General features: G+C 42.2%; 3 protein-coding genes and 1 long non-coding RNA gene across 9 annotated transcripts; 2 read left to right on the top strand and 2 right to left on the bottom strand.

Moving 5' to 3' along the window:
• Nucleotides 1-18,494: 18,494 nt before the first annotated feature.
• LOC124071634 lies at nt 18,495-20,099 on the top strand. Its single transcript, XR_006845352.1, has 2 exons — nt 18,495-18,716; nt 18,828-20,099. It is a non-coding gene; the product is annotated as an uncharacterized LOC124071634 (long non-coding RNA).
• Nucleotides 19,945-49,041, bottom strand: rnf144aa (ring finger protein 144aa). Of its 5 annotated transcripts, XM_046412347.1 has the most exons (9): nt 48,406-48,905; nt 35,866-35,993; nt 33,617-33,767; nt 32,569-32,673; nt 31,593-31,653; nt 28,627-28,843; nt 26,973-27,120; nt 26,453-26,542; nt 19,945-23,786 (listed from the first exon to the last, which is right to left on the bottom strand). In XM_046412347.1, exons 3-9 carry the CDS (start codon nt 33,749-33,751, stop codon nt 23,655-23,657), a joined length of 888 nt encoding a protein of 295 aa, XP_046268303.1. In that variant the 5' UTR covers nt 33,752-33,767; nt 35,866-35,993; nt 48,406-48,905; the 3' UTR covers nt 19,945-23,654. The 5 variants fall into 5 exon arrangements, with proteins under 5 accessions (XP_046268303.1, XP_046268304.1, XP_046268302.1 ...); XM_046412348.1 differs by lacking the exons at nt 35,866-35,993; nt 48,406-48,905 and adding an exon at nt 48,912-49,041; XM_046412346.1 differs by lacking the exon at nt 35,866-35,993.
• A 1,552-nt stretch (nt 49,042-50,593) lies between these two features.
• On the bottom strand, nt 50,594-56,101 carry rsad2 (radical S-adenosyl methionine domain containing 2). Of its 2 annotated transcripts, XM_046413352.1 has the most exons (7): nt 55,971-56,101; nt 53,630-53,787; nt 52,967-53,128; nt 52,614-52,843; nt 52,382-52,531; nt 51,514-51,546; nt 50,594-50,979 (listed from the first exon to the last, which is right to left on the bottom strand). In XM_046413352.1, exons 2-7 carry the CDS (start codon nt 53,766-53,768, stop codon nt 50,815-50,817), a joined length of 879 nt encoding a protein of 292 aa, XP_046269308.1. In that variant the 5' UTR covers nt 53,769-53,787; nt 55,971-56,101; the 3' UTR covers nt 50,594-50,814. The 2 variants fall into 2 exon arrangements, with proteins under 2 accessions (XP_046269308.1, XP_046269307.1); XM_046413351.1 differs by lacking the exon at nt 55,971-56,101 and having other exon boundaries at nt 53,630-54,076.
• cmpk2 (cytidine monophosphate (UMP-CMP) kinase 2, mitochondrial) lies at nt 54,465-58,523 on the top strand. The gene is made up of 5 exons (XM_046413350.1): nt 54,465-55,237; nt 55,525-55,639; nt 56,037-56,238; nt 56,460-56,693; nt 57,815-58,523. Exons 1-5 carry the CDS (start codon nt 54,584-54,586, stop codon nt 57,933-57,935), a joined length of 1,326 nt encoding a protein of 441 aa, XP_046269306.1. The 5' UTR covers nt 54,465-54,583; the 3' UTR covers nt 57,936-58,523.
• Nucleotides 58,524-71,538: the final 13,015 nt, after the last annotated feature.

Here is a 71,538-nt window from a genome sequence, read left to right as displayed (position 1 = left end):
TGGATTTTATTAATCTTATTTTATCACTTTTCTGTTTGTTTGCCCCCCCCCCCATTTATTTTAGATATATTTGTGCTTTAGCTCCACATAGTCTCTCAACATCACTGGTTCATAGTGTATCTCAGAGTGGGGCTGTTTATTCTCACTGGTCCAGCACATTAAGCATAGCAGAAAGCTACATTTCCTCAGTGGAGGACCTATTGCATATTAATTATGGTTTTGAAATGTTTTTAGAAGTTTATCTTCTTTCACAAAATATTTGTGTGTAATATCTTTCAAAAACCAGACAGAGTAAAAAAAAAAAAAGGCAAAGAAAACAAATTCAGGATTTCAGAGCAATGTGTGTTCATTGTTCCACAACTTAGATTATAAGAAAGAAAAGGCTGGAGGATTTCTGGTGGTTTACACTCCTCTGTGTGCGTAAAAAAGGTAGGAATCTCCTTTTCTTCCCATCTCTATCAGGCTGGAACACCTTGGGCTGATATGAGCTCAGAGGTAGCTACAAGCTTAAATGAAATTTTCCCTGTTAAAGTGTGTGTATGCATGTGCGTGCACAGCCTTGTGCACATCTGTGTGAGTGTATGTATATGCGTATGCTCATGCACGTCTATGTGGGTGTATGGTAGTGGTGGGAGATGTTTTCCAATCACTGCTCTGCCGGTTTCTCATTGTTCTGGGAAGCTGTTTGCCACTCTGCACGATTAACAGTATTATCTGTACCTAGCCCAGTCAGCCAGCCAGTCCTTGGGCCATTGTGTTCCCGTCAGGGGTGAGTGCTCTCAACACTGCGTGTCACGCCTGCCCCCCCCGACAGTATGGACAGGCTTGGCTAGGCCCAGGTGGAACGTGCTGGCATTTGGGCACTGACCGCTGCAGGAGGGAACGGTTAGATGGAAGGGGGGCTTGGGTGAAAGTAGCCACCCCAGCAGGCAAGAGGCAGAGAACTGGTCCCTTTGCCCAGCCAGAGCTACAGTTCAGGGGTGAGGAGGGGTGAGGGGGTGAGGATGGGAGACCCCCAGGGGCCACCTTTGTGTGCCCTGTGCATCAAGCTCCATCTGGTCACTTTGCAGAGAGGACAGCATTTCTGACAACTCTGCTTTTGGAAAGCAGAGTTGCTCCATAGTTTTTGGTTCTCTCTGCCCACCTCTCCCTCATATTCTCACTCTAATATACACTGTATAGACAAAAGTATTGGGCATCCTGACCATTACACCAACAGCTTTACGGACTTTGCTTTGTGCACTGGGGCAGTCATGCTGGAATAAAAAAGAACCTTCCCCAAACTGTTGCCACAAAGTTGTAAGCATAGCATTGTCCAAAATGTCTTGGTATGCTGAAGCATTAAGATTTCCCTTCACTGGAAGTAAGAGATACTTTTGTTAGGATACTTTTGAATATATAGTGTAACTTTTATACATTTGGAATTTAGTAAGTACAATTTTGAGATACCTGAGCTTGTAGACGGAGTTGGAAAAACTGGAGAAATAAACAAAAGTAAACACAAACACACACACAGTAAACACACACTAACTTACCTGCCTTACTGCACTACACTGAAAGTCTGTAGCTCCAGCTGGGTGATGTGGGTGAGCGGCAAGTCAACCACACAGGGTCGGCGTGGAGATGAAGGAAAATTTAGGTTGGATATTCATTCAAATCAAATTTATTTATGTAGTTCAATGTTCAGACAGACAATGTGCTGTGTAGACAGGCGTGGCCTTCGTAGAATTACAGAAATACATACTATTCAACCACTGCTGTTTGTTTGCATCTTTCTTACTCGTTTGTGCAGTATACCAATAAAAGTAAAGGCAAAATAAAATGAAATGCAAAACAAAATGAAATGTTATTGACCTTACCTTGTAGCCAACTGAGCTAATTTTCAGGACGGTGACCGATAATGAATCAAGATGCAAACACTTAAATAGAGCCTTTTAAACAAATTTGTGTCTTATTTGATTTGTTGATGTAGTCTCCTCTGATGTAAATGTCATATTAGCATACCATTGACAACCTACTGGACCGCTCTCCATCTCAGTCCCTCTTTCTCTCGCTTTCTTTCTGCCTCCCGGCCTCTCTCACCACTGACCTCCCTGCCCTCTCCTTTGATGAACTCATGAATTCATTGCCCTGGTTCTCGGGCCCTTCTCTTCCTCTCCTGCTCTTTACCCCTCTTCCCTATGCTGTATAATTGACTCAGCTGCAGCCTTTGTGATATAATAGCTAGTTTACCTGGCAGAATGACATTTCACAGGCTCTGAGCCACCATAAAGCTAATTGTTCTAGAGCGAAAGGGAGAGAGCAGTGTGTATGTGTGTGCAGGAGATGATAAGAGGAGAGCGGTCGCTCCATTTGTGCTGTATAGGCCAGCGGAGGGTTAGAAGTGACATTTATCTCCACATTGAGCCTCAGACCCAGCCATGGCCTGATGTACTCTCTCTGTCTCCCTCTCCTGCTCTTTTCTCACTCAAATTTAGTCTCTATTACCTTTCATAGACTTTTTGTAGTTTTACTCCTTCTTAATGTGTGTTTGTGTGTGTGTGTGTGTGTGTGTGTGTGTGTGTGTGTGTGTGTGTGTGTGTGTGCGCGCGTGTGTGTGTGCGTGCCTAAAAGTAGTCAGTACATACCTCTGTCAAAACTCAACCAGCCATCCTGCACAAGACAGATATGGTCTTTAATTAGGCCCACTGGCTCTATCTCTCCTCTCGGTATTCAGCATAATATAGAAGGAAAAGGAAAAGAAATGGAAAGGAAAGGCAGGTGGTTTCTCTGCTGTGTAATTCTAACGTGTTGCTTGTCGTTGCTTGGTGCAGTTTGCCCTGTCCATCTGTCTTCTTTAAAATGAATGTATGGTACGAGTCCATTTGTCCTAAACAAATGTCAAATAAGGCTCAGCTGTTTTACAGATATGTAGTACGCAGTACAGTTCACAGCACAGATGAAGTGAAGTCCTTCGTCACATTTGATATTTTATTTAAATGTCTATCAGGGATGGTGTTGAGGATACCGAGCTCTCATACAGAAAACACTATCAAGTATGTACGATTGTTTATGTTAGAGGATATTTTGCGAGACAAGAAGCAAGTATTTACGTAAATTTGAAGCATTATAAGGCAGGACAATTTATGTGGCACATTTCATACCCTGAGTGCTTTATAGAATACATAGGCATGAGCAGATAGAATAAAAAAAACAAATTATAAAAAATATATATATATTTTGCCATTTAATCTTGATTTCAGCTCAATTAAAGCTGGAGTTTAGTTTTTTGTGACCTCCAGTGATTTAACTTCTCATCTTGTTGCAGTGACGTACATGTGTATTCCAAAGTGTGCCAGTACACTGTAACATCACTGTTGGCTGTGAAAATTTAAGGTCAATAAGAGTCACTCTTCAGGGATCTGCCAACAGCACACCACCTCGCCACACCAACCAGGAAGGATCCCATAAAAGTTGCTTGCAACAGGACCACCAGAACTCCAATAACAAACTCAACTTAATCTAAATAAGAGTCTAGAAAGGTGTGAATGGGATGAATGCTTCAGTTATAAATGTTGTTAATGTCCTTTACTTGTGTTTTTATTGCTGTATTGAGAATATAAACAATTTTCTGTTACTATAATGTCAGTATTCTTATGTGGCACTAACTCAGGTCAAGTTACTTTTATTTATACAGCAAAAGGTAAAAGTTATCAGGACATGGAGGGGCTGTAGATCATTTCCAGTAAAGGTCCTGACACACGATAATGTCATTCTCTTTGCGTTCATTGTAAAATAGTGTACTTTGAAGACATTTACAATACAGCAGGGTGACTCTGCCCATCATCTCGCCGAATCAGATTCTTTATATAAAGTCTGACAACACACTCAGAGAGCAGAGATCTGCCACTGACATGTTTTGTATCGATTCTGTCTGTCTGCCATTTCAGATAGCCCTGTATAGAGTTTCAGCCAGATAGAGAGAGAGAGAGAGAGAACAAATACAAGGACAAATATATAGAGGAAAAAAAAGCTCCCAGAGGGAGAGCAGCTGCTCAGCAGTGCGAGAAGATACATTTCATAATGAGAACATATTGCTATTGATTCTGAGTTTGAATGGGAGCATTGATTTGATTGAACAGTCATTACATCGTGGCCCTTAACAACCCTAATGTGATCAGACTAAAAGCATGTCTAATGTTATGCACCCATGAGGGATTTTTTTTTTTTTTAATGTGCACACTGAAAAATAATTTGACATTTTAGGAAATAAACTCATGCAGAGAGAAGACAGATATCTCACTTGTACTTTTGCATTAGAATGTGACATTAGTGCAAGGTTAGCTTAGCTTAGCATAAATACTGGTAAGAAACAGCAAGCCTGGCTTTGTTAATAGTTCAAAAATAAGTCTGCTAGCACCTCTAAAACTCAGTAATTAACACATTGTTTCTGGGTGAATGTTATTATGAGATTGTTAGGGTCTCTGCCCCCCATTTTGCTACCTGTACCTCCTCACAAGCCACAACTTGTCATTTCTATATTTCTGTTTTTGAACTGAACTGAGAAGCTGTAACATGGACATTGGTGAGCTTAAAAGTTGCTGGTAGGTGCATTTTTAAACTTTGGGCAGACACAGGCTAAATGTTTCCCCTTGTTTCCAGTCTTTAAGCAAAGCTAAGCTTATTGCCCCCCAGCTCTAGTTCTATACTCAACACACACGTGAGTGATACTGTTGTTATCATCTAAGGCTCACGGGGCACCACAACAAATATAGAAAGAAACTTACAGTCCAAAACAACTAAATATGTAAAATGTCTACAGTATTGCCAGAAATTGCTTTTGAAATACCTACATTTTCTGTTTCAGTTCTGTTCCAAGAAAACATCCTTCTTAACAGTGCCCTCATGTTAAATATATGGCAACACATCCATCTACCCTGGCAGGTTTTGAGGAGGCATGTCCGCCTGCCTCTGTGTTGAACAGACTGTGGGATGTCTCTGTAGCGTCACTAGGTTTCTTCTGCTCTGTTCCTGTCAAAATACCCACAGGCCCACCCATCCAAGATGGCCTCTCTGCTTCCCACTTAGAGAAATAGATGGAGTGTTTAAGTGTTTTTGTCGAGTCAAATGGCACCAGGCAGATGACTGCATTCCATTACCATAATTTACCCTGATGCAGGCTGTCAGGGTGTATCATCAGCAGGTCTGTTTCCTGCCCTGTGGAGCTTCCAGGACCTTATAGACAGGTGTAGCACTCCACAGTCACCCAGTGAAGCTCTGTGCAGGTTTAGATTGTTGCTTAGTTTGGCAGAGTTTTGTTTGTTGTCTTCCACAGCTTGTCACTAGGAAAAGTTAGCTTCACTTCCTCCTCTCTGGTGACAGCTGAGGGGTGATGAGTGGCACTCGTCCTTCAGCCTGTCTGTTTGTCCATCCCCACCTGTCTCTCTCTGCCAAAGCTTTCAGGGGCTGCCCGCACAAATCTGTCAGGCAGATGGGGGGCCGGCTTTTTACATGTCACTAGAGGGACGCCCAGGCAACACAATCTGTGGCCCACAATGCAGTGTGTTTGAACCTTGTGAAACCCAAATGGAGAATCGATGCAACGCCATGCATGGCCCAGATTCTCTGAAGAATCCCTCTGTATCCTGCCTGTCTGTGTCTACCTTCTGCCGGGCTCCTTTAGAAGAACTCTACATCTTTTATTTATTCCTTGAAATAAGGCTGGACCCTGACGAGAGTATAGGCTGCACGCGCAGACACACTGTCTCTCTCATGCACACACACGCACACAAATGGGCCTCCTTCTGTTACTGAAAAGTCGGCAATTATGGAGAGAGAGGGGAGGGACAGTTGGGATTTGCATATGTCGCTGAGAGAAGAAACTACATCTCCCATAAGGCCCGGCGGTGGAAATGAACCAGCTGTCCATGGTTTGTAGATCAGATCCCATCCTCTTGATTACGAAATCACAGAATAATAAGGACCAAAAAGTTGTGGGCCACGCTGTTTGTTCCTCCTTTGTTGTTCCCTAGAACAGAAGTTATTTTGCTTCAGCTGCCTCCGAGCTGTTTGCCATGTGCCAATGTTTGGTGCACTGTGCTCCACTTGTTCTCCTTCTCACACAGAAAATCAGAAGGCTCCAGCCCTGCCCCACCAAAGCTGTCATGTGAACTCCCGCCTTTTGTTTAATTTACATTTTGAGGCACAGCCCATCAATTCCCCCTCTTCCCGCTGCCCCCTGCCAACACCACCACCCCACCACACCAACTGGCTTCATCAAAAATGCAGAGTTCAAACTAATTAGTGACATTTGGCCATTTGTGAAACTTTTTCCTCTCCAAGCTCTGCTTCTGTCAAGCAGGGTCTCATAGCTCATAGAAGACTGGAATACTTTTCATCAGTGTGAAAAATTAGAATGTTATAAATCAGTGACAAAAAGCTATTTCTACTGCCCCGTCTGTGCTGATCTGAGCAGGCGTCTGATGCGTGTGACAATGTCTTATCCCATTCAAGATATAATATTTCTAATATTTCCTCTTAAAAATTTCTGAAAATTAGCTAGTCTGTTGTTATATATTTTCCCAAATGTTTCAAACAATGTTCAAACCCAGAGAAATACACAATTTTATTTCAGGTAACGTTTCATTTGGTCGTTTATCTTTTTAACTTTGAGAAAGTGGGTCAGAGTGAGGAAGAAAGTCAGTCAACTTGATGATGAGTAATTTGAATAAGATTTTGAAACATTAGCTTGTCACTTTAGTTAGATTTTCACCTGCAGTGGTGGTTCGTTAACAATGAAGAACAATGAACAATGAATCAATTATGAAATTATATTAACATATCTTTGACCAAATAAATGCTGTTGTAATACTAGAAGTATCAGAACTTGCTCACTGCATAGCTTCATTTTGTCACTAGGTTGCAGTAAACTGATTTCATCATTAACAGCCAACACTTTCCACCTCTCAAAATTCAACACCCACTAAATAAGGATTTAGTTACTGTCACAGAAATAAACCTCAAAATAACAAAAGACTCGTGATAATTGTTTGGGTGTTTGCATATGTACAGTGTGTGGGTGCCTTTCAGTGAATTTAAAAGTTTGCTTTTGTCACAAGAGACATCTGTCTCACTGATTAAAAATAGCTCTCAGTATGAAGGCAAACATCTGTGGGGACAAAAATAAATAAACCGCGTGATAAAATAATGACATGAAGGCTTAATTACACGGATATGTATTGAGGTTCTAAGAGCAGGTTGTGCAGAGGTGTAGAATCTGTGGAATGGAGATATAATGCGCACATACTGACACACACAGGCCTATTCAGTGTGATTTGGCCGATGCAGGGTTATTTTCAATGGGCCCATGGTTTAGTACTGTACTGTACTGCCAGCTTTTCTTCAGCTTTTTCTTTTTAGCTTGACCACCATGAAAGTTTTGTACTGAAATGGTTGACTGTCTGGGCTTGCTCATTGTGATGAAAGCACATATCACCACATTTTTTTAGCTAACTCCTCAGTGCTGAGGTACTTTTTTTATCATCTTTCAACTGTTTTTATGACCCTCAAGTTTATTGCATTGGTTCATTTAAATATCTCTCATCGTCGTCGTCCTAGCCCACAGGTAACCGTTTTCAGTGAAAAAGCTGTAAAAATACCCGCTGTAAGCACTCCACCCTCAGACAGACAGAGAGCAATGAGCCTTGTGAAGTGTTGAGCATATCAAGAGCCAAATATTTCTCTCAGGAGGTGTTGGAGACCAAAAACGGAGCTAAAAGGAGAGTGAATCAGCTTACAGTTTGTGTATGCTGTCTCCAAGTGGCATCAATATTGTTATTGGAGAAGTTTTTCTCTTGTCTGAGAAAATAGCCCCTGACAGTGTTGTTAGGGTTTAGGGCTGCAAATTAAATCACAAAGCCTCTGTTGTCATTTATCAGTCTTGGGTTTAATGAAAAGATGCAGTTGGTTGCATCATGGGATATGGATGTTTTATCTTAACTCTGATCAGGATTATCTGCTTCTTAGATTTTTTTTATGTTAGTTTTTTAAAATATGTATCCCCAGTTCTAAATTACCAGTTGCCCTTTTAATGACTTCGTTGTATATTCAGCAAAATTTCAAATGTAGCAGCTGTAATCTTTTTTTTTTTTTTTTGGCAGGATTAAAAAAGAGATGATTGAGTTGACTCACATCACCTCAAGTTGCAATCTAGTCTGTGAGTTCACCCCCATGGTGTGCTACATCTGACTCAGACCCACATGACACAAAGCATGAGTTTGTGTTGTGTCTCTGCAGTTGTCACTCGAGTGCCTAATTGTTGACAATGTCAGAGCACCCCCTTCAGCTGACTCACCAGAAATGAGCGACATCTTGTCAAAAAGTGTGTGCATCGCTGACCTGCCAGCTGTGGTGCACTGAAATGTATGCTGCTGTTAGCTTTGATTCCATGATAGCTCGCTTGTTGTTGCCATCCACAACTTCAAAAATATTTCTAAAAATGAAAGAGCATGGCTGCAAGGCTCGAAGTTTCTGCCAAACTTTCTTCTGTGTTTCCTGTCGAGTCTGGGCGTGAGGGGAGCACTTGAAAATGAGCGAACAGCAGAACATGGTGAAGAATGGAGCAGTGCAGGTGAGGAGAGGGGAGGTAAAAAAGCTGACAACGTTAATATGGAACCAAAAGGAGAGTGCAACCTGGCAGTCACTCAAATCCTGCACCTGCACCTTTATAAAACAAGCTCTCTGGTGTGCCTCTCTGGCTCCCTGTCTCTCTTTTTGTTTCCCTCATTTCTCTCTTTCACTCTGTCTCTCTCTCTCTCTCTCTCTCTTCCTTTCCATGTGCTGTGGCTTGGGGCGTTGTCATTTTCAGCATGTTTTCTATACACTGTGCACTCTGTGTATGTGTGTGTGTGTGTGTGTGTGTTAATTGTGGCCATCCTTGGGGAAGGGGAGAACGATGAGGAGGACCTGTTTGAGAGCAGCCATGCCAGGCTCTGTGGTACGACTCAGCGTGGAGCTACAGACACCTGGTCTGCCTGAAGGGCAGGAGGAACGTAGACTTGGCTTTTTCCTCTTCGTCCTCCTTCTGCCCTCCCTTCGCTTTCTGTTCGACCTCCCTCTCTCTCTCTTTCATTCTCTACCTCACTTTCACACACTCTTTATCTGTCTCTGCTCTCCTCGAGCTTGGAGAAAACAGCTGCTGTACAGCCTGCGCACAGCCATCCCACCTTACCAGCCCGGCTTATCCCATCAATCATAGCACACTTCTCACCACTTTTTGTGAGGATCCAAGTGCGCTAGACAGGGAGAAACTTTCGAACTTTGTGGGTCGGTGACTTTGAAACAATTTGTCCAGAAGGCCTGAGGCCACAGTACCAGCTGATAATGTTTCATAAATTACAACAATACATCAATGACCATCCTCAGCAACTCTTGATCAGAGATACCCACTAGGGAGCAGGCAAAAGTTTATTCACTCTCTGAACCCATAGGCTAGATCATTAATATCACTTAAAGGCCAATTCCAGTTTGTCTTGCTTTGAAAATTTTGACCATAACTTCTAACTGTTATGATAAAAGCGTATTCACCAAAGTGATTTGAGAGATGTGGGAACATCTTGGCTGCATCCTTACTATGAAGGCAGGTGAGGCAAGTAACACAAGTTACAGTTTGGAAATAAACTAAGTCATTTTACTTTGAGCCAAACCTGACAATGAGTATGCTCCAAACTAAACTGTGTTGCTGTGGTCCTGGATCTCATTTATCACAGGAATAGTTTGACATTTTAGGAAATGTGGCTGTCAGCTGCCTTTTGGAAAGTTAGATGAGATGATTGACACCACTCTCATTATTGTACAGTAAGTATGAAAACAGCCGGTCAGCTTGTGGTATTAAGGGGGGATTTCTTGGCCGAACACTGAAACTAAGTGGGGACACAGGAAGTAACTGAGCCTGGGAGAGAAACAAACCCGAGACATAATATATATTCATTTCTGTGCTTTTAGATGTGCCACTAGGTGGATTTTTATTTACATTTGAACATAACTAACAGCATACATGGCAAAACCTTGAAAACAAAAACCCAAGTTGCCGTGAAATTGAGCTTGAAGCAGAAATCAGTAAAAGTGGACGACTATTGATGGTGCCAGTCTTGCCTCGTTAAATTTCCTCTTAGCAGAACGATTTCTGAAATTATCCATTTTGTTGAACCGATTCCGCATTTTGACACAGCATTTCAATTAGTCGCATCAGTCATATCCGTGGATAGTTTGGGTGAAGTTACATCTGTAATATGAGCACACAAGACTGCACTGTGATGTGTGTGTGTCACCACAGGGTGCTTCGATTTATAGTCTACGGTGCTCCGTCGCTTTGTCACTGCTCCTTGGCCTTTCCACTCAACTTTGACATTCACCATCGGCTTTGTGGCCATATGTGCACATGGTGGTTGAGTGATGAAAAAGTTGTCGGTTTTTATATTCAAGTCTGACATATTGAGGAATGGAAAGATGCTCGTGGAGTGCTTGTGGGCAAAGACAGTGACATACGGACACAGGCTCTCTCTCTCTCTCTCTCTCTCTCTCTCTCTCTCTCTCTTCCCCCCCTCCCCCCCTCTCAGATACGCACACATATGCACACAACTCTTGGTCAGCAGCACAGATGAGTTCTGGGAAAACAAGCAGCTGCAGGAGGAGGAAAGGACCATAAGGCTGGCCGGCTTGCCAAATTTCATCATCTATTATGGATTGCCTGAGATGCACACTCTACTGCAACCAGGGGCATGTCTCGTATTCACATGCAATTGCAGATCTGCGTGCACACATGTATGCATGCACACCTCTGCAATCAAACCTGCAGCATTTCATACCCCTAAACTTTTTACACAACCAGTACCTAGAGGGGCAAACTGAAGCTTCGGTGTTACAAAGACTCACACTCTTGCATGGTGTGTTACAGAATGTGCCCTTATTCATGATAACTTACCGAGTAAAATTTTATCTCTAATAAATTTATGGTTCAAAAGCAAAAGCGTAGTCACTTTTTATTTGTTAAGTTTTATGTAGTACTGTATGTGGCATACCACTAGGGGTCGCTAAAGTCAGAAATGTTTAAATTCTACACACAGGGATTGAAAGTGAAAATTATTGAAGACCTCTATTAAGCAAATGCAACAAAGAATAAATATTCTTAGACACATGACCATTTTCAAACAGAATCACTTCACACGAGTACAGAGAAGAACATTCACTTTAAGCTTCATGCTTTGAGAACCAAGAAAATAGCAATAAGTGGGCTTTTCATTCATCACAACAGAAAACCTGAAATAATGTACCGTTATTACTGGATATATGAAACATACAATGCAGTAGATTGGGGGCTTTGTATACATGAAAGGTTATTCTTTAGAAACAAAGAAATGTCAACAGCAGACTGTCCCTTTAAATGTCCCCTGTTGCTAGGGGGCAAAGCTATGATGTCTGACTGTTGCTGGTTTTTGCTGATTTTTTTTAGCTTGAAGCTGAAGGTTCATTTGAAGACCTGTTTTACTACGTTACAACGTTATACTTTATTGTACTCTATGCACACAAGGCTATTGAAATTTGTCTTTTTGCATATTCCTTCAAGTTACAAATGCTTACAAATACTTTTCTGCTACTGTTCTACTGTTAACGTTGCTATGACTCAGCTGCACTCAGTGCTGGTCTTAAATTTACATCTCTACATGTCCTGTAATTCATCTGCTACGTGACATTTAGAGGAGTTAGTTTGTTTACTCCAAGCCATGAACTTTTGTGAATGTAATAAGCTAATAATGTTATTTATTACGTGCTGTACTGCTAATGTCTGAGTCAGTTGACCAGATCTTCCAGTCTCGGCAATGGTTGGAGGTACTTTGTACTGGAAAGGCGGCACAACAGCTGGTGTCCAGTCCCTCACGTAGAAGTTGCTCACTAGATACCACATTCACTTCATGGGCAGAAATGGTAAGCAGGGGATGGCCACATGGCAGCTGGAGCCCAGTCCATGTATTGTAGAATCATGTCGGTATGCAAAATCTATATCTCATGTGGTTTTGTGCTGTGCTTGATGGGTGCTTGCAGTGAGTGATGAAGACAGAGCCTAAATGCCAAATATCAACTTTGTGCATATTCTGTACAGTAATAAATCTGTCAATAATAAATCTGTACCGCATGAGTTGGCTAACTGAAGTTGAGTAAATGTTTGCCAGGGGCGTTCAGGTAGTTCACCTGGTAGAGTATGTGCCCCATGTACACAGGCTAACCTGTGGCTCTTTGCAGCATGTCATTGCTGATCTTTGTCTCCCTCTCTCCCACACTTAATGTCTAAGATGTCCTATCTGAATGAGGGCTCAAAACCCCATAACAAGAAGGAAAATTTGCACTAATATCCCCAAATTTAAATGATGATCATGTCTCACCCGTCTGTATGAAGGCAGGCATTTCACTCCATCTGTGAGTGTAGCCGTTTAGAACAGCTATAAATATGAGTATGAACTCGTTCTTCCATAGCATAGAACAACCCTGAGTTTCAGTTCTCAGGGGGGCGAGCACTTTGTAACCGTTACACTCCAAACTTGTGAGTATACACAGGTATGACATGAATAACTTTTTCTTCTTAATGGGAAGAAATGGTCACTTTTTGGTTTAGAACTAATTCAATGCAGCTCATTTGCAATTAACATTTCTATAGAATACAGATTCAAAGAATTCAGAAAAAAAAGTTAATCCTTCCAAAAATTAAATCGGCAAATCAGTTTTATTTTATTTGGTTTTGGAACATTGAGGGGAAGTATCCACAAACATACAGTAGATTCCTCAACAGCACTAACACTAATCCTGCTGGTTACATTGTGTTGAATGGTCTCGGCATTCTTGGTCTCATCTTCAGGAAGGGAAATGGGATAACTTGTTGTTGTGCATGTTTGTGTATCTTTTCAGAGGGAGTACTTTGGCAGGCACCATTACCGCCCAGCAGTAAATTGCCTTGTAAATTACAGTGCCGGGGTAATAAAGCCAGATTTGTATATCACCGGGAGTGGAGACTGTGTCTGTCTTGTAAATTTAATTAAACAGCAGGTGCAAAATCAGGTCATATGGCTTTGATGTGCCCCATGTGAGAATGACAACCAGACAAAGATTCTAATACGGGCAACATTTACATATTTTTGCATGTGGCGGGCGGCTTGTACGGAGGTAGGGGGAGCCTCGCCTATCACCTTGTAGTGTATTAAATTTCCCCCAAATTAAAGAGGATTCAAATTAGCTGTCACCTTCAATTTTAATAGATCTACAGCAAAATAAATGGTTAAGCTCTTCAAATAACAACCTCTTGCTTGTTGAGTGTGCATAAACTCTGCCATTACCAACACCTAGTGCCGACTGAAACACTTCAGACTAATTGGCTTTTATTGCCTGTCTACTGTACGTTACACAACATCAGAGCTAAGCCATTAGAATGCAATTAAAATACTTCTCAAGAACTTCAGTTAAGCACGGTGCGACACCAAGCTAAACCAGCTCTTGCAGAATAGAACATTAGAAAAAGTCTTATTTTCTTGCCAACCAGAAATTGTGTTTTAATATAGATCTCCGGCTGGCTGATGTGCACTGAAGCCAAAAATCATCCTCTTATGGCTGTACTTGACCTGTGACACTGTCAACGTGCTGTCTGGGCTCCAGAAGGCCCTTTCCTGTACGTTGGTTTGAGCTCTGCCAGAGAGCCTACGAACGTGTCAGCGGCATCAGTTGACCTGACGGCAACACCTTCGCTTGTTTCTTTTTTTGTGTGTGTTGGGAGGAAGTGGTTGATAATTACCACCTAGGATGTAGCCATCTGTGCCGCCCTTTCACGGCCTGTTAAGCTCGCTTTTCAGAAAGTTTACTGTTGACAGAGGGCACGCAAGAGGAGTGAACGCCAGAGCGCGTTAAAAAGACTGCACACTCAAGCAATATTAAAAGCAGCGCTAAGGAGCTGATTTATAGGCAGAAGGTGGAAGAGGGGGAGGCAAAGAAGGAGTGGGTCAGGGGCGAAAGGAGTAGGTGCAAAAATATGGAGAGAGGCTTGGAGGAATTGTTGAGTTTGGGCATATTCATTAATACAACTGCTCCTTTGTCAAAGACAAAAAGTAAACATCATTTAGACCAGACTGAAGTGAGTATTCTCATTATTAAGTCAGTTTCATAGAGACCTCACAAAAGTTCACAACCCTCATCTCTTTTTTATTTTTGTCCCAGCATGCACACTTGTTCCAGCTCTGTAACTTTTCATCAAACCCGTCCATCACTCAGAGCTGCCTATTGTCATCAGCCATGAGGGACACCTGTGTTTCTGCCATAAGGCAGCAGTTATCGTCAAGCTGTCGGATATCTGTCACTATGGCAGGATCTATGTGGAAACCTTCGCTGTCAAAAGCTGTCAAATTTCACTGAGTCTTTAATGAGAAAAAGCCAAGTTGAAACCACAGGCACAGACGTGTGTGTTTGTGTGAGTGAGAGATGGAGCAGGCTGAGGGAACAGGTGCATGGCTGGAAGCTGTGGTGGTGGTAGGTGCAGCAGGGGCTCAGTACAGTACGTCATCTTTGGTAGCTGACGGTTCCAGTCCCACTAATCAAACACACATCAACTGCCAGAGACTAAAAACACACCACTGACATTATATAAAGAGCAGTTGGCTGGAAATTGATTCAGCTCCATTTCATAAATATTAAAACTACAGATGAAAATATATTTCCTTTTTTGCTATTGTAGCCTCAGGTATTTAAAAAAATCAATTTGTTAGCTGTATGGAAAGAAAAAGTTTTACATTTGTCTTGCTAAAACAAATGTAAATACATCTTGAAAAACGAGTGATTTCCCTAGTTCTCTTTACACCTGGTGATATCGTAATCAACTCAAGCCTGTTTGTGTTTGACTGTGCACTCTATTGCAAACCAAATCCCTATGATACTTGTGGTTCTCAGGTACAGTATGTCATCATGACAGAAAACAGAGTTTGTTACTTTCCCCGCGGCCCTCGACAACCGTTATTCTCACCAGGCAGGTCTGCCGTCCCAACAGGCCTGTCAGAGGCCAGGTGAGGAGACTCAGGTGAATGACCCCAGGCAAACTTCTCCCAGATAAAATCGAGAGAAAGGAGACAGAGGGAGGAAAGAGACGGGAGGCAAGCAAAGCAGGAAAGCAAACACAACGGGTTGTAGAAGAAGGGTTTTATGACGAGGGTGAGTCAAGCGAAGCTGAAGGTAAAGGGAGAGAAGGTATGTGATGACACATGAAGAGAAAGGCGGGAAGATGCAATCCAGACATTTCAGTTCTTAGGGACTGTTTGATATTTATGAGAGGGGAGGGAGACACGTCAAATATTTTTTAACCACTGCGGAGGACTTTCTGCATTTTGGCTTAGGGGAGGTACATACAACTTTATGTAACTTTATGATTGTATTTATTTTTTACTTTTCAAAATACGTGTTTTACCGCTTTATGGTGATGGGTGTCACTGATGCTTATAATCACTGCAGGGGACAGATGATTACGAGCAGGGAAATAACCCCCTCCCCAATATGTGTGCACCAACTGACGCAACATCAGATTCCCCCAAAAAAGCTGAAAGAGAGATCGTTAGTTTCCTTTGATATTGAGAGTTAAACCTATTGCAAAGCACACTGGATGTGCATCATTCACAGAAAACCTACCGTGTGTTTTGCTTGAGATCACATCCACAGCGACAGTGAGTAGCTGTGAGCACGGTGCTAAAGCTTTGGCTCCGTCCTGTAGGTCCTGCAGGCCGCCGATGTTTTGAGTGGAAGCTTTGTGGGCTTCAGAACTGGCATTGGTAATGTAACAAGCAGTATCATAGGGAGAAACACAGCTATTAACTAAGGCAGATCTGAAATAAATGTCTGAATCTGACAGTAATGTCATGTAGGTGTCATTGAATGTATCTAGTGCTTCACAGAAACACCAGTACTGCTGTTGTGTTTGTTGTCCACAGCTGGCTGTGAGTCAGATCCTTTCCTTTGAGTTTATTAAACACCTGCAGCACCACACAGCAGCTGAAACGATAAGTCTGTCTACAAATTGCGAGTGTTTTGTTTGCATTTGCGCAGCAATATCTTTGGCCAGGATCTGATGTTCTGTGTTCTGCTGCACATATACACAAGTCAGCTGTTGCACAGAGACTCCAGGTTTGTGTAGTGCAATTGTTTGTGATAAAGCAGCCCCTATGGGTGAATCCTGAGCTTCATCAAGGCTATTAGGACGTTTTTATTTTAAGTAGTAGTAATTGTTGACTGCTAACTGCTGTGTACGTTGTGGTATATTTGAAATGGTCATTAATATGTACATGCAGCTGAAGGTGGCTGTGGGCGTGCTGTGATTTATGCGTGTGTGTTAAATCTTGTCGTTTTCTGTGGTGTGAAGGGCAGCAGTGATGATGCGGTTTGGAAGGACATTAGGCATTGTAGAAATTCTCATTTTCTCATTGCATGGTCTCTAATACTACATACATGTTGCTATATATTGTGAATGGAAATAAATATGTTGTTTCTGGTACTGTTAAATAACAAACAGTCCTCCTCTGCAGGAACCTCGTATAAGAGAAACTATTTTTTATTTTTCTATATTATACTACAGTTTACTTCTCTGACAGTTAGATGAAAACATCAATGACACTCTTATGTCTGTGCATTGAACATGACAGTACAACCAGCAGTATCTTCAATGCTATTATCATTTAATCCATCAAGCTGGCCGGATAGATTTGTTGTTGTAGTTATGTAGACTGCCAGAACCTTTATAGCTCACTATGTGAGTGTATTTCCCAACATGTTGAGCTGTTCTTTGACATGCTGTATCTCGTTTGTTTAATCTCTTCAAAATGACAAAAGTGTAAAACAAATTGTTGGTTGTATGCTGGACTATTTCTTGGCTCGGACCATTGACTTATTGGAGTCTCAACTGATTCACAAGGCTTCAGGACAACACTTTTTTGTACAGATTAAACAAATGAGAGACAAAATGCGAACCAAGTTTCAGAGGTGCTGTCTGGTGGATTTTATTTGAACTTTTCGACAGAGCTGAGATAGCTGTTTTCTCAAAATTCCATTTTATGCTAAGCTAAGCTAACCATCTCCCTGATGTGGCATCATATTTGACAGACAGATGTGTGTGTGTGTGGTATCAATCTTCTCCACTAACTCTCAGTAAGGAAACAAATGTGTTATTTTTTTAAATCTCAAACTATTTCTTCAATAAGATCAAGTTTTTCTCTACAATTGTGATAAGTTCCAGAGATGTTTTCTCTGTCATTGCGAACTGAGAAACTGATTGTTACAACAACATCGACAAATGCTGTAAATCCCTTGTTGTTGATTTGACAAGCCAAAGCCTCGTCTTGCCGAGCCACAGGAAGCTAATGAGAGCTAATAGGTGTCACAGGCTTAAGGGACAATGAGCAGTACAACTACATGCTGTGATAAAACAGATCAGAGGTGGGACCCTGTCATCTCATGTCAATCACTGGCTGATGTACAATGGCCCCTGGTCACAATTAGAGTCCTGTGTACTGTGTGTGCAAGTATGAGTGAATGCACATGCCTATTATTACCCCTTAACCCCCATCAAGAGCTGGCAGGGAGCTCTTAGCTTTAGATGCCAGCATGTGTTTATCCGATTCTTTGCTCAGCAGGGCCAAACACTGCCAGTCAGCATGACATGTCAGGACTAAGGAAAGACCCTCTAGAGCAGGCATCAGAAAACATTATATGGTTGTATACAGCTGTATACCTCACTAAAGACTGTCCACCCTCAGTGACATAAAGAATGAATCCCTGATGCATTTGATTCCTACCTGCTTTAAGAAAGAGGTGCAGAAGAAGTAGACTCAAACCGCAGAAGGCTCAGAACAGACCTACAGTCTCATTTTTGTAGACTGAGAACATTTCACCTCAGAGTATTTGATGTATTAAAAGTCTTTTTTTGTATCAGTACTGACAAATAGGCTGTGCTGTTTTTACAGCACTCTAGTTCCCTCTTCTGGCAAGCAGATATACCATTAAATGTCAAGTAAATTATAATATTACTTCTGGTCAAGGAAGGATCATCATAGAACATAGTAAGAGAGCTACATTAAATAAGACAAAGCAGAGGCATTTAACATTTACATTCTGAGAAAACATGTGGTAGATAAGGGCAGAACTTTAGTCTATCATAGTTTTTTTTGTCTCTCTAAACTGTCTATGAATTTACTTTTTTTTTTTTTTCAAAATCTACTTTTTAGGTCGAGACTTAGAGTGATGAGGGTGGTGGAGTTGCTTTTCAGACTTTTTGTGAAATACAGAATAGTTTTTTTTAAAGAAAAAAACAAACACCCTGTGATGAGTTGCTTCATATTAAAGGGTCAGAAGCAAAGAAACTGTTGGGAACCACTGGACAAGAATGTATCCAGATAATATTTGCAAAGCCTCTGCTTAGCCACTTTTCTTCTGAATACTGTACCATTTGAGGATATTTTATGCTGCATGGACAAGATGAACAGCTATCCCATACACGGCACCAACATGTGTTATGACTGTAATAAGACATTCTGTACTCTCCTACATTGAGACTATAGTATGGAGGCTAAAAGGTTGAGAGTTTGTTGGTTGGTTTGTGAGTGCAGGGCAGCAGAGGAGTGGCTGGTGAAGGGGAGCAGGAGGAGGACTTGGCAGGAAGGTGTTGGAAGGTAAAGCCAGGGCAGAGCAGCCTGATCGGCTTGCAGCCAGCACACGTGTGATAGCAGAACCTTGTGTTCTATACAGAGCAGGTGCAAAGGCCTTGTCTCTTCTCTTTTCAGCCACACCCCCACCCCCCTCAGCAATGAAGCTTGGATTCCTGCTTCCTGTTCCTCTGAGGCTCTGAGGTTCATCTCTTTGTCCTCCAGGTGATGCACACCTCGATGTCTCTCCATCCATCTCTCCATTTCCTTCCCTACACCCTCCCCGTCTCCCTGTATCATACTTCATTTGCTCCAGATAACACATCAGCTTCAACGCCCATCCACAAACTCTGTCACCATGATGCCCACAGATGGTAACTTCCTGTGGTCCTGCCCAGTGATTGGTGGAGAGACTTCCAAACAGAGAACAGCTGGCGAGGGATGATACATCACTGAGCGTTTGCACTTTCATTTTCAGGGTTGTCTTGTTAATGCTCCCAATCCAGCATCTGGCAGGAAATGGACACAAAGGCATAGAGAGGGAGAGAACAACCTGTTCTTTGGCAGACCTTAACAAAAGGCTGACACATGTTTGATGAACAGACAGAGCTGCTGTGAATATGAAGGGAAGATGTTTGCGCTTGACACAGGTGGAACAAAGGCTAGAGAGAGGATGTGAACATTCTCCACAACAGGTCACTGTTAAGAGAATAAAATGATGAATACAGCAGTGAACAAAGTCGAATGACTCAGGCTATTAATCTGCCCATGTGGGAAGGTGACAGCAGTTTAGAAATGATTAAAATCACATACTCCTGTGTCTGTGACACTAACAGGTTTTCATTTTTAATCTTGTGAAGGTACATTCTTTTGCTTGCAACTGTTTTTTTTGCTGATTATCTCCATGAAATAGCAAAAGTTAATACATACAAAGGAAATGTTTTGTCATTAGTGCATTAAGGATAAAAACACTCAAAACAGCAGTTTCGTGTTTCAGTTTCTCTTGGAAAAAGTTGTTCAGTCACTTATTTCTATCTTCTGCAGACTACTTTAGAAATTGTAATCTATATCTGATATGTGCTTTTTGTACTACATACTGTAGGTCTCTGTTAATATGAAGGAGAACAATACACCTTTAACACCAGAGGGAGCCATTTCACAAGCAACTGGGCCACAGGACGAACTTCTAGTTATGTTTGAGATACAAGACTGTAATATTTCAGTGCATTCGGGTGAATGAAAGAGGAGATCAGAATCACAAAAACAACGATCTTTAATACCTGGTGTCACAGTGTTAGTGGAACTCTAGATATACTGCGATGCTGAGTTGAACAGAACTGATTCAAATATGCCATTTTACAATGTTGATTTTTTTTTAATCATCCAGGCCAATTGACTTTCAATTCCTGCCTAAAGTAGAAACATTGTTTATCATCTAGATTCAGAAGTCTTGTGTACAGACAGCATTTCCTCTGACAATAATCCACTTATTGAGGTGACTAATTGAAATTTAACTGACCAATCAGGCCTGAAGAAATCCCCACTCAAAACACATAATGCAAACACTATGACTATGATGTGTAACACAGGCGTATATGTAAAAAAAACCAAAAAAAAACCCCCAAAAAAGTAATAGACACATGAATCCAACCTGCTGAACTGAGGAAGGCTAACTAACATTGTATATCATATGGCTGAACATCAAACATTTTGTCTTAAAAAAGGAAGGGAAAATAAAAACCAGACAGCTGGGTGATAGAGTGACAACGCTACCATTCCATAGATCTTTAGAGGCTACAATATTGTAATATTTAACATGTAGAAGTCAGAGAAAAATCATGCAGCTTCATCTCTTGACACAACAGGTAGTAAAATATAGATTGCTGCTCATATCCAAACTTGATCTTAGGATAGTTGCAAAGTAGATCTTGAGCCTTTGTAAAATAAGCGTCACCTTGCTCCGCGTTCACTTGCTAAGTCTTAGAAGCAAGCCCTTTACGCAGACAAACTGGCCTATTCCAACACCTGTGCTGATGTTTCACCTGCTGTAGTGGTTTCATAGGCAGACAACGATTATGCAATGCGACACTGCAGTGATTGTAATGTTTGCTGTTTGGCCCTTTTATGTTTGTTGCATATTACGGTATCTACCTGTGCAGTGTTGCCAGCAAACATAAGGAAAGAAAAAGAGGAAAAAAAAAAAAATTGGAAGTGGCCACGATTTTGTTCGACTTAATTTGTGCCAGCTCAGGATATTTTTGAGTTTAAATGAATTTTGCGCTATTGGAAATTCATTTCTTTGTTTTTTTAATCCTGGTGATATCAGAGCCCTGATTCATTAAATTGTGAAAAAAACGTACAGTTGCAATCTCTCATATATGTTGACTTTTCTACTGATTTCAGCTGCTGAACTCCTCCCCAAACACACACACACATCACAGATCATATCAAGAGGTAAAACAAAGCAACCCATATACAATGCAGCGTTGACATAAAGAAGCATTAAAATATTTTCCACCCTGTAAAAACTGTTAATACATTACAAATACATGGTCAAAATGCACATACAGCGGACAGCTCCGTTTCCTTATCCCTTTCAGGAAATCTGCTTGGCACGATTGTCATAAAAACAACAAAAGCTTGTGGAATATAACTTTTTTTTGGGGGGAAAGCACCAAACTTCAAAAGGTAGAAAGTGGAGTGACTTTGATATCAAATTATCATGCTCACACAGGAGATGAGGTCAGTGAAAGCAACAAAGGCTACAGTGAGATACTCTAAATTTAAGGCTACTAATAATTAGGATCATCATGCTGAATAGAATTTATGAGGACAGGACTGAGTAGCACATTGTTAGCTACTGTTTGGATTAGCTACTGTTATTAACTGTTGAAGACCTTTTTTTGGTAAGTGTAGCCACACTTTTCATGAAATGCTACATTAACACTGGTAGATTACACCAGTAGGTAGGGGAAAGCAAGCAGTAATACATGGCTTATTTAAAAGAATGGCTATAAATGGTAACACAAATGATTTGACAGACCTAACATCGGTAACCATACTGAAATCTTTTTTTTTTTTTTTTTTCTAGACTAACAAGATGAGATTCCCCAGACAAATTAAGAAAAATGACCAAATGCTGTCCTGGCTTTCTAGCTCACAAACATTAAAGCTTCATAATTAATAGATAAAAGCAACTTAAATGATGAAAATAAATGGATAGTTTTTTGAATAATTCCCTGTTCAAATAAAAACCACGATATGCACAAATATGGTGACATTCTGCAGCTTGCACTGTTCAAACCTACCCATGACATATGGCTGTTTGTGACCATATGATACAATGTTATGATGATTATGTCCATGGATGGCCTTTTCAGAATGGTAATGTACAAACTTGCATAGATAAAGTGATATAGTAGAGAGCAGCTTTATAATTATGTGCCCAAAATATTGGAACATTCTTTTATATTTACTCTATAGGCTTTTTTTGACATCCCTGCAAGGAATAGCTGCTTGTTGTTGGAGGTCTATCTACCAACAAAAAAAAAAAAAACATCGACACTTGGACCACTAACATATGCAAGTTTGCAATTTGGGCCAGCGGGTGTTTGTTGGGAGTGGGAGATTTGATCTGAGTTAAGCTTCAGATTGATGACTGGGTGGATGTTGATCAGCTCTTCTTCTCTAAAAGGCTTACAGGAAATACAGGCCCAGGTCACACAAAACATCAGGACAGTTTTGTTTTCTTTTTATAGTATGGCTATTAACAGTGTGGCATATGGGTGACATCATAGAATCATCTGAATATAAAGGGCTTCACTGACTGCCTGTGATGCTTTAAAATGCTGTTAAACATGCTTTCCCTTTTTAATGCACAGGGGAAATGCCTGATTTTGGCTATTCTCAATTTAAGGCTAATCGTTTGTTTTTGGCTACACGACCACCTGGGGACTGAGAAATACAGGAGTGACATCTCTTTTCGTGTAGTATTAAAATGGTTCCACATCATGTGGACACAAAGTCCTCAGATAGACTTTACATTAATGCTGAACTTAAAGAGGAGTACCACTCAATTTGAACCATGGGATCATCAAAATCATCAAGAAATATTTCTCTTATATATATATATTAAATATATATATATATATTTTCATAATTCCATTTTATGCTAACATGTATTTTTCAGTTTTGAGTGGCAATCCCCTTTAAGAAGTGTACCTTACAGTTTGGAAAACACTCAAAAGTACAACACATAGACACTACTCTGAGTACAGTTCTATTAAAAGCAACAGGTTATAAAACATTGACATCATCAAGAGGACGTGCTGTACATTGAGTCGAGAGCGACAACACCCTCCCTTCTCTACCTCAGTCGGAAACACGACATAGAAATCATGTTCTGTGTGCAAATCGAGTGAACACCAAACATGCGTGGTGTAACTCTAATGCTACGGACTGAATCTGTAGGGCTACATCGAGTGTGGTGGCGCGGGGGGTGGGGGAAAGCTTTTGTTGCGTACGACAAACCGACAAAACAGAGCGATAAAGTAAAAGTTCTTTCTAAGGTGGCTCCTGCATCATATTGTCCATACAAGAGAAAAGCATTTTTGTTTGTAATGACTCGCCAAAATACCACACCACAGTAACCCATGACCGACGACCACATCAAGTGGCCCAGACTTCCTCCATGTCCCCAAATCAGCAACGTCTCACACTCACGGACACGGTGGTCCTAAGACAGTTCTGACCTCCTCTGACCCTGCACCTCTCTTCAGATGAAGGTGTAGGGTCGCTTTTCTACCATGCCTCTCTCATGCAGAGCGATGGATCCCAAAGCGGCCGCGATCCCAAAAAATATGAAGCGCTCAAAGCTGGTGGGAGGAAGAGAACGTAAAGGGGTGAAAAGGAAAAAAAGATGGCCCATCCTTGAAGCGGCTCTCTGCTCCAGCTCTGATGGCGTCGTTAGGTTGGCAACGGGTCGTCGTCACCTTTGCTGCACTTGCACTTGCAGCAGAGGACGATGGGAGTGGCCAGAAGGAGGAAGGGGGAGGCAACGAGCAGGAGCAGGCCAAACCCAGCAAAGATCCCCACAACCTGCAGGGAGACATCAGCAACAATTAAACCCGTTAATTTAAATAAAACACTCTCAAACATACAGCAGTGGGTACATGTATGTGTTGACAGCATCATCATAGAGAATATGAGTATTGCGCCATAATAAAAAGTATGATTGCAGTCACAATAAAAAGCTTTGATACATCAAACACATAAGTGAGGGGTATGGAGGTATACCTTTTCGGCAATGTTTAAAATACTTTTACGCATGAAACCTGCACTGAACAAACTGTCAAAAACGACGTGACGGTGGTGAATTAGTTTTTAATCTCACTGGTTTGTGAGCTCTTGCCTTGAACCCTTCCAAGCAAGTGCAATACCACATGGTGGCCTGCAGATGGCATGCAGGGCCTCAATACAGCAAACCATTTACAGCACAAGTACTTCAAAAGCTTTTTTTGTCCCTGCAACTTGGTAATTGAGGGCACATTTTATATTAAATAAATACAAATAAAAATAAATGAATAGCATATAATGAATTTATATGCATATGTTGAATGTGTTAACAGGACAATAAATCATGTGCAATAATGGGACAAATGGTCACACCAGACCTGCAATAATACATGTGTAGTAATAATTGTGCAATAATCCTTACTCATGTAACATTGCTACTAGGATCAGTACATACATACTTAGTCTTTCCTGAAACAAATCGGTACAATAATCAATCCATCCACTAATCATAACTTGAGGGACTCTAGTGTGAATAGTCTTTTTCTTTTCTGTACTGTGTACAGCTGCAGGTACTTGTTTCCTGTGTATCTATTCTTTTTGAATGCACATCCTTCTCTGATCCTTGCATGCTTTGCACCCTCTATATCCTGTTTGCAGCTGTAACAATGTGATATTTCCCAGTTATGGGACTAATAAAGGATTATCTTATCTTATCTTATAAATTAGGTTTTGTCGTCTTTCTTCTTACACTCATTCATATTACATGGGCAGGTACCTTTGACACCATGAGAGAGAATGCAGGCGTAAGCACACACACAAACACACATGACCCACATGATCCAGTGCAATGGAGTCGATCAGAAGACAAAAAATACACTGACTGGGTCATCGGAATGGGTGGCAGCCATGTTTGGGATGATGAATAAGACGCTGGCAGCTAACCACAGATGATCCTGGCAACCTCTCACAAATGTCTACCTATATGTTGTTTTTTGCATGCTGTTGGAACTTGAAATCCACTGCAGTTGCTGTGATGCAGTGAGATTTCCCCCCACACCTGCTAAATTGTCAGATCACACAGCTTGTAAGAAGCTTCACTTGTTCTCTGTTCTGGCATCAACACCAGGAAAGCTGTTGATGGACATTTGTAATTTTTGGTAGCAAACATAAGGGTGCTCTGAATATGTGATTGCCTGAACAACTGGGCATTATGAGGGTAGAAGAAGAAGAAGAGACAACAAAGCTCATTTTCTTTTCATTTTCTCTACTGCTACGATCCTGGCAAGTTAGTAAATTCACCACATGGGGGAGCCAGACACCTGCTGGTTCATAGCCACAAAACAGGAATACATAACACGCAGTCACATGCAAGACTGACTTTTAACAGCACAAGCTTTTCCTCTCGCTTTGAGTGCAAAACAACATCTTTTTGGGGTATTGCTTGCAAACAGGTCTTTTGTTTAACAACACATTACGATCTCTTGTACAGCTTATTAGCTGTACAAGAGATCGTTGTAAGCTGTGTTGTACAGGAAAGCACAGTGTATTCTGTACAGTTATCTCGGCTTAACACACCTTGGCACTGCCTACATGTCGAGGACATGACCTTCCTTGTAACTGATAGAAACAATGTGGTCAGAAATAGACGAAGAGAGGATGTTTTTTTTTGTGGGTTAGATTTTCCCTTTTCACATTTTGTATTTATGAAGGAGTAAGAGGGAGGCCTTTTAGATGTGAAAGAAGGAGAGGGGTGAAATGAGGAGAGCAAAGGAGAGAGACAAAGACACACAGAGCAGTGAAGCTATAGCTGGCTTCTACCAGCTGAACTGTAATCATGACTCAGCCTGCCCCACTGGGCAACAGATGCCAGCATGTATGCTAATGTTGACAAAGTAACAAGTATGTTGTACAAAGGGACGTACCATCGCACAAACAGATTATTTGGCTAAGATACTGAGGAGAAGTGAGGAGTCAGACTCCGTCACAGACCTGAAACACACTGCTACATGTGGAAAATTTCATGTCATATCTAATCCGTCAGGTGTAATCCGCCATTGCACATGTGGAAAATTGCATGTCATGTTCAATCCTTTATATGTAATCTGTCATTTCATTTGGTTACATATCGGTAAAGTAGGACCTTGGTTATGTAAACCTTTTTCTTAAGTAATAGATGTACATAATAGGCCTAGTTGAAAAGAGCAGAGCACTGGCCAGCAGACACTTGTCGATGCACATGGATCAGGCTGTCCTTTTGCTATTGTGCTTTCAAGATAATGCAAGCCCGTCAGTGAATGCAAGTGTGTGAGCCAGAAAGAGAGAGGCAGGGAGCACGTGTATGTCCACATGCTGCAGTGTGGGTAAAGGGGGGCGGCGCCCTGAGTGAGCGTGAGAGATGGCGGGGACACACACACACACACACACACACACACACACAAAAGAGAGGCGGTGGAGGATGGGTTTCTCACCTGTGTTCTGTGCCAGATAACAGACGCCCTGGAGTGGCCCAGTTTGTTTCGACAGGGCCCTTTGTCATAGTGGATCAGGAGAAAGTCATCCTGTCTCACACAAACACACACACACACAATGCACACAATGAGAAAGACTGACCATTTGCACGCTGAAAGACATGGAAAGCTGTTCGGAGAAAATTGCTTTTTTAAATGACCTGTGTTGCATGCTCATCTGTGCTCACACAATTAAGATTACGTAACGCACTGTGGCTCATAAAAAAACCCCTCCAAAACAAATACATGACTACAATACTTGTTCTTTTCTTACCAAGGTTAAGCTACAATTCCCTGATAATGAAAGCTGTAGCTGTCGCAGGGAAACAAATGACGACTTCGTCCAGGATTATCACAGCGTGCAAACACAATATTACAACATTAAACTGCAGAGATTTTCAGAGCTGGGCAAAGATGCAAAATATTGCTCTCTATTGCAGTGAATATCAAAGAGTAAAGAAATTATGAAGGCCCAACTCACATCCAGGGACTCCAGGCAGTACCAGCAGAAGGCGTGTTTGCAGTTCTTGCACATCATCTGTGCACAGCCTTCGTCCCTCTCGATGTAAACTTTGCATTTAGGACAGCGCTTGATTGGTGCGTCATCCTCTTCGTTCTTATAGAAAGAGCTAGAAAGACGAGAGACACGATCCCCGTGAGCTGTTTTTCTTTTTAATTCCAAGCATGACATAAAATCCAAAATCACTCAACATTCACTTTATGAGAAGTGCTAGGGATGAGATTGCTTTAATGCAGTAATCAATATTTACAATCTATGGTGGAACAGGATTGTGTAAGATGGCAGATAGATTCCCTTCTAAAAAACTACCAGTCATTAAATAGCTGTCAACTCCGTAACACCCACACTTTTATTCTTCCCTCCTGTTGGTGTCACTTTGTCTGCATCAATTTCTCCTGTTTCAGTAAAGTGCTGACTCCTGAAATCAGCGGGCGAGCAGGTAGCTGTCATTCTGGAAATTGTCCTACGACAGCAAACCAGCCCATCCATTTCTAGTGGAGGGGGCATTCAAATGAGGAGGCTCGAGAGTTTCTCCTGTCATCCTCCTCAGAGCAATAGTAAATAGCTTGGGGTGTAAAGAAGAATCAGAATCCATCTTTCAGAGACATCCTCACAGTGAGCAAGTGTCCTTCAAACACACAGGCTCTTTTACGACTCAAAGTCGACCCGATAATCCTCTCGCCCTCCCTCCACTGTGGCCTCTGAGCTTGGTCCTGAACCTGTGCAGACAGAAGGAAGCTCTGCAGAGCTAATGACGTTTCCAGAGTAAGAGGATATGACAAAGAAAAGGGTCAGCTGCTCATGTCTTTGGGCAGCCCTCTTCCACCCTAACAGGCTGATCCTGTGTCCTTAAAATGAATAATGGGCCCATCCCAGATTTCTTTACTACAGTTTAAGTTCAAATTGCCTCATACCTGCCTATTACTTTGTGCTTGAGCCCTGGCTGATGTTCAGCTGAGCAGTGGCCAGCCAGCCAAACCAGCTGTCAGTTTATATTTATGGACGCACTGAATGAATCTCGCTCTATATTGACGAGTGGTCCTGAACTCCAGTCAAATGAACATGACACGTGGATCGCTACTCCAGTTCTGAGAAACGGAATATAATTTCCAGGGATTTCCTCTGTAGCCGGTAGTGTCAGAATGGAATGAAATATGTTTTTCAAGAGGTAGTGAAAACATTCAGATAATGTACCGTATACACATTACTGGACTGGATAAACACTTTTGACTGAGAAGTAAGTCAGGAAGTAATGAAGTAAGTAATTATCAGTTATGCTAACAAATTTATATCTACAATTAAATTTATGACCAATTTCTGGGCTTATTTTTATTACATTTTGCAGCGAATGATTATTTTCTTGATTACGGTCAATAAAACGCCAGAAAAAAGTAGGGCTTCACCATAGTGGAGAAACAGACATTGTGGTACCATGTTTTTCTGTGATACATATTACTACATGAAAAAAAAATAAATCTATTTTTAAATGTTCCCAGATGCTTGCAGTGTGTTATTCATGTACAGATACAGTTAATCATAATTTGTTTTTTATCACTTTGGGTACTTTAAGATGTCACAATTGATTGTAAATGAATGACCGCATGAAAGGCAGTACCTGTTCTCTCCTGGTAGGAAGGAGGTAATGGGCAGGTTGTTCTCCTGGCAGGCCTGCCCGGGGTGCCAGTTGGCCTTGCAGGCGGAGCAGAATTCGAGGGCACAGACAGCGCACTGGACCAGCTGGGGCAGCGCTGGAGAATCTGCTTCCTGTAGCTGGCACACGGCCTGACAGGTTGAGGAAGGGCACCATGTCCGGCATGGGTCCAGCAGCACCTCTAATGGAACAAAGTAAGAGCCAGTGTCATGGAAAGTTGCTCTTTAAGGGGTTAGTTAATAAAAATTGTTGTTGTTTTCAGGTAATGTTTCGTCTCTCTGTGATTTGGATGAATGGACGTTTTAAGTCCCAGACACACCAAAGGCTGGACAAACATGACAAAGGCTGACACTTGTTTCGTCTCACGTTGCCTCTGCACTTGAATGCACCGCAAAAACTACAGCTAACGTCCAACTAATTCTGTGCCTGCATTAAAATGAGATAACACGCCATACCAGCAGGTGGTGGTGGTTTGATTTCGGCAGTCCAAAGGGAAACCAGAAGACTGGGACTAAGACTGCGGCTATACAAACTGTTGTTATGATGAAGCCATATTTGCCTTTCACATCACTCTTAGAAGGTTTCAGTGTTTGGGTGCTTCAGTCCAGATGATTATTTTGTGAAAAATTTATGCCTGTTGGTTGATGAAAAGTGAAAGAAGCCTTTTGAACCTTTTCTTTTCTCATGTACTGACTCAGCTAAGCAGCCAATCAGAGTGATTTTTCTCACGACAAGCTCCGCTGTCCATTCAACACACTCAGTTGGCCGAAAAGCCATCAAGAAAGGCTGACTAGTGCCAACGGTGCAGGCTAAAACTATTGCCAGAGATGCTTGCCAGCATTAGTTGAAGGCCCATTGTCGTCAGGGCACTTTAAGGAAACCTTGCAAAGTGCTAAAAGGCTTCTTACACATGTATATTTCATATAATGTGCAATTGTCAAGGTTTATTTTGGTTCCTGCCTATGTAGGAAAACTGCTGTCATACAAACGTTAATTTCTTTCTCGCTACATCTATAATCATCTCATTTATATTACTTATCTAAAATCTATTTAAAAATATGTGATTTTGTATACATTTTCTGATGATAAAGAGACCATTTTTTGTACCCCCCCTCAGTTTTGTTCTAAGTTCATAGCATGGTGCGCTTGTTCTTGTACCTTCTCCTTCCTTTCCCTTGCCTGCCTGCCAAGAACTCGGAGCACGCATTTCACATGCACTCTTGGCTCAATCTGTGAAATATGGAACGGTTACAGCAACTGTTCTGCCTGACTGGACTGGGACATTGATGAGACGGCTCACTGCCCTTATTCAGGCTGCGTGAACAGCTACTTCTGAGGGGTTTTTACTCATTTACAGGACCCCACTCTGTTTTCCTATGCATGTTTGTCTTTGTGTTCATGCATTTATTTGTGCAACTGAGATCTGCGTGGACCAGCTCTTTATACTTGCGCATTTGTTTGGGGGAGGGGGGTTGACAACCCAGTCTACCTGTGGGTGAAACACACATGTGGGAGAATACCAGGGCTGTATGACGAATGAGAGGTGTGTCCCTATTCTCTGTACAAAGTGAAACATGTTTTCAGTGGGTGTTGAATCAGAGACAAGGTTGTCCCTTGATCTTGTCTCTGATCCTGTCTGTGATATTCATGGACAGGATCTCAAGCCGTAGCCAGGGACCATTTTGGGAACCTCAGAACTGCATCTCTGGGTTCACCAGACTGTGATCTCCATTATAAACTGGGGTGGTTCATAGCCAGGATAAAATTCAGCACCAAGTCTGAGGCCATGGCTCTTTGGTGGAAAACAGTCAATCGCTCCCTCCTGGCTGAGAGTGAGATGCTGCCAAGGAAAGGACTTTAAGTATCTTGGGATCTTGTTCACGAGTGACAATAAAATGGAGTCCAGATAAGCTAGAACATGGAAGGATGGAAATATGTATGTTGTGTGTAGACTTTGTGTCAGTGTGTAGGTGGACAACCTGCAGGGAAAGTATCATCAAAACCCTCCTTGGTTACTGCTTTCTCCAGCAGCAAAGGGAGTCTTATGTTACTGATTAGCATGTTTACATTGACAGAAGGGAGGGAAGCGACACAGACCTGCCATTATCTTTCCAGCACTGATATTCAAGCCTTTTAGCAGGAGGTTAACATTTATTCTACCACCAGTGTAAACTGCAAATTGCACATGGAAACAGTGATTATAAAAAAAAAAAAAAGGAGAGAGATTTAACTAAAATATCTTGCTATGCTGAGACCTTCCTCCATCAGAGTTTCCCCAAACAGTTTCAGAGTCTAGAGCCGAACGAGTTCAATTAGAATCTCTTTAAACAAAGTCTGGGAGGCTTTCCCTTTCATGAATATTTGATGGAAGCTTGTGTTACATTTTGATGAGGATGATGGGATTGAGTCAGAATACTACAGTACAAATCAGACAAATGTTAGGCTTGAGTACCTGTCACAAGAATATTCCTCACCCGCATGATTATTTGCAGTTCACAGATGGTATTGAATCCATAAGTTTTGGTGTGAGAAGTCAAAATTGAAACTTTCTGAAATAGCTGACTGCTGTTCAGTGCCAGCATGGTAAACTACATAGACAGAAACAAACAGACAACTTGACCACACCTGTCAATATTGGACGTTGAAATTTACTGAGCAAACAAGCACTGCTCAAATCTGAAACTACCCCATGGTGTAATTCAATAGCAAAATGTCTACAGGGGATGAATGACTGATTGAAGATGGAGTGGGCAGCAGTTCAAGTACACTTGCAAGCAGCACTGTCATCATCTTTTTCTGTGTCGAGGTAAAATACAGCACCTATGGAGAATAGGAAGGTCCACGTGTATCTACGACACACAGTCACTGCCCACACACCACCCACTGAGAAATAACACAGACGTGCCACATCTGCTTTTGCACTGACTCACCCCTTTCAAACTGAAGCTTCTTGTATCTCTGCATCATCTCTGTGGCCACCATGCACTCAATCTACAGGGAGAGAGAGAACAAAAGAGGTGGGCACAGAAGCTGCAAGGAGCAATTACACATTCAGGTTGTGTATAACATGTCAACAATGTCAAATTCAAATTTATACAACACCAGAAGTTGAAACTTGCTTATTAATAAGACATTTTATGCAGTAGAAAAAGAGAGGCCAATTGCCCGGAAATATTCAAGGTGCATATACAGGGCCCACTCGGGTTTAAATGTGCTCATTTATTGGGCAATGAAACAAGCATTCAGGCTTTGTAAAAGAGCAGTCAATTACAAGGTGAAGGCACTGCTGTCAGAGCAGACAGGGATGAGGCATTCTCTGCCTGACTGGCAGGAGTAGCTGGGGTTCCATCAAGGGCCGGTGACACTGATTGATTAGAAACGCAAGGCTGTGGTGTGCCGAAGCGTGCTGTGCCTACAGGCCTCTGAGATCAAGTGAGAGATGGAGTGAGTCCATCAACCAAACTGCCCGGAGGATGACGAACACTTTGCCCTCAGACTGACCTCTGACGGGAAGGCGGGCACATACGCACGCTCATTATAATGGAATAAACACACTGGGAGGTGGAGCACATCTTGAGTAAAGCTAGAACAGCATTTTTTTTCCCCCCTTTTTGCTGAGATTTAAGAACATGATTTAAAAGAACATGCATACAAGTTCCCAGCAAAATTCTATACACCCCTGTGTGGACATAAAAAGTGGCCATTGTTTCTAGACATTTCTGTGGTAATGAAAGCCCAATCCCGATTCTACTTGCCACTAAAATATATTTGACATTATTGTAAATGTTCATCAAACTGAGTAGCAGTAATAGATGTTTCCAATATTGGTAACCAGTCACCAACTAAAGAGTAAGTTCATCTAATGATAATCAAAGTAAAGATCTGGTTTGTTTTTTTTATCAATACCTCACTTTCCTGCAAATGTCCTCTTTTGGGACAGGCAGAGTCTGGACAGCTAATTGCAGTTTCAAGGCCTTCTTTAATCAGGAGTTCCACATACTGCTTCAGGCACTGAGGGGAAAGAAAGACAGAGTCAGACAGACAAATACAAACACAGCATTGACCGAGTTCCAATATCCATCAGCCAGTTAGATTTGGGAGGGAAAAAAAAAGAAAAACAAACAGACGCGCCACAAAAGTTGGTAAATAAAGACTGGCCTATGAGCCGTGAGTATTAGTCTTTTGACCGCTATGTTTGTTTGTCAACTCTGAAAAAGAGAGAGGAGCGACGGCATGTGTTGAAAAGCTTCAAAATAAAAACTAACACTGTCCATGGATAAATGATTATCTGCAATGTGAAAGGGTTTTCTGGTAGGGACTAACTTAGAAGGAAGCCGGAAGAGTTGCATTTTGTTCTCCATTTGCTTAAATTATTCTAATGTTATAAACATTTAAAGAGGAAACATCAGTTGCAAATATCACAATCAGTCTTTCGGTTTAAATTGTCGACGACCTGTGGATGAAACCGTATCAACTGAATTTTAGCAATTACTGCCGCCAGCCGGGCTGTGCTATAGGAAGTAGCTTCTATTTTTAGTGGTCATTCTCGGGCATTGTTTCCTCATCTCTGTACTGCACTGGTGCAGCTCTGACAGCCAATCGGCGTGGCTGCTTCTCTGTCGCAGGCTTTTCGCACGGGTCCAGTGTTACACAGGACGGATGTGAGATTTGTAATAGAACCTGAGCTCATTATTATGGTTTTAATGCAGTGGAAATCCTGTGTGGCTCTTATTGAATTTAAATCCATTTCAATATTACATTTACTGGGAAGCTTTTGAAAATGCTTTCACTGCATATAACAGTCATTTTGGTGACTACAGCTCTTTATAATGTATTGAACCTTAATTATTTTCCTCTGTATCGGCTTTGTATTGAATATTCTTCAATTTAAAAAAATAAAAAAATTGAATATTGATTGTGTATACATTTAGTGTATGTATAATATCCTGCTCACCAGTGTACAGAAGACACATTGGCACTGTGTGATGGTGGTCATCTGCTCCAGAGGGAACTCTCCAAGGCACAGCTTACATGAGACCAGGGGGTCCACGGCCAGCTCCCAGGTGGGACGGTACCGTGCCGTGGTCATCTTCACCGCCACCGAGCTGAAACAAAAAAGAGAGACAGGGTAGGTAAAAATGGGGGTTGCTTTGGTTAATGAAGCAAAGACCATCCTGAATTGAAGTGAACGAAGTAGAAAGGATCATACTCCAATTCCTGCTAATGGCAAAAGGAAATCCTTAATGTGAGAAAATATGTGGCTTGTTTTTACATAATACCCAGAGTCCAAGATGTGCTTCATTTGTTGTGACACAATCAACATGACAATATGAGCTCAGACTGAAAATGCTTTTTCAGGCTGCACACACACACACACACACACACAAGCCAGCCTGCTGTATGCAGAATGGCTCCAGCTCTCTGCATAAATGGCCCTTGTCAACTGTGTTCATTTTTATTCCAGGCCTCATGCTTTCTGGCAGTAAGAGAAGAAAAAATTCAGTTCAAAAGCTCCTGAAACTCCTGTAGCTATCAGCTATCTAAGCTCCTTGTGAAATTTTCGCTCGGGATGAAATAACACTTTTTTTTTTCCCTTCACTGCGAGTCATTGCATCTCTTGTGTGAGAGTCAGAGAGGGTTATTTTGGGCTGTCTCGTCTCACTTTCTCCTCCCTTCTCCCTTCTGTAGCTGAGAGCAAAGAGCACCCACTCAGCTGTTTACAGGAAGTGGTCCCGCGCACACAACATCAACACTGTCAAGCTCTCCCCGTGCTGCTTAGCAACCAGCAGAAGGAGGATTTCGGAGGGGGGGGGGGTATGGATGGGAGGCAGAGATTGCAGTTTGCTGCCACTGGTCCGGGTACAGCCTTGCTCAAAGTGCAGCTGCTTATTCACAGACATACAAGAAGAAGACGGCGGGTGGGGGAAGATGGGTTGAAGAGTTCACATGATCGCAGACTCATGTGCTGCCTACATGTGCCACCCAGAGGGGGAGTGGAAAGAAAAAGTGTTTTGGTTCAACAGAGACATATCACTTCATCCCCACCCTCGCCCATTCTCAGTAATCACTTAAGGAGGAGAAAAAGGGATAGACTGCTGCACCCACCATCTCCACAGATCAACTTCATGAGGGTGCCGCCATGGCAGGTGATAACACGCTAGAGCAATGAAAAATTTTGGGTGTGCCATCAGTACGGACGTCTCAGTTGCTGCTCAGTGGTGCCAAGAAAAAAAGAGGAAAATTCTCAAAGGAGACTTGAGTGAGGATGTATGAGAGTATCGCATGTGGAAGTCTATTATTGGTAAGACACCTCAGTGGAAATCTGAGTGATTGGATACTGCAGCTGATGAGAAGACGTGCATCGCTATACATTCCACGCCGGTTTTGTGAAACTACAAGCAATCTCAGAGGAAATAGCATTATGATAGATTTTTTTTCCCCCCATGTTCATCGTGTAGACAAATTAATTGGATTAAGTGAGGATTTCATAAGCCAGATGGCATCTTCTTTTCACAGCTTCAGCATGTATCTTAGCACAGCCAATTTATTTATTTATTTCTATTTAGTTTATTCATCCATTTATATATCCCACATGAACTAATGCTGTCATTTAGAACACCTTTAAGACTGGCTCCTTGCTGACTTGTGTCTGGTGGGAAGGAAGGAAAATGAACATCAAAAAGTGCAGATTTAAGTGACTACTTGCTAAAAATTTCATAACACTGTATTGTATGTTTAAACAGCACAGCTGCAAGTTGCAAGTTCTTGCTGTGGATCTGTTATCAGTAAGTGACGTCCATTCAGATGATGCCCAACAAGGAAAAATGTGTCATTAGATTGCCTCAGTTCTTCCTCCTCCACATCTCCTCATTGTGCCTTACTGTAAGTAGGAGGACCGAGGAGGAAAACTGCAAAGTGAGACAAACAGTGAGGACAAATAAGAAAAAATGAGATTCACCTCATGTCTGACTGACTCAGATCACCTGGCTTTCGTCCATCTCTCCGCCATCCATCACACTGGCCAGAAAGCACTGAGCAGTGAGGAAGCTCTATTATGTAGGTGCCGAACTCATATACAAGGGCTTAAATGGCAATTTGTTATCAGGATGGAGCCAAGGACTTACAAACATGACCCTCAAGGGAGCGTGTGGGAGGGCATGTGCACTGGTGGTCCAAAATCAAGCTATCAATCAATTTAAATACCTCTGTACCACAGAGTCCGTGGTAGAGTCTCAAAACTGGACAGCTGACGATTTAAATGGCGTTCCTGGGCGACTCAAATTGGTCTATTTCTTTATCCGTCTGGTCTAAGCTGCCGAACTCCATTAGCCCTGCGACAAAAAAAACTGCTGGTAAAAAGTAATTCACACTGTACAGAGCAGGATTTTCTAATACATTTAAATCAGTTTCTCTCCTCCTTCACTTAATATCAGCTGTGCAAATGCTGACAGACTGAGTCGATGGGGACAAATGAAATTGTTTAGTAAGGATAGCCTGAGGAGAGGGTGGGAGAAAGAGCGAGCAACTCAAGGAAAATGAGGTTTTCACGAGAAAAGGTGGTGCAGCGCCATCCTCGTGCTGCATTATTAACTAGATGGTCCGTTATCAGAGAGACACACACATATACAGTATATTCCTAGCAGTGGGACGGCGCATGCAGGCCTCTCGTGTCTGTGTGTTTGCTATATGTCTGAAAAAGGTCGGGTCAGAGAGCTAAAAATCAATACAGCAAGTCAGAAATGAATCAGAAGTCAAACATCCATCCTGAGCAGTGACCACCATGTGTCAGTCATCAGTCTGAGGGGGCTCCACTCAAAGCTTAACTGACTACAGCAGCACTCATGCGATAATGACTCCACATCCAAGAGTCAAACACACACACAGATTATTGTGTAAGACAGGTAGAAATGGTCATGGAGGAGCAATAGAGGAGAACTCCTCTGGGGAGCTTGACATAAATGGGATTTCTTGATGCAGAATACATAATATTCACCATTAAAGCGATTTCTACATCTACATCACATGTTGTGTAAAATTAAGGCCACTTCCTGCACACAAAACATAGATGGATATGATACCCAGACACGCACTCATAGAAACACACAGTAACAGGCAGCCAAAGATGCAGCCCTAAACCCACAGCTAATTCTAAAACCAAACAGGACAAAAACTCACGTCAGTAAATGTCCTCACTGCGGTGAAGTCAACCCTTAACTGCTACTTACAAAGCTCATAATACCAGACCAGATACACACTCACACACATACAGTGTTTAAGTATATCTTGTCTCATTGTGTTGTGTTTGACTGCACTTACATGTTGTTCAGCTGTATATCATGGCTTTCATATAACCTGATTTTCATTGTGGGTTGGAAAGCATTTATGAATAATGGACTGCTTCCAAGAGATATCTCAAACAAAAGAAACAACAAAAAACTTGTCAATACGTGCCGTTGATGGGTAAAAGTGCTGATACTGCATACATTCATTTCTTCATAATGTGTGTGTAAGCCAGTGACTGTCAGGTCCTGATTTATTATAACAGCAAATTGAAATTCTAATCAGTTCTTGTTTATCACCTTTTTAGTACTGAATGATCAGTCAGTTAATCAACTAGGTGATAAATAAAAATGTGGCCAACAGTTTAATTAATTGTAATTTATCAAGCAAAAAATGCACTTTTTTGAGCTTTTTAAATGTGAGAAAATAATTGGTTTTGCCTTTTATAAATTATCGCAAATTGAAGACATTGAAATTTGGAGTGTTGGTGCTCAGCAATTATAATAAGTAAAAAGGCTTTGGGAAACTGTAATGGTCCAAACAAACAATACTGAATAGAGCACGTTTAGTGATCCTACTCTTACTCTGTGCAGTCAAACTGGTGAATAAAATGCAAATTCTCACCCGAACACTCACAGACAGAGATGGGAAGAGCGAGCGAGCACATTTTCATATGCTACAACATGAAGCCTCACTCTGCATAGCAATGCAGGTTTTCAAAGGGAACTCAATCCAACCATGTGCTCTCAGTGCAGCCGTGTGTGCAATCCATGTCATCTAGAGGACGGTGATCACTGGAAAAAATATTTGAATAAGGGGGGAAAAAGAAGAGGAGGAAACAATCTTTCAGCTCTCCATTTTCACATGTAGACAGCTTTTACTGTGTGCAATTATATAATGTCACATCAAATCATTGCATAAGGCTCTATTTATATACCTCACATATGGCTGATGTGAAAGAAAGCTGTGAACAACTGTTAGCTGATCTGGGAGAGGCGAGCAGCCCAAACATTTTTCTCACTCATTGTCTTAAACACACACAAACTCTTCTTTCAGCACATTCACAAACTGTCCTTCAGCTGGTTTACAAGAATGTGCTCTCAACCAATTAGACATGTCGGGGAGAGAGCGGTGAAGGATGAGGGGCCCACGAAGGCAGCGTGGGAAATAAGGACAGTGCTGATGATATTCTACCTGGAGTCTGAGAAAAAGCCAGTAGACATTCAACTGTATCATTATGTGCTGCAGCTGAACTGATGCGGTGAGTGATACGATGCTATCTGAGTGGAGCAAGCGTTGTTCCGACCAGCCTGATCAGCGAAACCTAATCCAACCACAGATTTGCTCTTGTCAACTTTTCTGTCTGGCAAATTGCTACAATAATAACTCTCTCTCTCTGCACTTGCAGTTGTAACTACACCGCACAAACGCGTTCATGTTCACAAAGCATGTGATCAACTGGAATTTGCAGTTAAGTAAATCAAAAGAAATTCAAATTGGCCCGTCTGTAAGGTGATCTGAGTGAGCACTTAGCGATCCTGCTTTCTGCTCCTCCCACCCCTGTTTCTTCCTGTCTTTCCTCCCTCAACAGGTCAGCCTTGCTCTTCATGGCCAATTAGTAGGGTCTATAAGTCTCATTTCTGTCATATCCTCTCAGTGTCCACTGCTGCACAGGAAAGGAGAAGGGATTAGTTTTTTGTTTGTTTTTTTTTTTAAAAATACCAGTTTCATCCATTTTTCCAGACTCCCTTGCCTCACCTTTATGGTCTGCGATTACTTTTTGTCGCTATTTTGCGAATGCTTCCACTAGGCCACTGGTCAAACAGGTCAAATAGATCACGGAGACAACACACACACACACAAAAACAAAGCAATGAAGCACACATGCATTCAGACAAACATGGATCTTAAAATCAGACTGTAGAAGGACAGAGACTTAGTCTCTAGGGTGAGTGAAAACAATAATATGCTGCCTTTATTATAATTTAGAACGTTAGAAAGCGGGTTTCGTTAATGATCACACAACGTGACCAAGGTACAAATTACAGGTGCGACTACAATGCAACTCTGTTATTATGGGTGTTATCAGTTCTGAAACTGTGACTGAGAGCGAATCCACAACACAAACGTTCATAGTCTCGAGTTGCTGTTAGTCCTCCTGAGCAAACTGGACGGCGAGTCCTTCTCCATATAACCTTTACCTTAATCAGAGACATGAACGTCAGTATGTGCAGAAACAGATCTTTCTCACAGAGTCAGAAGATGTTCCACGTTACAGCCTTACGAAAAGGTATACAGCATGTCGCCTACGCTCAAAACACAACAATATTTGAGGCACAAATTCTGCCCTTGCCTGGACAGTCATCGACATCCTTTGTATTATTCATGCAGTAATAAATGATTCCTCTCAAACAGCGGAGCAAATGCAAAACCAAGCAGCACATTTAAAGCGACAATAAATAACAAAATGAATAAGCCGTCAGTAAATTTTACAACCCTCATATTTACATACCATAGATCTCCATCTGAGTTATAACACTGGCGCGCTAAAATAAAACCAATGTGGGACATGTCACTACTGTCACCTGATGAAAAAATAACACTGATAAATCATGCCAATGTCTATTTAGAGCACGTTTATTGCAGGAAGAATGTGGGTCATGGCTGTATGGGGGCCATAGGTTTGATGAGGATCACACTTGAAACAACGCTGACGTCATGCTATGCCAAGCCGTAACACAAACACTCAGGATGGCCGAATTCTCCTGATCAAATATATACTAACCAGCATTCTTAACCCAAAGCGCATGCACGAGGACTTTATTTTTGGACAGCTCAATCGCTGAATGTGAAAGGTGACATGCCTTTGTGGAGGGACAGCGGTAGGGGACAGCCTCCGTCTGTCCTTGACATGGAGGGGGTGGCGGGGGGTGGGGTGCTAGGAGGGTAGCTAAGAGTGGTGATAGGCCTAGTTTTTCCATGCCCTGAGGAGTTATACAATCACCCAGATGTATTTTGGCATCATGAGTGGTGTTGAGAAGCTGTGTGTGTGTGTGCGTACCTAGCAAGTCAAAGTCCATTTTACAGTTCGGGCCAGACAGTGGTCATGCCTGGGTATGTAGGGCAGAAAAAGCAATAGTCTCATGTCTACTTGGTCTCTTGCCATTTTTCTGCTGCAGTGCAAGCTAAATATCCTCCCTCCAAGCAGCGTACACAGTTACTGCAAGAACTGCGATTGGTCTGCTTATTTACTTGTATTTGTGTTTACTTGCTAGTTTTGCTAATCTAATCTTTCTTGTTGTCTAAATGTCTTCTTGTTCAGCAAACCTGGTCTCATCCTGCTCCTCCCAGTCACTGTCATGTCTCTATTAATAAGTGAAAGAGAAATAAACTGAAGTTTTTATTACTTAATGCATTCATAGTGTTTCCACCGTGGGAAGAAAATGACCAAAACAGCAAAAAATCTGCAGTCAATTCAGAGGTTGCAGTGGCTTAATGGTCATCGTGTTTGTAAGAGTATCGACAGGTAAGAATCTGTGTCTTGTGAAAACAGCAACACTAGACCACATAAACCAGAAATCGCCGTCTGTCAGCAGAAATAACAGTCTCACAGGTTTACTGCCACCCAGTCGTAAAAACCATAACGTTGCCCCAAGACAAAAAACTGAAACAAAGCAGAACAAAACAGGCGAGTGAGTTGGGACCAAAAAAAAGAAAAAAAGGAGGAAGGAAGGAAGGAACAGTGAAATGGGCAAAAAAAAGGGGGGGGGGGGGACTGGCAGTAAGAACGTGAAGAAATGCAAAAGGCAGACACTGGCAGTTCTTAATGACTATAAATATTCATGAGACTTGGTCACATTTTAAATGTCTGGTATTTATTCCTTGATTCCAGTGTTGACCGGACACTCATTCACTTTTAAGTTCCTAAAGCTTCTCTTCCGACTGGTAATAAGGAATGCATTTTTGCTCCCTGCAGCCACGAGTTAATTTCCACGCAGCTCAGACAGGACTCACCCTGATGTTCTGATCTCCCTGTCAGACTCAATGACATGTTGGTGAGCAACATGCACAGAGCAAAACATTCATTCTAGTGGCTAAAGCAAGAGGCAGTCCTTGTCCACAAAGTCTTATTGTCCAAGGTGACGTAGTCAGACTGTACTGAACAAGGGTGACAGCATACAGTTCACGACAACACAAAGAATAATAAAACAAGATAAGACGGCGAGAAGAACGTCCTGATTTCAGACATGTATGACATCACATCTTGCCATCGCCAGAAGCGGCTAAAACACGCCTCTAAGCAGCGACACCAGGCTTGTGCTCCCCTCCAAAAAGCCATCTAGGCTCGCATTAGTGTCTCAGAAGCTAAGTGAAGATGACAGGCGCGACACATTGAGCCTATTTCTATTGACAGATGCAGAGAGCCCGAGCAAAGGGTCGACTTTGCTGGCAATCTGTTGTCGCTCACTGATCTGCAGCTTCAGTCATTGTTTTTACATGTTAAAAACCCAGCACACAGCGAAAACTCAGGCTCATCTCGCAAGTCATTATTGTAGATGTTCTGACAATCCTGAATGTTACCTGTATTCTATTTATACAATCCCAACGAAGCCGAACTGAAGCTACTCAAAACATGTCTGGACTAAACTGCTCTCCTGTTTGTGTTATCATGGGAAGTTATTTTCAGTTTTGTCATTAAAGATGGTTATATCCATCCCTTCCCTTTGTCCTTTCAAACCAAAAGAGAATCCAACAGATATAAATTGGCAAAACTTACAGTTTCAAACCTCACTCAGTTTTGTTGGTTAATGTTGTTGGCTTAATTTTAATGATTTCATTGTGGTTTTTCTGCCAACTTCCAGTCTCATCTTTGAAGTAAGCCCCATTAGAATTCCCTGTGAATTTCCATCCAAAACAAAATGGGAGAAAAACACTGCAATGAAACACACCTGGTTGTTTATTAATGGTCGATGAATAAAAGGCCACTTATTTTGTCCCAAAAGGACAACTGAAGTTTTTATCAACACGGCAAACAAAGAAGGTCACACCCACGGAGGGCAGTGGCCAAAAGCCAACTAATGAGAGCAGTATTCACAGGCTGTCTGAAAATGACGCAACTGGTCACACTTCAGGACATTTCTGGCAGCATTAGTGGGAAAGAAACAACAACAACAACAAAAGAAGAGAATAAATAAAGTAACTGGTGAATCTGAACTGGTGCAAGACGTATACCAACACTAGCCATGCTCCTATTTGTGTAACGTTCAAATTTGATATATTCATTACTAATTCCTGTAGCAACATCTAGTCAACACCGACTACATTCCCACCTTTATTTCACTGAGGTAACCTGATTAAAATGTTTAAAACATGAATGTCGACTTTGCAGGCGATGCCATTACGTGTTTACACTGTTTTGTAAGTTTAATGAGCTGAGATGAATGAACTAACATTTTCTGTTACAATGGAGCTCTGTGGCATGAAGCGATGCAAAAGGGAAACGATAAATTCAGTTGTTGATCATAATTAAAATGACAGCATTATCCTTTAATCATCTGTCACAGTATGTCTTCATGTGTCTGATGTGAAAAGCACACGTAGACTCCTGTAAAGACATTCATAATGTTGGAGGTCACTTCAAATGGTTTGTTAACACACAGAAATGAGCACATGTAACAGATTTCCTTAACACGCCATGAGGGGGCTGAACATTTAGTTGGACTGGCATCTCTACATTTAACATGCAGAATCTCATAGCTTTATCACTGACACAAACCAGCCTGGGGACGAATCCACTCTGCCAACCAACTGGTGCAACACGTGTGGAAGCTGAGAGCATTCAGCAGGTCCTGTCAAGATCTGCAACAAGCAGTATGGATCACTTTAGACCACTTTAAAAGTGACTACACACTACTTAAATGGAGTTCTGTCACGTCAACGATTTTATCCTTTCACCGGAGATGACTTTAATGAGCACACTACATAGCTAGTGCTAAGCTAATGAGAGTGACTGCTCGCCCATGAGGGCCTCCGTTACTGGACAATAGAGTTTTCATGGCCACAGGAGGAGAGAGCCACTCCAACAGAGAGGCACTCAGAGTCTAATCTGCAGGGTACAGTGACACTCTCACCAGCAGTGAGCAAAACAATTCCCAAGCAATTTCAGTAATCGCTGAGTTAGGGCAATGCAGACAAAACAAAAGGCCACAGACTCGAGAATTCTCAAGCTCTGTGTCTCCTCCCATAGTCTCACGCACCCGTGTTGCTTCCTCGCTCCTTCAGTACCTCCATGGCCAAGACACTCCCAACATCTCAACATCCAAAGAGGGCTTTATCACATCTAATGCACCTTACCACAATGTCACATCCTGCCTCTCATTCTGCCCTGCAGTTAGTGAGCCTCTACCTTGTAAAGCAAACCCAGTCTCACTGCAGGAAAATGGGAGGGCGGAAGCCAAAAACCTACCTTAGGAAGTGCACTGGCATCCTGTTGTTGGTTTGGGTTTGGTGCAGATACACAAAGGATGTAACTCCACTGAAAGTGAGGGGAGGAAACCCTCCCAAGGCAAATGTCTCAATGTGACTTTACATAGCAAAAAGAGAAATTCTAACACCATGGTGACACATTTTCAGGAAGTGCCGTGAGCAATGCTTGTATTCATCCATTTTATCATTTTTTTCACTGATTAGATTACTTTGCTTGTTGTTTGGTCTTACATTAAAGAAGTTACAGCTCATACTGTTACTCTCTTTTCAGAGGCTTCAGGTGTTTCGAGGTTTAAATTCTCCAGTCAGCAAGAGCGCAGGCAGAGCTGTCAGAAGTGAGACACTCACTATCAGGGTTGGGACATAATGGATTATACTACAGGGATCAGACTGTTATATGTAAGGGAGGAAATTGTTATCAGAATTACTGATAAAACTTTTATTTTTAGATAACCTGACAGAACTACAGTCATTATCATTTCTAGGGTTCTGACACTGGAGAACTCAAAAGTACCAGCAGCGATAAAGGCAAACTGATCAAATACTGTGCACTGTCTCATATCTTCTGTTAAAAACTGTACTTGAAAAACACCTGAGGTTACTACTGCAGCTCAGAAATGTACATGTAACATCAAAGACGGACAAACAAAAGCTGGCTAAACCTTTTCACGCCAGTTAAAGGCAAAATCCTTGAGATTATCACGAAATCAAACTTTTTATGCTATTTATGGTCTGTTTTTTTTCCGCAATAGCTTTTTAATGTAATTAGATCTTCCCATAAACTAGTGTTTATTGGCAGTGGCAGTCTGCCATCCTCAAGCAAGAGCAGATCACAGGAAATTGATGCCTGCATGTAATGAAGCACACTCTTATTTAATTGATTACAGCCTCACTGTTTATTGATCACTTTCTTTACACCAGAGCAGAACTGTGTTCAGTTACTGCTAATGCAAACACAACTTTTCCTATGCAGCAGCAACAGGAAAGACAATGAGTATGTCACCACGGTTCGCATTACTTGGGACTTGTAATCAAATGTGTCCAAAAAAACAAGACTGTGGGCATTTTTTTTAAGACAACGGATCATTTTTCAATTACTTTTGACTGCCTTCTTTATTCAGACACAAGCGTCAACTTGACTGCGTCTTAACAGAAACACTAGTTGCTCTTTAATTGCGTTCCTGGAAAACCAGCAGCTCTAGGGATGTTTGCCGTCAAGTAAAACTGCACTTGCTGTAACCAGTGTAAGCACTAGTGTTGCCAAATCAATCAGAACTGAAATCTTATGGATTACAACTTAAAAGTCTGGTTTAAGTTTAAATAAGTCTTGCTAGGCTACAGGCTCACTGGGATGTAAAAAGAATATCTGCTCTGTTACTGTGTTCTAAGCATTAGTCAGGCCCATCCAAAGGGAGAAGCAAGAAGTTTAAATTTTAGGAGGATATTAATGACAGCATACCAAGTCACACTGCAGTCCAGTCTCTCCTGATCAGTTCACACAGTCACAGTCATCTGCTGTCTTCCCCCGTGGCATCAGCTCGTGATTTATGCCACGCCAGGTTTAACTAGATTTTGGCTCATCACTGCTATGGCCTACCTCCTGACTCATCTACTTCTACTTGTTAGTGATATCCAACATTTCAGAGAATGACTTTCAGCAGAGTACGAGCTTGAACGTGTTGTGCTGTGCTGTTTCTGTGTGTAGGTGGAGAGCATGAGTGATAGAGACAGACGTAGTAAGAGCAAAGAATTGGCTTCTTCCCAGGCGAGCTGAAGCGTGAGTTGTGCCCCTTTAATGAACATTAAACATGATTTGTTGTTCGGCTGTAGTCTGTTGAGGCTACTGTGGGTGGAAAAAGTAACGCCCCCTCCCCAAACATTAGTAACTTAGGAAAGAAGCCCATGTTGTGGGAATGTGTAGGATGGACACCAAACTCAGACAGAATTACAAATGTTCTAGAAAGTTATCCTAAATTATCTTCTGCCTCTAAAATTCCATTAGAGCTGAGCCTCGACACAATGAAGTTACATCATCTAGAGTTTAATAAGGTCATTTTCTGCAGGAGTCAGTCAGTAACACCAAATAAAAATCAATCCAGGGCTGCAGCTGACATCTGTCTCTAAAGATATTTTGGCTGGGGTTTTCATCAGGCAGACAGCACGAGTATGTTTGCATTTCACTGTCTTTTTTATTTGAATGTCTAAAGATGATGAAGATGAACGCATAACTGTGAGCCCGCGGGCAACACCCAAATAGATTTATTGTTGAAAAATCCCCCATGCTTGCTGCTTGTTTGTGTGTGTGTGTGTGTGTGTGAGAGAGAGAGAGAGAGAGACTTGCTCAACCTGAGGAGACTGCTGCAATTTACACATTCCTGAAATGTTAATTCTTGGAAAGTGTCAGACAGTCAGCAGAATCTGTGGTGCATGTATTACTTAACAGCATCTCGTCCTATGTGGCCTACCTGTCTGAGAAAATGGAGCCCGCGAGACCAGTTCCCAATGCCAAGCAGCCGTTTGGAAGAAGCACGGCACACACGAGCATCACATAATGCTCTCATAACAATCCTCATTCCATCTCAATGCAAGCCTTACTGGCTGGATACATGCCATAACACACAGAGCTACAGCACTCCCTCAGCACTGAACATCATTTTCAGGAGCTACTTACAGCTCAAGTGGTTGCATTGTTGACTGTCTGGTCCGCCACCCCCTCAACTTCAGCCCCAAACACACGCGCAGTACACCTGGAAACCGGCGTCGCCCTGAACACTCACTCACAACACCCTGCTGAATGACATTTAAGTTGTTACATAATCCTTGGAAACCTGATGGCACAAAGGCAGACTACAGCCCCTTGGAGTCAGATTACACCAAAATCACTTCCGTAAGGGACTCAACGAACATGTGCTGCAGTAATGTACTGCATATCTTCGACAGCAAAGCACCTTTGGAAAATGCCAGTTACCTAACCATGGATGTTTTGCACATTGTGTCCTCAAAACTCCACCTCAACTCAATGAAGCCACTCTTGCGAGACTTAACGAGGAACTGACGGTAATTTAAAAACCGGTCAAGTGTGTTTAAAACAGAATGAGTGTCACATTTCTAGATCAGCTGTCTCAGCTTGACTAATCTCCTTAACGTTAGGTGTTGCTGTGATGCACAGTTGAGCAGATGGGGGTTATAACTCTTACACTGGCAGAAAGCTTCTTCAGGGCCTCGAGGGAAAAAAGCAACATGGGAGGCTTCTGTGTTTATTCCCCAAACACACTTGTATGATTGCCACATGATGTAAAATGATATGGTACTACTGAAGGACCAGAAAGTATGTACAGCAGGCACAACAACAATATTGCAGTTACTGCCCTCACTGTTTTAATATCATCCACGCAGTGCTAATAACCCTCATGAAGGCATAAAACTACAAATCTTTCAGGTGCTTTGTTCTGCAGAGCACGAGCTGAGTCAACGTAAAACAAAGCCAGCAACAGACATTCCCTGCAATCAGGAGATCTGTCAGCATAAGTGTCTTACCATCACCATCGCAATAACATATTCAGCAGAGAGCTTTTTCAGAGCGCAGCCGTAATATTTTTCAGTACGTGGCCACGCCAAAAAGGTTTGAATAAACACGAAATGTTCACAGAGAGGCAGAATGTGCTGTGTGAGGCCATCGCAGCTCACCAAAACAATCACCGTGTTTACATAAAGTGCTCTTCATATGCTTCGACTATGCCTGTACTCCCTGTGGACTGGTACAGCACAACGGGTTCTGGGCATCGCAACCTCGGTGCTTTTCATTCTTAAGTAAACTCGTCTCCACTCTCCTCTGGGAACGGGCGGGCTGCTGCCGGTCACTCTGAGGAATGTGCTGCTGTTTTGTACAGACCATCTTTTCTCTTGTTTTGAACAAATCTGCAGCTGGGAGAATAGCGGCTCGATGCATCTCACCCCTCCTGCCCCCACCGCGATGGGAATGAGCGCCTTCTCGGAAGAACAGAAATAGTGCATCAAAACATCAACAGCCTGTGGAATCCACATGTAATATACAACATTCCCAAAATGTGCATTTTCACTATGCAGCGCCTGAAGTACATCACTGGAGAGAGAATCAATAGCACACAAAGAGAGGGCTCTTAAAAGCCAGTATTTTTAACAAGATGGACCTCGTGTGCGCTACTCCATATGCTGAATGCATTTCATGATGCTGGCTCACGCTCTGAAAAACACCATATGGAAGTGAACCACTGACATTTAACGGACATAAAACAGGATGCTGACAGCTCATGGCTTCTTTACCAGTCAGTCCCCTGTAACACTGAAACATGTCAGCCTGCCTCAGAGGAGAAAAGACAGCATTAGACATGAAAACAGGGTGTGCAGGTAGAATACACACACCTCACAGCCCTGGCCAGCAGTGCACTGCAAGAAAAGCTCCGTTTGTCTTGTAGCCTGGTTTCATAGCTGCGCCTATAACGTGACTGCACCCCCGGAGGGGGGGGCTGCTGCTTAAAATGGAAATATCAGGGCACCGAGTGACCTTTCAGGGCTCAGTGGAGCCATCCACTCTGAGCATGTTGTTGTGCTTCGGAGTTCAGATGCAAACACTCTGCAGCTGCGGTGTGAGGAAACAAATGTGATGTAAGGCTACAAACAACTCCGATCAAGTGTCAGTAAAACACACAAACACACACGCACAGAAAACCTTACTGATGTCATTTTGAAGCAGCTACCTGCAGTCGGCGCGCTGTCATCTACAGCTTTTTTTAACTCCACAATAAGCCAACACAAAGAGCTAACAGTCGGCCGGGGCTGTGAGACAAGTACAACATATCTTGCTGTAAAAACGAGGAAATGGCGAAATTAAAATGCGACAGCAGTTACTAATTGAGACTGAGAGAGCGTACGCCGCTACGGCTGCTGCTGCTGCTGCTGTGTTACACCGAATAAAAGAAAAGCGGCCATAAACCTTACCTGGCTTTCTGAGATAAAGCCGTCTTGATGGTGTAACCCCAGGAAAGGTTGAGAAGATGATCTCCTGAATTGGATTAACGAAGACGACCAACCAGTCAGGCGGGGGAGGAGGGAGAAGAGGAGGAGGAAGACGACGAGGAGGAGGAGGAGGAGGATATTTCTGAAGGGGTGATGCCCATGTTCATTATGTGTCCCTCCAACAGCGGGGTGGAAACATTTGACCTGCTACTGTCGCCCGCAGCGCCTGAGATCAGGCCCTGGTCAAACACTAACACCAACAACCATCGGGCGAAAACAGCGCAGACAAATAAGCACAACCAGGGGGGGGGAAGCTGCAGCTGACACTCTCCGATCTGTTTGTGCTGTCAGTGGGATTTGTTTGTACGCCGGAACCGCGGTCTAATCTCGATGAGTGCGCAACGTCCAGCCGTCGATCTGCTTGCACAAATCCTGCGAAAAGCAAGAGGCTGTCTCGTTGCAGAGAAATCCGGGGGCGGTGTGTTTACCTCTGCGCCGTTCCTGCTGCCGTGCTTGGTCGGAAATCAGCTGCTCCACACTGGGGGAGACGCCATTTGTTCGCGAGAGGCTTTCCGTTTGCTGCCCTGCGCTGCCGCTCTGTGGAGGGCTCGGCACTCGTCAGCTTTTCACAAACAGCAGCGCCCCCTGCTGTCAGAACGCCGCCATCGAATCAGAATAAGATTCAGCTTTATTTGCCAAGTACGTGTGACCATACAAGGAATTTGACTCCGGATTTTTCTCTCTCCTGTGCACCATACAAAATACAAAATAACAAATAATAGTAATAAAAAATGAAGAATAAAGTATTTACAAGAAGAAAAAAAACCGAGATAAATATATACATGTAGTGCAAACAGTGTGATGGTTCATACAATGGCGAAGAAGAGTCATTTACAATTTTAACAACTGAGTGTTACCTGAGTACATTTACTCAAGTACTGTACTTAAGCACAAATTTAAAGCCCTGATATTTGAGTCTCCTCTTTCCATGCCACCTTTTACCCGTACTCCACTTTGAATTCAGTGGTTGTACTTTTTTTATTTATTTTTATAGTCAATTCACAAATTAAGATTTTTTTTTTTTTTGCACAAAATGTAAGAAATGGAGCGAAAAGATTTTATTTTTCTTTTATGCAATGACATATAAGTAAAGCTGAAATCACCAGACAATTAATTAGCCGAATGCCAGCCATTTTGGGCATATTCAGGAGTACTTTTAATACTTAAGTATATTTTCCTCATTGTACTTACCGTACATACTCTTACTTAAGTACCATTTTCTTTGCAGGGCTTTTACTTCTATTCTATTCTATTCTCTATTGTTACAGCTCTGATGAGCTGAACTTCCTCATACTATGTCAACTTGCCAGTGAAGGACAATGTAGAACAATATGAATGCATTTTGTATGCAAACAGCTGTTGCCTAGCAGGTTGCTAAAACAGCTGAGTAAGTGGACACCTGTCATCAACAGCAAAGATAGACCTAATTCAAACGTAATGACTTGACTGAATGGGGGCGTTGTTTATCAGGGAGGGGCCTGACAGGACAGGCCAGATTGTTAGAATTAAAATGTCCACAAAGTGGGAGAGCGTTCTGGAGCGACTGCATGTCCACATAGTGAACTTGTGAGTAGTTCCTACTCAAAGTGAGAATTACATGGTTAGAATTTCTTTCACTTTCCAAAGTCACGCAAGGCGTCTGCTCACCTTAGTTTACCGGAACTCCTGTGTAACCAGTTTCTGCTCTTACTATTACGCATCAGTGATGTCTTTCTCAAAATGTATCTTTGAAAATGCTTTTTATTAATTATAGCCATCATTATTGTTATATGTTATTTTATCATATAGAATATGGATATTTTTCTCCAGTTTATTTTTGTGTTTTTTGATTTCATATGAAGCACTTTGTATTACTTTGGTGACATAACTGGAAACAATTTGTTTATGGAAAAAATGATAAAATATTGTATGTACATTGAAATTGTTTAAGTGACACTGATGTGAAATGTATTTGTTACATCACTTTATAACTTTTTATTTTATGCCAGGAGCTTCAGGTTGGCCTTAAATCAGCCATAATGAAAAAAAAAAAACAACAAAACAGTTTGATATGATAATTTAGGGTGCTACATTCTGGCAAGCAAGCAAACAAACAAACAAAACACTTGAATATTTTTTATGAAAAATATTTTTATTATTAAGTATATGCTCACATAAATGCCTGCATGTCAACAAAAATAGCTGTCTGTCTGCCTGTCTGTCTAAACGAGGGAGTGCAAATATTTTTAACATTTTTTTAACACTTTTCTGTTGTTATGGTTAAATAAAAGTAACATATGCAAACAAAGATAAAAAAAAAAAACATTCACACTGTAACTGATTTGCAGATTTTCACCATTCCAGCTTCATGTCTGCTTTGCTCCACACATATTTCCCTCCTCTCTTTAGAAACATCTTCTCATCAAAGCCGCTAAAGCGAATGGCCTCCTTCACACCAACATCAAGGATGGACTTGGACGGGTCCTTCCGGCCCTCTCGACAGTCCAAGAAACGCATCTGAAAAATGAAGAAAGAGCAAAATGGTTACGCACATCAAAGTTACCTGTGTATTGAACAGATACAAGGCAAACATAAATTAGGTTTTTCCTCAGCCAGGCATCTGAAAAGCTGCTTTTTAAGTAATCAGACTTAAGCCAAATTTCAGCCCTTTAACTCCATTGAATCAGTTGCCACTTAATTACTTTGAACTGTGCCAGTCTTGGAAGGAAGTGCTTTTATGTCCTCATTAAAAACAGTGAAACTTAGTTTAAGTAAACTTATTGTCCCCTTCACATTAACAGTTAAATTAAGGAAAGAAGTCAGTATTTAATACATTAGTATACTTTTATATATGGGTGAATATCTTTTGTTTTTATTGTTAATTTTGTTTCTAGTGTTTATTCCTGTTCTTATTCTGTCCTGAGATGCTGCAATACTGGAATTTCCCTTTCGGGGGTCGATAAAGGATTATCTTAACTCATCCATATGACCTGTAAAAGTAGAAATCTTTGGAGGAATGTGTTTAGATCATAAACAACAAAAGGTACTTACATATTCATCCAGGATCAGGTAAGAACTCCTCATCTGTAAAAAAAAAAAAGAAACGTTCATGAACTGACATCTGATTCAGAACAATACGACACTGTTTACACGCTAACACACATCACTGCAGATGTTGGTCCATTCCAAATACAAAACAACCCACAAATCTGTATAATCGATGACAAGATGTTTCCGTCATGGTACATTTTGGTTGGGACTTGGGCCAATGAATATGGCTGATATGCTTCTTGACCTTTATGGGGGTAATACTCTTGCTTCAGTTTATCGAGTAACCTGGAGTTTGACCAGTCACCGTCAAGATTAATTCACAACAACCTTATCAGACACCAAATATGATTTCTTGCTTACCTTGATATTTAGTTTACAATGTTTTTTTCCATTCATTTAAGGTTTTACTATCTGTGAAAACCGAGTGCACAGTGTATATTTGGGCGACAACTTGACAAATAAATTCAGCCACAAACAGTTTAGTCGTCATTTTTAATTTCTCATTTATGGCGTGGTATTGTGAAATCACAGTGGCCGAGTGCTTAATCTGGGCAGGACAGCACAAGTGACTGGCAGTAGTCAGATAACGTGGGGAACATTCATGTCAGAGCAAGTATCTCAGCATTACTTTCATATCAATAAGTAAACTTAACAAACTCACATGCCAATATCTCATTCTGAAGATGAGAATTTTGTTACCATTAGCACACATAGAGAGGGGATCACTCTGGCCTCAATTCTGTATGCTAATTGATGTCGCAAAGGGAAGGTGTTGAGTTCTTACTCATGACGTATGGGTGAACTTTAAGTCTGTGAACGTAAACAACATCTGCAGTCATATTTGTTGCCAGTGTTATCAATCTCATACCTTCTCATTGGACTCAGGAACAAGGCAGGAGACGCTGCTGTGTCTATCTAGAAACTCCTGAAACTGTTGGTCGCTGATGACGAACCTCTCCGCCTCTCTCAGGGCTTTTTCTCCTGCATTTTCCCCATCAATCAACAGACACTGGAAAACCTTAAAAGGTAAGCACAGAGAGGGAAGGTGAGTATCGAGAAATGCGTGTACACAAACATGCACTCCTTTTCCATACTCTCACCTTCCAGCGAACGGGGTCAAGCCGGGTGATGTTCTCCGTCATGTCTTCGTCCACGTTGAAGGTGTTAATGACCGAGTTGATTTTGAATGCCACTTTGTACTGCTGACACCAGCTGCGAATCTTGTAAAGGCCATCAAGGTGGCTCTTCCTGCCCTGAGTTCTGCCAATCAGCTGGTTGGTCGCTTCATCAAAACTGTCACAAGAGATGGCCAAGATGTCCAGATAATCGCCTGATGGAAAGAGACAGCATGACATTTGCATTAGTGACAAATGATGGCATTTTTCTTCTGTGCAAATAAACGCAGCCACAAGCTGTGCCGTGTTACAAATCCAGCACTAATTTCCAGTCTTACCATATTTCTGGAACCATTTTTCTTTGATCATGCTTCCGTTGCTGACGATGCTGACACTTGGGAGCTGGAGGTCCTGCTTACAAAACTGGACTAATTTCCCCAGAAATTCTCCTCTATCGTGCAAGAAAGGCTCTCCACCAGAGAAGTTGATTTTTTCCATGCCTAACAAACACAAAGATGAGTTTAACTGCAGGCTACAATACGTTTACTCAAGTACTGTAGTTAAGTACCAACTGGAAGTACTTGTACTTTGCTTCTGTAGTTCCATGTTATGTAACCTTATGATTATACTCCACTACATCTCTGCAGGAAATAGTGTAATTTGTACTCCACTGCATATGTCTGACAACTTTGGTTACTGCTTACTATTCAGGCTACAATTTCTCATCCCCTTTCTGTTCAGTGGAAATCATGTATCTCCGAAAATGTGGTTATTCCATTTTTTTTTTTATAAACTGAAGGATTCCTTTAGCCATTGAGAGACTTCTGATACTCCTTAAGCTAAATTAATTACAACGAGTACTTTACTTGTATTTAATTTTGATGATTATGCTTTTACTTAAGTAGGGTTTTGAATGCATGACTTTCACAGTATTTTCACAATGCTACAACTCGAGGAAATGATCTGAATACTTTCCATAAGTCAAGATAAGTCAAAGTTACCTGATTCCTTCAAAAGTCTGAGGCCGGTCTTTGCTTCCTCCAGAGGCAGAACGAAGGATGTTTTCGCAGTGTGGAAACAAAATCCACATTTGTAGTTACACTTGCGCGTAAAATGATAGTTGACACTAGTCGGGGTCATCGCATCTTGGTCCGGTTTGCTGTCAGGGGGTGAAACAGATGAGCTTATTCCCCTGCAGGCTCCTTCTGCCCAGCAACTAACTTTAGAAAAGACGCCCGCCAAAATAGACTGCAGGGTGCTGATGCAGAACTGCAGCAGCAGCTTCGGAGACGCGACTACAGAGGAGAACTGCATCTTCAAACCGAGTCACACCTTTTCTGATCGGACTGGCGCAGCTGATCGAACCTTAAATAAGGCTGCAGGGCGTATTTAGGAAGGGAGAGGGAAAGCAACTCAGCTGACCGGCTGAGTTTCTGTTTACAAACATCGAAAACGAAACCTTTGAGGCGCATAGCCTGCAGGTGACTCGACAAAATGTGACTCCGCAGGCCAAATATGCTGTAATGCGTCCATAATAATATGCAACACTAATGGCGATTCTTTATGGGAATTTATAAGGGATATTAGTGATATGAGATGCCATAAGAAAATGATACTTAGTTGTGGAGATGTTTTTGGTGATGCTGCAAACTTGCAGTCAAATGCATGTTTTCACGGGGATGCCTGTTGACGTTCGTGTTTGGCTTGTTATGAGGTTACAGCCATTGAAAGATTGCTCCCATTTTGCACCGATGCGAGCGACTGAGGTGGCCACCAGCCAAAAATGATGACAAAGAGATACTTTCATAGTGTGACACAGCCAGCAACTATTTGCCCTACTGATTCGCCCATAAACATAACTCAAGAGTGGAGGGTTTCCTCGGAATCTGTGACCTTAAAGTTTCGTTTTCCACAGTTACTTTCGTTTTTCCGACAGCGGACGGTTTATATAATGCATGGCAGTTAGTGCCATTAAACCAGACTGGAAACTGATCGAAACATCATCGTGTTGCACACAGATGGCACGGCGCAGCATGTCTCTTCTTTCTCAGTGGTCCTCTCGTGTTTTTTCAGTGGAGCTCGATGGAGCAAACGTCTACTTTTCAATTCAAGAAAAGCACCGCGGAGAGGAAGTGCCGCGCGTCTTCAGAAGAAGCCCGGACTGTGACAGGTGTTACTCTCTTCTCGTCTGCAGCTCCGACAGAGTCAGGCAGGCCAGGTTTTACGGGCAGCTGCGAGACAAACTGATGAGAGGTTTGCCGCCGGAGTGTGATGTGTCTCCCATGTCCTCGTTTCTGCCGGATGTGAAGGGCTCTCTCATCAAGGGCTACTTTCTAAAAGATAACTCTGAGAGTCCATCCTCGTCAGAGCGCTTTTTGCGAGATCTAATACGACACGATCCGGTGCTTGTGTGCTCATACTTGAGAGGTGACGACGGCCGGATGTGGGCTCAACATCTGTGGTCTCATGCAGACAACCAAACTATGGGAATGCCAAAGAAGTACTATGTGGTACCTTCAGAAGAGCCAGAGTATCACCCATCTACTCTCAACGTCATCAACTCTGATGTTTTCTACAGTTTTGAGGAGGCCCGTGAAGTTCTAAAACAGGTTTTTATAGTCTCATGATTTGCATAAACCAGTTTTACACTTTACACACACCAACAAGAATGGTGTAGAGAAAATGCTTTATTTGTAAAATATGGCAAAATGGCGCCCTCTTGTGGCAGGGGAAGGTAAGGCAGTGTACTCTAAGTGGCCCACCGTGGCACTTCATTATTTCATTTATCCATCAGTGCCAGGTGGCCCACGGTTGTGTTTGTGTACACGTGCGCTGCAGCCTGTGACTCCCTCCTGCCTCCTCTCACAGCAGCAAACTGATTGTGTCTGCTCCGCAGTGCGGTGACATCATCCCAGAGGCAACGTCTGTCATGGAGCTCCTGCCCAGCAGAGCAGAGGCCAGAAGTAAACCAGACTTCCCTGTTATTGTCATAGAGGGCCTGGATGCCACAGGTTAATGCCATTACCTCATAAATAAATATAGGATCAGTCTGATGTATAGATGTCTGGCTAAAGTGATGGCCAGTTGTTCTCTGCTAAAGCCATTATCTGCCAGCAAGCTTTGCCTAATGGAATATCATGTATCATGACCTCAGAAAAGTTACATCATTGTGAAAATGGTTTATTGAAGAGATCGCTCATCTAATGCTGTTTGCAAATCTCGTGAAAGCTCAGCCATGTAGGTAGGACGGGAGTTGTAGGTCAGTCGACTTTTCAAGAGTCACTTCAGTGCCTCGTTACGTTTGAATTGAATGGATTCTACTTTTGTGTGCTGAAAACTTACTCAGTCTTGTGTGTTTCTTCTTTGTTTGCGAGCTGGCTGTTTCCTCTCTTCCTCTTCCCATCACAGGTAAAACCACTCTGACAGAGTCTCTGAGGGATACTCTGGGTGCCACTCTTCTGCGGTCCCCTCCCCAGTGCCTGTCCCCCTTGAGGGCCCGCTTTGATCAGGAGCCGCCCCTCATCCGCAGGGCCTTCTACGCTCTGGGGAACTACATCACAGCAGAACAAGTAGGCCAGGAGGGCATGAAGACACCTGTCATTGTTGACAGGTAAAGGCAGCTGAGATGTCGCACGTGCTGTGAAGTTTACCTGTTTTGTGTCCTGTTTTGTGATAGAGGGGGCAACAGTTGCATTCCACAGGGACCCGGATCAGTTCACAGTTCAGTTTTAAGCATCTCAAACTCCTGTGGGGATGGTTACCCGATCATCCATCCATTCAGTTATCCATCATTTGCCTTTCAATTCACCATCCGCCACCACCTGTTCACAGATTCTGGCACAGCACAGCAGCTTATGCCATTGCCACAGCTGTGAGCGGTCCAGTGTGCAACCTTCCAGCAGAGGGTTCGGAGGTTTACCGTTGGCCCGGTGACCTGCTCCAGCCCAGCTTGGTGGTTTTACTCACCCTGGACCCTGAGGAGAGGAAGAGGAGGCTGAGGGACAGGGGTCAGTCAGAGACTAAAGAGGAGCAGGAGCTGGACCACGACCATCTTTTCAGACTCAAGTGAGACATTTGCACATGACTGTACATAATGTGTGTGGGATACAAACAAGTTTCAGTTGACAGTTTACTACTTTTCTCACAGCAAGTGAAAAAAATGGGCAGTGGTTCAGTTCATTTTCCAGCTAATTCCTCAAATTGTAACAGTTGTACCACCAATTATCTGCCTTATTACAACATTTCTGAAATTGCAACAAATTTCATCTCTTTTAAGAAAAATCAAATTCTAAGACCAAATAAACTTAAATTATTGTACAATAGGGACATTTCTATTCATGACATATTTAGGAAGGTAATGCACTCACCATAGTCTATTAATTTCATACAGTATGACCATATGGTAGTACCCAGAGTGGGCAAGGACAGGACAGAAAAGAAACAAAAAACACACAGTAGACACACTTAGCCATGTGTCATGTGTGGACTAATGTTCTGCAGTCTGTCATGAAAAACAAAAAACCCACAAAAAAACAAAAAAGTTCTCTGAGTGTAAAAACATGAAAGCACAGATGGGATACAAACTGTACTGCACGTTCCACCGAGTTAGGCCAGCTCAGTCTTAGTCTGATCCATCAAACACTTAACAATCAATTACTGTCCCATGGGGGAAGCCCCTGATGAGAAAGAACAGGTGATTAGTTGCTGAGCTGTTGTGCTCCATTAAACTGGTCAAAACTCACAGGAACTGCCGGTCGAGTCAGTCGCTGCTGAGGCAGGTCGATGGCTACTTTCATTCATCCTCTATCCAGATATAATGACCTTTCCACACACGGACAGCCAGATGTTGGGCCTGTGCACTTGGGCGGCGGGGGGGTTGACTTTCTGCTGCTGGGAGAGTGAGAGATTTTACACATGGGGTCAGTCACTATCACTCAGGCTATCCTTCACTTGCCTCAGGAAGTGGCTGCGCTCTGAGCCATCTGCGTTTTTCTTTTGTTTTGTTTTTTTATCATACTGAATTTCTCAGATGTTGTGCCTTTTATTACTCTCCACATTGTCCACCGAACTGTGAGCAGTCAAATACTCAAAACCATCCTGGAAAGAGAATGCTTGGCCTAATGCTAAGTATCGGTTGCTATGTTTATATGCTTATTTTCTTCGCTTGCTCTTGTGTATCTCTGCAGAGTCGAGGAGGCTTACCGGAGGATCAGCGGCCCGGCTTGTGTCACTGTAGATGCTAGTCCTCCTGCAGACCAAGTGCTCCAACAAGTGCAGCTTTTAATTAGGGGCAAATGCCACTTGTGATCAGTTCTCCATCTCCCCTGCTGTCGGCCATGCATCAAGTGGATGCAGTACCTGCCTGCACCACTGGGTGGCAGTAAGGTGTTGTGAATGCGATGGTAAGAGGAACTGTGCCAGACTGGAGTGTGGAGAAGAGATTTTGTTCAGAATGAGTAAAGGTTGAATGGCCAGGGGCCAGAACTGCATGCTACAATCAGAAATACATATTCATGTAGACACACACATGTACGCACAGATTCAGAGACACACACACACGCAGTATTGTTAAGAAGTGTGCATTTAACTGCTATTGTGAAATCGGATTCAGTGTAGCTGCACTTATTGACAGCCACTTCTATTTGGACCAGTACTGAAGAAATAAACATTTATATGAGCAGGAGGTTTCATTTAAGCAGACAAACATCCAAATCTCAAAATATACGATAGAAAACGAAAAGACTGAGAGATACGACAGGAAAAAGTTTACATTTGTACAAAGTACTATTACTTTGTTAAAAATAAGTTTCAAATTAAAAGAAAATTACACAAAATATCTGTATGGGTGAGTGATTATGCCTTACATAAGCCTAATAAAGACATTTGTCATATAAATTAAAAAAAAAAAAATCTGTCTTTGTTTTACCCTGTTTAAGTGCATTAAAAACTTTCTATCAACATACTGCTTTGCTTAAAAAAACAAAAAAACAAAGTCATTTTTACGGTGTCCTGCAGATGAACGTTCCCTTTGGTTTGTCTGTGGGATCTTGACACATCTGACTCCATTTGTATTGATAAGCTGTGTGGCTCTGTGTGGAGCTTTAGCGCACACAGATAACATATAGTGTTGGCCCTCACAAGTGTGCACACTTAGATGTACACATGCGCACCTACTTGTGTAAACACACAGGCCCGTATACTAAGAGCATATACTGTAACTCATTTATATATGGAGGAAGTGTATATTTGGCCTGTGTGATGGGAAGATAAATTGGAGGTTTTAGTAATTATGAACCTGGCAATGCTGCAGGCTGGGGAAGACAGAGTGACCCATCTCTTTTACGGTGATGCATCAGCAGAGCGCCAACCACTGCAGACCCTATTCATATGGCAATTAATGGAGCGCTGTATATCAATGTCATTCCAGTGCTCCCCCACATAAGCGCTTGAATTACTCCTACTACCAATTAGTGCAATCCCATGTTTTACTGAGTGGAGAGGTGCTGTTGATGCAAATTCTTACCATCACATGTAATCAAATAAACTAAAATAAGGTGTCGTTATGTTTATGGAGTATGGATTCCTGCATGAGGTATGTATCTCAGGACATTTTATTGAATTCATAAGCCCTCAGCTGCCCGATGTTGTGGATGTACTCTGTGATGGGTTACACAATGAGTGTATTCTCAGACCTGTGTGGAATTTTGATGGCCACTCACTCAGTAGCCTCTGTCTCAAGAGAGTCCAAAATTTATGAAGTGGGAGAGCAAAGCAATTAGGCATTACACCATACATCATACCTGAATACAAAGTTGTGTGGGCCTGTGGTGTCAGCCATATTTCCATGTTAAATGTTGTTATGCTTTGTTATTCTTGGCATCAGAAAGTGAGTGGTGATATCATGCCATTACTGCCCCTCAACAGAACTGTAATATGACATTAATGGCCCATAATCACAGTACATTACACATGCGCTGAAATTATTCTCTTCACGTTTGTTAATAGTGTTTTTAATCCTCATTGAAACACGCAGGATCTGTTCAGTTGTTTTTGCCCAATAGCCAGGATACACACAGAGGTCTTAACAATAACAATAACTCACACATTCACACGTTGAAGACCCGAGTTTCACAGCTGAACTGCGGTTTGAGGGGGAAAAAAAGCTAAAAACTAACTGCAATCTGCTTCCAATCTGTGACCTCACTACTGAATTTGCAAGATAGTCCAAACCACATTTCATGGCAAAAGTAAGATCTGTCTGAGAACAGTAGGAGGAGCTCAGCCTTGCACGCACGCACAGCCATGCACACAAATATACGGTATACTTACACAACACATAGGAGAGCATGTGAACACACACACCTTAACCCTGCATGGGGCCACTTTGCACTACACTCCTCAACTTCAATATTTCATCTGCACAACAGAGAAGGAGCAGCGGAGAGGAGGAAAGCCCTCCATGAAATAATTAAAGATCCAGCAGGGATGCAGCAGCACAGCAGCCGCCGTCCTATCCTAAGTAATAGATCAAATGAAAGCTGTCCCTCAGATCATTAATAATGAGTGTGGTATGGAGACTGAGGGGGCACGGAGGGGAGGGGGCAGGCTGGTACAGTTTGGGGGGGGAGGGAGTGAGGGCATCGGGGAGGCACAAGGTGTTTTTATGTGTGTGTGTGTGTTAGGAGTGTGGTCGGGTTGGGGGTTTGAATAGTAGTCTGGGTCCCCTGGCAAAGACTCCAGTGGGCCTCACTTGGCAACCACATGAAGCGGCATGGCAAGAGGAGTCATGCATATGATTTGGCACCAAGTGTCTGCCAAACTCTAAAGACCCTACAGTGCTGTCTATATACATCCCTTGTCAAATAAACAATATTTTACACAGTGAATGGACAGGTTAGCAGGAGCTAATAATGCTCCCTTCAATCAGTGGGGCCTCAGAGCAGTGACTGGATATGATGGTGGATTTTAAGAGAGCCGTGTTTCCTCAGTAGACAGGCGGGGATGGGCTGTCTGCGATGGGGGAAGGGTGATAGGAGAGGGACGAGGAGCAGAGGGGAAGACTGGAAGAGGAGGAGAGGATGGAGGATGGAGGGGGGGCAGGCAAGAGTGAAGGGAGATGCTGCGGATGTTGTCATCTGTGGGCTCAAGTCCCACCAGATCCCTCCAGCTGGCAGGTACAGCACATATCCCAAATACTATTCTCACCTACAAATGCTTCACACAGTATGTAGCATTTCCCAAGCAGCTTAAAATACCATCCGAGGTCTTTCCTAAATATTCACCAACCACAACCTCCGAGCATCCCAAACAACTGCCAGGGCGGGTGTGTGAAGGCATCACACCAAATTGGATTAGAAAAATCTGATTAAGAAAGGGCGACTGAAAAAAGAAAACAAATTCCAAAATATCTTAAACCAAGATTAAAATAGCCTCCTCAAGTAACCTCTTATAAAGACTTTTGAGAGAGTTATCCAGCTGAGTACATTAAAAACACGTGATCACGATTGCAGTTTCTCGGCTTTCTGTTGCCCGTTTGACCCACAGCTCCTATCTAAATTTTGCCCACCCAATCACCTCCAGAAAAACTTTAATATGTTGCACACATACCCCCCACTACACACACACACAACACTACACCTTTCGTCTGCACACAGCAGGTGGTGGCAGACGCCCCAGTGCCATTCTCTATGAATGACGGGTGGTGGGATGTAAAAACATGTGTGCAGGAGTTGAACTGATCGGTGGTGAAATGTTTGTCAAAAACATACAGCAAAGCTCAAAGTGGAAAAGGCAAGAGAAAAAAAAGTGAGAGAAAAAAAAAGTTTTGAAAATATCCCATCAAAAAACAGATGTATAATTCAGCAGCTTTTCATCATCATGCTCACTCTTTGTCATGGTGTTTGAATACTTATTTGCAGGGGCAAAGACAGCATCTCCGTGGAAAGGTGCTGGTATTAGGCACAGCAGGCTGTGTATTCAGGATGCCATTATATATTCAGGTTGTGCTTATTTTCTGATGTTTTCAGGGGATAGGTGCTGTATAGTCTGTGATGATTGCATGAAACCTCACCAGTTTTGCCTGGCGGCTGTTGGGGAGGCTTCACCAGGAACGGTTAAATATTTAAACACTGCTGTGAGATCTCATTAAAAACGGCACATCAGGCCCCATAAGACCCCTACAGCACTCCCTCACACACTCCCGAAAACCCAGTTAGAACTCAGCGGAGTGTGACAAAACAGTTATTGTCTATTTACTGTGGAGAACTTGTGATAAATCATCATATCCTGTCAAATAAGGCAGCTGGCAGTACTGTTGACAAGTGGTAAGTCGTCATATCAGGGAAAAAAAAAAAAGTGATTGAGATTCAGTTCTGTTTTGACAGCTGCAAGCAAGCTGAAATATGCCAAAAACAAAATAACAGGACAAGCAGACCAGACTAATATTTCCATAACACACATATGAAAACAAGACAGAGAACAAACTTTGGCTCTCTGGAGTCTTCTTGCCTTCTCACAAAAATCTGGGCAATTAATTTCTACTCCATTGTTTGGGGCTTCCCTATTTTTAGCCTGGCTGCCCTCTCAAATAAATTGACTTCCTGTGGCGAACTTGGAATGTTCCTTGTGTGCCATGTTTTTTTTTTTTTTTCCTCCCCTCCGAACACACAAATACAGTTCTTCTTCCCCCAGAGGAATAAATCAAAGACAACACTTGCCAAGTTCTACGCAGCTGTGTATGTGCATCTCTTTTTATACTTGAAAATGTTTTATTTTTGTTTCAGTTCCATTAATGCTTGGGCATGTCTCCTACTTCATCAGGCATCAGCAGACAGCTGAGAAGCTACTTGCTTGACAGGCAAGTAGCTGACTGACTCTTCCTCTCTCCCTCCCTCTTTCCCTCTCTGTCTCTGGTCTTACTCTTTGATTTCAATCTCTCCTGAGACACAGGGGTCTGTTTTTTGTGGTCCCTACCACAGAATTAATGGCTGGGTCAAAACAGACTAATCTCTCAGATTGCAAGAAGATATTTAAACGCACAGCACTACACAAAAATAAAAGTAGAGCAACTTGATCCTGGATTGTCGTAACGGTGTCAGGGGAGCCACTGGTCTTTGATGATCACTACTGAAGACAGATGCATAGCGGTTGGGGGAGGCAATGCTTGCAGGGAGAGAAATTACAATGCACAGACAGACAAAGAAAGTGAGAATAATACTGAGGAATATGAATCATTAAGCAGAGCAAATGTTTGCTCAACTTCACTGGGACAACTCTGTAAAAGTGCACCACATACTGTCATACATCAAATTACTTTTTAATTTTAACGCTGTTAACGCAGTGTACCAAACGCTTGCCTATGATGAGTGCGTATTATGAATTCATGAGTGCATTTTCTAAAACCAGATGACCGGGGATTTGGTGTGGCTTACGTTTCAATTTCTGTTACCCACTGCCATTGTCACAGACTGCAGTGTGAGAAGTAAAGGATTGTAAATAAGGCCTTTGGGGTGTGAAAACAGATAGTGATAGAGAGAGCGAGAGAAGGAGGGAGAGGCAGAGAGACACAAATGAGAGAAACATACCACTAGATCCCAGTCCCTTATCCTGACTAAGCCATCTGAATCCCTCTACACCCATTTAGCTTGCTCACTCTATGACTCTCCTGTGTGAGAGCCGCGGCATTTGCCTACTTTACAGTCTCCTCACTGCGCCTTAGAAAATATTGAGTTTATAGCTTCTCATCTCCATAATAAACACCATATACCCAGCAGCCTACAGGAGGGACTGCGAGCTAACAGGGGGAAAGGATTCACACTGGCTTTACCTCCCAACTCTTCCCACAAGTCACTCCGCCTGCCTCCTAAGCAGAGTTTAGCGAGCAGTCCTCAGGGACAGATAGGAGACCAGAAATGTTTTCACATGTCTCTGACTTGCTCACTTTGAAGCACTGAGTGCTGTCCATCTCTGATAAGAAAATTTTAATAGTGAACCCTGTGGTCAAATATATGCAGAATACGACACAGAAAATTAATATTATTATAAAAACATTTGATCCTTTTCGTGTCTATTAGGTTCTACAATTTGCAGCCATCGAAACTCAGATGAAGTCAATTCTTTGAATCGCTTTCATAAAATACGACTTCTGAACAGGTAAACCACACTGTAAAGAGGTCGACTAAAACTGAACCAGTGACAAAAGCAAGAGAGGAAAAAAGAAATAAAAGAAAAAAACACATCTTGCCTTCCAAACATCCTCTACAAAGCCAAGTGATGATGTAGCTGGCCAGAGCCTAGCTGGAGCAGTTATCCATCTCGCCCTGTGCTGCCAGCTGTCAGAGTACACAGCTCCAGCTAGCCGCCAGTGGCAGGTGTAATCAATATGGACTCCACAGAGAGTTGCACTACCAGAGGCCAGTCTCCACTCTCTAACCCATCTCTGTCTCTCCAGGGGAAACAGTAGGCAGGCGGGCAGGGAGAGTGCGTTTGATGTCTCCTCCGGGCCAAGATGGAGCAGCCCACTATGGCTCTGTAGCAGGGAGATGATTAATCCTGCCTATTGGATGCACCATCGTGTTTGAATTGAAGTACACTGTTTTTTATCAGACTGAGGTGAGTATTGTGCTACTCCAGAAAGTTGTGTTGTTAGAAATACTGAGCGGAGCTGTCGCTTAGTGCTTAGAAAAAAAGTTTAAGCTCCTATCAAGCGGAATCAGCAGTGTTTATTTAATGATTTAAAAACTGCTTTGCTAAAAACTGTATCATAAAAAACACACACACAAATTCGATCAAAACATGTAGCATTAGAAAAATCACTTTGTACAAAATGTGTTTGTTCAGCCAGTGAACATGTCATTGTACGATATCATATGAAATTTTAAAATATACTCAAACACATTCATTATAGCAATTTTTCATTTTTAACGAATTGTTTCCTTTTCTGATGATGGATGCAGTATATTTTTAGTGACTTTTATTTAATTCATGTCACAGACATGTTAGTGTACATGCTTTGTGCAGGTTTTAAGTTTGTGCATGCACTTAATTTTGCATTAATCTCATCCTGCTTATATACTGTATAAAGTCATTAGTATTAATGGTATTATATAGTGACAACAGTATACACTTATTAAATATTCACTGTGCTGTCAAGTCGTGTAGGTGTTTTGACTGATGCGTCATTAACACTAATTTGAACGAGGGACAGGCAGATAGTCTACACAGACACACACACACACACACACACACACTAGTGTCCCTGAAGGTATTCTCCACCTAATTTAAAGCCCTCTCAAAGTAGAAAAATGGAGAAGAATAAACAGTGAATTTAAAATGATCTTTCATTTTAATGACTTGTTGTTGTCTTTAAAAAATCATTTTCTGAAATGTTTTCAGGGGATCTACGGAGGAGTCAGCTAATTTAAAATAGTGTAGATCTTGCCTGGAGACTGAAATTTTATGTATTTGCATGTGCTGTGCATTTTTTTCACCATACAGTATTCTACGCCATATGTACATACAGAAGCAAGTGAAATATTTTGGCAAGAGAGCTGGGATTTCTTGTCCAAATTCTGGTGTCTCTGAGGCATTTGTACGGTATTTACTGCATTCTTGGTGTTGCTGTTTAGCAAGAAGTTATTTGTTTGGTCTAGAACTTTGTATGTAACACTTGGCAACTGCTCTGCTAGTTTTAAAGTAAACTTCCTGAGCAAATAAAGCTATAGTTCTGTATTCCATTACAGTTTCCCAGTGTTCCAAAAGAGTATTAAACCAGTGCTTTTACTTAAAAAGAATTTGAGTCATCTTTAAAAAATATAAAAGGGTTAAGGGCAAATGTAACTGGTAAATCTCAAAACCACCTGACAGAGACTGACCTCTGGGTTACCCTGAAGGAAGTCTAGCAACAAAAGGTAGAGATAATATTACAAGGTTAGGCCTGTCTTACAGATGCATGCACCCCTACCCTCCCACACACACACACACACACACACATATTCATAACAGGGGAGGAAATGCCTTTGACAACCATTTCAATCTGAAGCATAGTGAAGACAGAAAAAATTATGAAATAAATGGGTAGTAGGAGTAATAATCTACTGTAAAACCGCTGACCATCAAGCTGCATTTAATATGTAAGCAAAACCAATTTTAGATCAACACTCCTCACTGAGGTAGTAAATGGACACTCACCAATAGGGAAGTAACTGAAACACCCTGAGGGTGTAATAGCTCTCTGTCTTGGTATGATTAATATGCGCAGTGCAAACTTTTAATTTGAAAAGTCACTGGTCCATTGGATTTCTCTGTTACAGCCATGTCAGCCCTGAGACACCCACGCTGCTCTCCAGGAGAATCTGACACCATCTTATTTGGCCAAAAAATACTCTCTGCCGGTCCCTCTGACTCTTCACATGTTTTTCTTTCATCTCTAGCTGTTCCTAAAGCCTTTGTCTGTCTCTCTCACCCCTTCTCATCTTTCTTTCTTCACTGACTTGTAGTATGAGACCTCATGAAAATATCAACAGAAAGAAGCAGCCAAAAAGTGAGAGATTTATTGCACGTTTTTGTGCGATCGGAGCAGAAAAGAATAAAGAAAGGTGAGATGAAATAGTGGTAGATAAGATGGGGGAAGATCTAAATGACAAAAAAGATTGTGTTTTTTTCATCAGTCCGAACATGTCTCTCTGTAACTGTTATGTACTGTGCGTTATGGCCACCATGACCACACCAGAAGTTGTGTGTGCACAGTACATGTGAGTGCTAGGTACGTGTCTTTGTATCACTTTCACTCCTATCCGCCCACACTCCCTTTCCTCTTTCCCTCTGACCTCAATTTTCTGCCCTCCTAAACGACTGATCCTTTCCCCTGACCTCAAACTAGTCAGACTGCTCTGTGAATGATGGATTGGTGCAACATGGTGGCCCATTTAAAGTTAAGTCCTCTACTTTGCAGTACGTCTGATGCAACGAAGCGCTACGCCTTGCAGTATGCAAGTGTGTCAGCTACATGCATACAGCAAGACTCAAAGCTGTTGGGTTTACTTAAAATTCAAATAGTATTTATAGGGCGATATTCACAAGCTGTTATTCTACAGCTTTAGGAAGACCACCATTTGGATATACTTCAAGCAGAATGGGTTGTTGCAGCCTGTAGCAGAATCCTAAGCTTGATGTTGCTTATTACTTCTAACAATTGTTTGAAAGCAGAGAGCCAGAGTTCACACCTGTTCACATGGCATAAAAAGGCTTACTGCAGGGCTGTTCCTGACTCTAATGTTTATACCATCCTCTGCGTCGTCCCCACAGGCCACTGAAAACACTGTGGATTATTTAATAGTGCTGTATACTGATGGCAGGCTACAGTTTCACTGCCGCTTTATGATCCAAAGCTGGGAAAGCTATCTTTCAGCAAAAAAGATGGAGAATACGCAAGGTGAAGGTATCATTCACTGCCATACAGTGTGCTTTACACGCTGGTTCCTTAGTCTGTATCTGTGGTGTACACAAGTCACGGGGCAGCACAACCTCCCTGTGCACATTAAATCTAGGTTTGCAGATAAATTGGTCGGAGCTCGGCCGGAGATTGCTTTGATTTACGGCGTAATTACAGAGTTTTGCTGCAGCATTGATATGCCTGGCTGTCTGTGCCGGGGCTCTTGTGTATGGTTAATAACAATGAAGCTGTCAGGTCTCAGAGGCAGGCAGACAGGTCTGATGTTACCGGTGGTATGATGTGTGTGGTGGCATATCTCATGTAGCAACCACAAGTCATATAGGCATGTTATATTACACTACAGTCTCCAGTATGTCTGCGCATCCAGGCTGAGAGAGTAATCAGATAAGATAATGTAGTCAGGAGAGAGAGAGAGACAGAGAGAGAGACACAGACAGACAGAGAGCAATGACTATAATACTCACTGTCAGGATGGGAGTGCATCCCTGGAAGGGAGGGTCTATCACTCTCAACACTCAAACTCACATACGCAGTCATGCCTGACGCACACACTTAAACCCACACCCACACACAAAGTTGAGCTGAAAATGCAAGGCTGTGAGCGTTCATCGTAGACAGGGAGGATGTTTATAAAGCCACCGGGCTCAGTGCATCTTTCAGGTTGCATTATGGTTGCTATCTAATTGGTAACGGTGGAGGCAGAGGTGGGCCTCATTGGAGGTTCAACCAGAGGCTATGAGTCTCACAGCATCTCAGCAGCTCGTATTTCACTGTGCTCAGTGTGCTAAGAGGGTCAGTCTGTCTGTCGCTACACACATGCACACACACACACTCCAAAATTTGTGCACATGTGCACACGTATGTGTTCAGATACCTGCACACATGCAGAATCTCCAAATAAAAGTTTGATATATTATGGACATACAGGGACATACACACCTGACGTGTCACACACAGTCACATACACATGCCAAAATGCACATGTGGACACCCCAACACACACACAGACTCGCTCAAACTTGCAAATTCCTTCCATTGTAAGCACTTCAGTGATCTAATGCCTGTAAAGTGGTTTTCTTAATCAAGAAGATGAGTGAGTCAATCTCTTTTTAATTGTGTTACTTTCTTAGTTAACTTTAATCAGTACTCTTACAGTAGAGTTGGAAAGTCCCATCCTCAGCAGAAACATGACAGGACCAGTGGAGAAAACGTAAACAGCCGGATTTTGAAACCACAAATGTTAGTTTTTCTTATTTCAGTCTTCTGTAGTTGAGATGTTTAATCCTGTACATGCACATACTTCATTGAACTTGCCTGTTCATAATTTCTTCTCTACTTTGTTATAAGCTGTCAATGTGTAGGATGATTGAGTGCATTTGATATGCACATTTGAAACAAAAGCTTTCAAAAAAGATTTCATTTTAAATATGAGCTCAATTGTCATTTCAACATGGAAAGCTGTCTCTTCCTTATAGTTTTTCAAATATATTCTGCAACTAAATATAAAGAAAAATACAATATCTACTTATTACCTGATGAGAGACACAGCACAATTTTATAATTTATTATTATTATTAAATGTATTATTAAAACACTATTTGGATTTCAAACACTATTGGGAACACGAATGGTGAACATGGTTCTGGCTGCAATTAAACAACAGAAATGTGATTAAGTCTCATTCTTGTTCGAAGGGCCATAATGTACAGTCCAGTCTGATGGCCACATACTCCTTTAGGTCAGTGATAGCTTGCGTTGTGTTTTAAAATATACACAAAGAAATATCGACTGCTCTCAATGACATGTCTTGTTATTTCTCTTGTCAGCATAAGTTCAAAATGGTGGTTTGGGCATGTGTCATAAAAGATGCTGTATCTGCTGACCGAAGCTAACAGTCATCCCTGGATTATTTGATGCTTGTGCCATCATACAATATTAGACATAGCAATAAAACAGGTTCTGTTGCTCTTACAGTTTGTGAACCCCCCCCTCCATGAAAGACAGACTGGCCTCTAAGCCACAGTCCCAACAATAGGAAACAGACTGCACATCTTGCACTAATAGACCTCTGTCTGGGTCTCCCCTGTTCTCTTTGTCTTTCATCAGTCAGATTTTTTCACTGTCTTGTTGTAACTTCTACTAGACATAGCTGAGGTTGTTTTTTTGCATCAAATATAATACATCCAATGCCCTCTCCACCCTCTTTTCCTTTCTCCCCACCAGCCAGTACTTGGCTCTAGTGTGAAGTGGCCAGCTCTGTCTGATCACTGGGCTGAGTAGATCCCACTGCGGGGGACTTGAGGGGCTCGACTGTGTGATTAAGCAAGCCTTGGTTCCACCAGAGGGCCACCGGAGCAGATGTTCTCATTAAAAATGCAGGCTCTGTGAGCGAAGGAGATTGCCTTGTTCCAGGCAGAACCTGGCCGGAGGTTTAAAGCTCTCTTCCTCTCGCTTGTAAGGCCAGCCAAGTTTCAATGCCTGTACACCCTTTAAGCAATGTGGCAACCACAAAAAATGAATTATTCCAACAGCATCACACAATCTTGGGTTATTCGCTTTAATTCGCTGTTGAAAGGAAAGAGGGGATCTCTTCAGTTTCTGTGTTCAAATTAAATTTAAGCTTTTGGTTTTTGAGGTTTCCCACTGTTTCTGGCATCCTCACCACTACTTTATAGATGTCAGTGGGGTGCACTTCTTGAACATCTCATTTGGTGACTGAAGAAAAAAGGAAGCAAACATTTTTGCATTTTCGGTTTAGTAATAAAGGACAGATGACTGAGTATGAACACTCTAGTTTTTTTGGAGGTTTTAAGAACAAGCTGCTGATGACAGCTTGGGATATTCCATCCTTTCCAGCTGGCACCTAGACAGAGCCTGGTACAATTAACATGAAACGACAGAGCACCAAAGAGTGATGCAGCGCTCCAGTGGGTGCAGCTACACCTACAGTACACAGCTGGTTAATAGATTCAGGGGTATCCATCAAAAGCTTGTGTAAACCCACAGTGAGACAGCAGCAGTCTAGATTCTTTGTTGAACTCTGGGGATAATCCCCGGGCATTAAATATTGTCAACACAGACACAGTTTGGCCTGTGATACTAAAGTTGTTGGAAAGTTAAAGAGGGATTTGTGATCTGGTGGGGCATTCTGGTTTTCATCACACACCAGACACTGGCCTGGGGTTTGATGCTGGGGTTACATGACAGTGTGTATGTTGGTGCGAGTGTGTTTATGTGCGCTTATGTGCATAGATGCATACTCTGCACATGGCTGTATGGGGGAGGAAAGGTTACTGACGGATTATAGGCCTCACCTTTGTGGCTGACCCCATTATTGCCCTTTACCTCAACCCCCCCTTACCTTCCTCATCACCCCTTATCCCTCTCTTCTACAATCTCACCTCTTCTGTCGTCCCAGCCCAACGCAACACACAGAAATCTGCTCTAACAGCAGCTGCCTGCCAACTCAACATGTGAACTGTTGGGTCGAAGTGTCAGCAGGCAGAGCACATATTTAACTTGACATGCTGGCCAATCAGAGGTCGTTCCCTGCTGCTGGTGGCTGTAAACCCGAGAGGCCCCAAGCTTACTATATGTCCCAACATTTTTCCTAAAGTGTAAAAAAGCTTACAATGACTTACCCCTTGCTATCTCACATTTCACATATTTGTCCAGCTGAGAGTGGTGTCAAAGTTTCAGCAACGTGCTGTGAACGTTTCACTCACACTTTAGTGTTATGATAAAGCCTGCAGATATTGTGGTAATAAAAGATTACTGAGGGTGAAGGAAAGATCGAATGCTGGCTTCAGTCTTCAGTTTTCATTTCGTACTTCATCTGTAGCCTTGTTTTATTTTTCTCTAGCTATTTCCAGAGAGCATGCTGGGAAACACTTTTATAGACTAGAAAAAAAAAGTTATTGTGTGATGCTTCAGTCGAAGCTTACAAGAAGAAATTGCTGGGCGCTGTTGCAAGAAGCACAAAAGGTCACATGAAAGAGCTAATGATAACACTTTTGTTTGTGGAATTATGTCTAAACTTGGCCGATAGTGACCCAAAAGGAATACACATCAGCACCATTACGAAAGGTGTCTGAGGCTAGAGTGTAGTCTAATGATACAAGCACACTCACACACTCCTAGACACACACACACTGGCACACATATACATGTACACACAATTACAGACACTCAGATTTATGAAACATTCTTGTTTGTAGCAGCAATCTCAATGATGCTCTCTAATGATTTACCACAGCAATATGAGGTGGGGAAATTCTTCCAGACATTTTACATAATTCACTTTTTTCCCCCTTAAATATGGTGTTGATGTCACTTTGTAGATTATTGGGGGGGAGGAAGTTCATTATGCTCAGCTGTATCTCTCGGTGTCTGTCTGTTGCTCGTGAGTCTACCTCGGAAACATATACAGTCCATAAAACAAATGGCAGTTGTGTAGAA

Source organism: Scatophagus argus, chromosome 15, assembly GCF_020382885.2.
Source record: "Scatophagus argus isolate fScaArg1 chromosome 15, fScaArg1.pri, whole genome shotgun sequence".
Taxonomy (NCBI): domain Eukaryota; kingdom Metazoa; phylum Chordata; class Actinopteri; family Scatophagidae; genus Scatophagus; species Scatophagus argus.
The sequence above is the reverse complement of the archived record's forward strand: the minus strand, read 5'-3'. Positions and strand labels throughout refer to the sequence as shown.

Bases quoted from the DNA above. Each gene is read 5' to 3' on its own strand.
- rnf144aa (XM_046412345.1), bottom strand. From the start codon at position 43,261: ATGTTGAGATGTTGGGAGTGTCTTGGCCATGGAGGTACTGAAGGAGCG. The intron at 27,121-28,626 runs GTACTGCCTTTC...TCGTCTTTCTAG, and splicing joins TTCCTACCAGGAGAGAACAG to CTCTTTCTATAAGAACGAAG. The intron at 23,787-26,452 runs GTGAGAAACCCA...GTCTCCCTGCAG, and splicing joins TTATCTGGCACAGAACACAG to GTTGTGGGGATCTTTGCTGG.
- rsad2 (XM_046413351.1), bottom strand. From the start codon at position 53,942: ATGCAGTTCTCCTCTGTAGTCGCGTCTCCGAAGCTGCTGCTGCAGTTC. The intron at 53,129-53,629 runs GTAACTTTGACT...TGTGTTTGTTAG, and splicing joins CAGACTTTTGAAGGAATCAG to GCATGGAAAAAATCAACTTC. The intron at 52,844-52,966 runs GTAAGACTGGAA...TCTTTCCATCAG, and splicing joins AAAATGGTTCCAGAAATATG to GCGATTATCTGGACATCTTG.
- cmpk2 (XM_046413350.1), top strand. From the start codon at position 54,584: ATGGCAGTTAGTGCCATTAAACCAGACTGGAAACTGATCGAAACATCA. The intron at 55,238-55,524 runs GTTTTTATAGTC...TCTGCTCCGCAG, and splicing joins CCCGTGAAGTTCTAAAACAG to TGCGGTGACATCATCCCAGA. The intron at 56,694-57,814 runs GTGAGACATTTG...GTATCTCTGCAG, and splicing joins GACCATCTTTTCAGACTCAA to AGTCGAGGAGGCTTACCGGA.